The sequence below is a fragment of the Melitaea cinxia genome, chromosome 13 (genome assembly GCF_905220565.1).
Source record: "Melitaea cinxia chromosome 13, ilMelCinx1.1, whole genome shotgun sequence".
NCBI classification, from domain to species: domain Eukaryota; kingdom Metazoa; phylum Arthropoda; class Insecta; order Lepidoptera; family Nymphalidae; genus Melitaea; species Melitaea cinxia.
The window spans coordinates 5,678,486-5,750,574 of record NC_059406.1 but is presented as its reverse complement, the minus strand read 5'-3'; the positions used below and the strand labels follow the sequence as shown (position 1 = coordinate 5,750,574).

Sequence of the window (72,089 nt, the reverse complement as noted above, 5' to 3'; positions counted from 1 at the left end):
TTCTCTTCTACATTATATCTCGTGTAAACTCTACAGTTTTTGTAGCTTACGCCAGAATAGCTCGCAGATTTTTTTCCGAGTTTCTTGACAATGGACAATTCATACACTATCTTTAAAAATTATACCCTATGTGTTATTCTAATGTATAAGCTATATTATTGTAAGCTTTCATTAAAGTTCATTTGATAGTTTTTGCGTGAAAGAGGAACAAACATCCATACATCCATACATACAAACTTTCGCGTTTATAATATTAGTAGGATAGTAAGGAGTACTGCAGTAAGCTCGTATGTTCGCGTTATAGTTTAAAGTAATAGAGTCCTCATAATAGTAGACCCCAATTATTCGTTTGTGTAATATACGCATTGTATTTTGATGTTATGGGAGATATTTTGTGAAATAAATAATACAAAATAGAACTTAGAGTGTTAATTGAGGGAGGGCATAGGAGGTAGATTGTGGATAAAATCTGGATCAGTATCACTTCATCATTCAGTCTTTCATTCTTACAGAAGACCAGAACTCCGGTGGAGGTCAGGGAATACTCTTAATATTACAGGTGTACTACGCCGTAGCTAATAGAGCTTTGAAAGCTCAGCGATAAGCGGTTACTGAACACGCTACGGTAACCGCTTTACAAAATATGGACCATAGCCGTGTATATCTATTATTTAAATTATTAATTATAATTATTATAATATTATATTATATTATTTAAATATGCTGTGTGGTTACGGTATCAAATAATATAGCTACCCCCCCTCTTCCCGTGGGCGTCATAAGAGGCGACTAAGGGATAACACAGTTCTACTACTACCTTGGAACTTAAAAAGTCGACCGATGGCGGGATAACCATCCAACTGCTGGCTTTGAAATACACAGGCCGAAGATGGGCAGCAGCGTCTTCGGTGCGACAAAGTCAGCCTTACGGTCACCAACCCGCCTGCCCAGCGTGGTGACTATGGGCAACACACATGAGCTCACGCCTTTTTTGGCGTGAACTTGTGGAGGCCATTGTGGATGTCCAGTAGTGGACTGCGAAAGGCTGCTGTGATGATATTATTTAAATTAGTACCAAAAAAAAAATAGTTTAGAAAATAAAACATAACTCGAGAAAAGAAAACTGTAACGACTATTATTAAGGAACTTGTCGAAGTTATGGCCAAGCATCTTAATTGAAAAAGCCGTAATATTAATTTCAATTTGTAAAAAAAGGGAAATGTATATTGAGCGTTTACTTATTTCTTTTATATTTGATTTCAATCTTAGAAATTTAAGTTATTATTAAAATCATTTTATTCATTAAAAGTAATTTTTGATTATAAAATAATCACATTTTTTGTGTTATTTTAAATAATAAAGCTATAAAATAAGAGCTTTTGTACGTTAGGCGTGTTTTTATTGTAGAAAGTGCAGAGCTCTTATAAAACTCCATAGATTTTAGAGATCGCAGAAAATCAGGAATACCTTAATGATATCTTTCAGTGTCTTCTTTCTTCACAAATAGCCTACTTTGCAGGTTTTTATATAAGTTGTAATGTCTGAAAAGAGATCTCCTCACACTTTAGGTACACGAACAACATCGTTATATTCTGAATTTCCTAATCGTATGCACTTTTATCGTATTCATTGTTCATGTTTCATCAAAATATATCGACTGTATAAATTTTCTTACAGGAAAATATTCTAGTAGAATAGATTTTTACATGTTTGTCAACAAAGTAAGGTCAGTCCGTTTTCATCTTGTTAACTTTTTATTAGTAACTTTGAAATTAGATTAAATTTGCATATACAAATGTTTCTAGTAAAAACAGTTTTTTTGCACTAGTCTAGGACCATTGACAAGGGTGCCCTAGCATGTATATGGTGTATGTATGTTTTGTATGAGCCAAATGGCAGAAAAGGACACAAGTGTGGTCTAAAAACGCACAATAATACTCGCGTGTAAAGCTAGGTATACAAGAAATATGTCATTAGACCTGTTTAACCAAATATGAGTGTTGGTTAACAGGATATCGTTAAACTCACATTATGAAGTTAGCTAGGCTATGAGAATCAATGATTTAACAGTAAATGATGCACAAGACTGCTTAAAGTGGAAAATTCTTAATCAGAAGGTACATCCTTGCAATAGAAGTCTGTCTTAACAAACAATGTCAAGCAAAGAAGGTGACTTGGTTTTGTGTAACGGTCCAAACAGTTTTTTTTTAAATTATATTTCCATAAAACATATACATACATCTCTATATATTTGGTAACGATGATTTGTATATGTACATATTTATAGAGTCTAGATTTAAACCAGAAAGATAATATACAAATCAGGAACAGACAAAAATTATAGAATAAGACAATATTTATTTTATGTATACATATAGTTATCAACCTTTACTGAATACCGAACCCAAATAACCCGAAATACCGAATAAATAATAATTAATACCGAATATAAATGATTCTTCTTGCTTAGAAAGCCGACCGATGGCGGGATAACCATCCAGCTGCTGGCTTTGAAATACACAGGCCGAAGACGGACAGCAGCGTCTTAGGTGCGACAAAGCCAGCCCTACAGTGATCAACCCGACTGACCAGTGTGGTGACTATGAGCAACACACATGTATTCATGCCATTTTTTGAGCGCGAACTTGGAGGCCTGTGACCAGCAGTGGACTGCAACAGGCTGAAATGATGATGATAAATTTTTCTTATTTATTCGTCATGTATGTTTTTATACTTGACCATGTAATGTATGGTTTTAAAGTACTTACTTAGTTTTAATATTGAAATTCCACCCTAAGTTATTCACCCAGCCAAGTTTAATGAGTTTCATCCTTACCTGCTAACCGTTTCTCCTACCCATGTAACTTTGTATTGGGTTATCAAAATAAGACGACTCATATAATTGAAATTGAAATTACTTGTATGTTGAAAATAGGATACAATTTATTGTTTATCAACTGAATTCTGTCCATTTATTACAGTAAACAAATACACTATAATCATTATAGTTCTGCCTCTAACTTAGGGAGATAAACATTATATATATATATATGTTACAGTCAGAACTCTTAACCAGTCAAAAGTACTATTGACTAGCGAAATCAGTCAAAAGTACTTTTGACTGGACAAGTTGGTCAAAAGTGGTTTTGACTGAAAATTATTGGTTATTAGTACTTTTGACTGCAAATTCGCGGTTAAAAATACTTTTGACTGACGCTCTCCGTCAAAAGTATTTTTAACTGCAAAAAAGCGTCAGTCAAAAGCACTATTAACTCGTTAGATGTGAATAAATTTAGTCAAATGATCCTGATAAACCATAATAAATTTATGCCCGCGATCTTCTTGCGACTGCGTGTCAATCAGATCGACTTGGCAGCGGCTGTTCATTTCAGTGTGCAGGATCGTTTTCTAAACCTGACCCATCCTTTTCTTGCTTTTCTTCCTTTGGCATACTTCGCACATATATTAATCAGTTCTTTCGTAACATTGGCGTATTTTTTTGCCGTTTTGTTCTTAAGTCTACGCGACCACCATGCCCTATAGAAATATGAGCAGCATCAATAATGTCGTAGATTTCCTCAGCCGGCAAAAATGTTTAACAGGTTCTGTGTTTGTAACTAATTTTTTTATACCACAAACTTCAATGTGTTAAAGCGTTGTAGTCTACTGTACTGTAATGGTGTTTCCTTTTCATTAAATTTCGCGTCTTCCACATCCATTGCAAACTTTTAAATTTTTTCTTTTGTCATCACATTGAAATGACTATTTTTCATATCTTCCATCGCTAAAATTCTTTGCAAAAAGCCTTCTTTCTTTTCGTAGTCACTCATTTTTGTTCTAATATCAGCACGTTCTCCACTAATAATGAGTAATATAAAAGTTTATATGTGCGTTTGTCGTTATTTTTATGGACCACCTTAACTTTTTAAGATTTTTGACTGATACAACCAGTCAAAACCACTTTTGACGGAATCATTTAGTCAAAAGTATTTTTAACCAGCTCCATTGGGCAAAAGTACTTTTAACTGTTATTTTAGTCAAAAGTATTATTGACTAAAGCAAACGGTCAAAAGTACTTTTGACTGATTTTGCTAGTCAATAGTGCTTTTGACTGGTTAAGAGTTTTGACTGCAACATATATATATATTTAAACTTACAATATCGTCAGTTTATTAAACATTGTACATATTTACAATTCACAACTTAAGGACTAAATATTTACAGATAGTTTTAGTATAAATCATGTCTGCGTCGAATTGTGCAAGAACACTGGCAGCATTTCCCCGTTGATTCGCTATGCCGATTCTCTGGGCAAAAAATGCACCACCCCTCTCTTGTCACCAGTGAAGGCAATAAGACGAGGAGTTAACTCATTTAAAAAAAAATTAGCACTGCTACTTCAAGGTCCAAGTGTTTCGACTGCAAACGGCACAAAGATGTAATTTGGAATTAGTGACGAATATTTGTGCCATTTAGTCGTTTCAGCTTTTTCTGCTGCGGCTCCCGTTTTCAAGGCTGTTTCTCTGACATGAGACGGAGCAAGTGTGTCAACGCAGGTTGCGTTCCACAATAGTGTCCGTCCCCTTTCCCAGGGAACCAACGTCAATCCATCAGGTCTCTTGCCATCATTGCGACTAATTCCAGTAGGCTCGATAAGAGCAGGAACGTCGATGGTGGCAAGAGATCTTTTTATGGTATCGTTTAGGGAACCGTGGCGGGAAAACCTACCTGGACTTTTGTTACAGGAAAGGCCGTGTAGTCCGAAAGAATCAACCTCTTTTGCAGACGGACATCTGTGTTCAAAGCACAGTGGAGCTCCCAACCGGAGACCGAGAGCAATTCTAAAACTTTCATTGTCTAAAAGCGTCCCAAGATTTTTTGATGGCTTTGCGTGTAACATGTGACCTGACTCTTTATTTGACACAGCTAAAAGCCTGGCACGGTTTTTGTCACTTGTAAGATTTTGCGTCAAAATTATATTAGTACTGTGAGCTATTGGCATATCCCAAAGTTTTTGTTTTGTAACGTCCTTCGGAACATCGCCATTAGGACACATTAACTTCCAGTTTTCTATTGCATCTGTAGCATCTGTAATTTTGACTGAATTAGATTTTAAGATGCCAGAGCATAAACCCTTGATACTATGCACAGAAGCAAGGAACGCAGGAAGAGGGACACTAGAAATTTTTCTCACGCCGATGCTACCATCTCTAATTGGTAAAGTAGCTTGGGTCTACGAATTTTTATCAAAAAATATATTTAGAATTTTTTCTAATGAATTTTTTAAAGTGGCATCAAGTATTTCGGTCACTCCAGGAAATTTCTAAATTGGGCTTGCGCGTAAAATATACATTAATTTTGGGACAAATAGACAATATTTTAATATAGTGTAGGCAATATGAGACTTTAGAGTACCCAATTTGTCAGTGTTTTCAACGAATATTTTAGTGTTATCATAGAATATTTTAATTTTATTATCCAAAATTGGCTGTATGCCTTCATCAAAAAGTGGTTGGTGCACCTAGAAGACAAAGTGTACTTCTTTGAAGTATTTTTAAATTAGGAGCAATTTTATTAAATAATTCCGTTGCCAAATTAATTTTGGAAAGTGATAGATCTGTGAAAAAAATTCACATTTTGAAAAATTTAATTTGAGACCAATTATATCAAACTCGTTTTTAATTTTGATTAAGTCTTAAACGACATCGTCCACTTTACCTCCTATGGTTCCATCATCTAGGTACCATATGTTTAATTCTGATTTTAAATTTGAGTTGCATTTGTGGATACCTAGACTAAAAAGAGTCGGACATAGTGGGTCTCCTTGCTGAACACCGACATTAGAAAAAATTGTATTTTGGCCAAAAAGTAGTTGAGATGGTAAACTGTAACATTGCCAAACATAACGGTAAATTTCAGGAAGATGTAATGAAACTTCGCTAAGCAAGGTTGCTCTGTCTAAAGAATTAAAAGCATTCTTTACATCAACTTTCAGCAGAACTTCAGCCTCATTACTTTTTAAAAAAGTACGAGCCGCGTGAACTGCTGCTTCACAGCCTCTTTTGCTTCCAAAGCCCACTTGTATTGGTTGAAATTTTGTTTTTAGGCTGCAGACTATGTGTCCACATGCCAATTTAGACGCCAGACGGCAAAATATGGTCCCAATAGCAATTGGACGGATATACCACCGTCTTTTTTGGTAAAAGCACATAGTCTTGCACCGTAAATATGAGACAAAAAAGATGAAGATACCTTGCCAGATAACATGAAATTACAAAGATTGGTTATGTCATTCAAGAGAGCCGCGCCAGCGTCACCGGCTGAGATACTCACAAGATCTTTAAAATGTTGTCGTATGATGCCGTCTATGCCGCTAGCAGAGCCACTTGTGAACGACATAATTGCAGCATAGGTGTCTTCACATATAAAACATTATTGAAAATAGGTTGAATTGGGAGCAAGGACGCCGGATTCGGTAAGGGATGCTTTTCGCGTAAGACTTCTAGCGTTTTATTATCAAAAGGTGCGAGGGTATCACTAGAGAAAAGAATACGAGCTGCATTCTTAAGATCTCCATCCATTGCTTTATTTTCAATAATTTTACTAGAATCAGAATATAAAGGTCGTGGGTTTTTAAGAATGACAATCAAGCAAGAACAAGCTATTCTGTTTGTAAGTTGTAAACAAGCTATTCTGTTTTAGTCTGGTTGATAAAGAACCATTTTTAGTTTTATCAATATGTAAAAATTTGTAGGAAAACAAAAAAAGATTTTACCAGGCCGAATCAGTGTCCGAAATACATTTTTCAATCACAGATGATAGAGATCTAGCTTGAGACATCCTCGCTCCTCTAGGTACTCGTTTAACAAGCGGGATATCTGGTGAAATTTCAAAATAAATTTTTCAAATGGGACCGAATTATTATCACTGGTTACAGTTGATGAAGTATCGGTTAAAATAGGTAATGAATGCATTAATGGATCGCTGTGGCAACGGGTGGTGTAAATTTTTAAGCCTTTGCGGCCTCTAAACAACCTTCCGTTAGTGCATTCTGGACAAGTGAAAGGTTCCGGTTGAGATACATTGGTTGTTTTAAAACTATTTGACATAATATCGCACTAAACTATGTACACTTAAATAAACACACATAAAGTCACTATAATAGCGTAACTGCGGCGTCGGCAGAACGGAGACCCGCTGCAGGGGCACCCAGCTGCCTGCCTCAGGCCGCCGTCATTGCTCGGCAACGCCACGCTCATCGCAAATCTGAAAAAGAAAAACCGTTAAAGCGGGATCTTGTAATTTATATATAATTCCGATATTGTCAAAATTATTTTATGCAATTTGATGTCAATTTAATAAAGAAATATGATCGAAATAATAAAATATAATAATTGTGTTTGCAGTCAAACGAAGAAAAACCGACTTCAATTATATCGACAAGTATTACAACGCAGGTAGACGAAAAAATAGTCAAGTTAATACGCATTATTAAAGATAACTCCAAAAGTTGTAATCAGATCTCGATAAAATTTAAATGTGACCACATGATAAACATCGAATTTCAATTAAATTCAAAATCATCAAAATCGTACACCCAGTAAAAAATTATGCGCATTTTCGGGAGTTTCCCTCGATTTCTCTGGAATCCCATCATCAGATCCTGGTTTCCTTATCGTGGTACCATTCTAGGGATATCTCTTCCAACAAAAAAAGAATTATCAAAATCGGTTCATAAACAACGGAGTTATCCCCGAAAATACATAATAAATAATAATATATGTATATACGGTCGAATTGAGTAACCTCCTCATTTTTTTGCAGGGTTAAAAAAAATTAGAGTGAAAATTTTTGAAGTTGACATCAAATTGACAACTGACAACATTATATATATATATATATATATATATATATATATCTGGGGGCACGGTAGTGCCCCCGCCAAGACAAACCAAAAAAAAAAAAAAACCAAAAAGCACTACCTATCTTTTCTCGAAGTGCTTCGTCGTTTTTTTGAACCCTCATAACTTGGGTTTGGATTATACCAGATAAACAAAATTCTGGGGATATGGTGTCAATAGTGGACTTATTAAACATATAAAGTTTCAATTGCGTAGCTCTTATACTTTAGATTTTATTGATATCTAAAAAACCCCGATTTCGTCACTCACTGATGATCATCAAAATTCTTAGAGTACTTCCTGAAGTCCCAGAAAGCTGAAATTTGGTATGTAAGCTAGTATTAGTACACAAACAACAAAAAAAATTCTAAAACTTGGAACTTTTACCCCCCAACCCCTTAAACTAGGGGATGGAAGTTTGTATGAGACTTCCGCAAATTTTGATGCCAGAGGTCTGAAAATTGATATAGGGACTCCTTGTTATTAATAATAATAATAAAATACATAAAAAATAAAACTCGGTTATTAGTTTATGTCGAAAATTTACATTTTGTAATTTTGGTATTTAAGTTTTGGCGGAGATCACCGTGTGCATATCAGTTCAACATAAAATCAAAAACAGCGTGTTTAAACCGAATATGGTGAAGATTGGATAATATTTATGGTATAAAATGTGTCGGAGGTAAAAAGCAACTATAATATTGTCATAAGCAACTTACAAAAAGAAGTGAAATCCCACCAAAAACATTTTCATGTAAAATGTTGCCAAGACGAGATCATATGGCTCGCACTGTCAAAAAGTTATCAGATCTCATGTAGAGCCAAGCTTCTAACTCTACACGCCCTAACTCTACAAGCCCTAACTTCACAAACTCTACACCTTAGTCAAAATATGTGGCTTGGCCGTTTCGTTACTACCGGCTGCCGATGTTGTAGATGACGATTTTCCTGTCTCATTTATATAAATATATTTTCTCTTTTTATTTTTATTTGTATTATATGTTTATCAATTATTCTTCTTCTTTTTATTTTTTCTTTAATACAACTATTGTATTACAGAAAAGTAAAAAACAGTGAAAAAAAATTTCACCTTACGCCCACGTGACGGTAGCGAAACGGCCAAGCCACATATTTTGACTAAGGTGTAGAGTTTGTGAAGTTAGGGCTTGTAGAGTTAGGGCGTGTAGAGTTAGAAGCTTGGCTCTACATGAGATCTGATAACTTTTTGACAGTGCGAGCCATATGATCTCGTCTTGGCAACATTTTACATGAAAATGTTTTTGGTGGGATATATATATACTAGCTGACGCTATTATGCTAAATGCTATTTAAAAATAGGGGTTGGTGGTAGAAGGGTGAAAATTTAGGGTTGTATGTATTTTTCAACACCAAATCATAATAAAATAAAAATAATTAATTTATCTAAAAATTAAAAAAAAAATTTGGGGTCGACTACCCTTAACATTTATGGGGATGGAAAATAGATGTTGTTCGATTCTCAGATTCAGATTAGTATATATATATACTATATATATATATATATATATATATATATATATATATATATACTTGTAGCGACATGAATCAGCGCAACCTTCATCGTCATCATCACTTCCTCAAGCTTTTGAGCAGCGAGAAGCATCCAGCATCTACGGCTTCAGCCAGCTACCATCTACGGCTACTACGGGTATCCTGACCACCAGCATGCAGCGGACGCGCATTCCTGGTCATCACCCACAGCCTTCTCAGCGACTTTGGCACAGCACACTGCACTTCGGCCGGTCAGCAAGCAGAGACGTACTCCTCTCCTGGTCGATGCAGCAGCAGCCACTACGCAGCACTGCACCACTCCGGCTCACTGGAGCATATGCAGCATCACCGCAGACAGTTCCAACTCACCGTGAACTATGCGGCATCTGGTTCCGACTCACTGGAACATTCCACTGGCCCGGCAAGCATCGGAAGATCTATGGACGACTCAACCTGCTATCGACCTCCGGTCTCGGAGGGCAGTGATGTAGCGACATCTATCGAGCAGCATACAAACTACGGAACTAGAGAAAAACTGACGTATCCTACATCGCGCTATCAAAGTTATCAGTGTAAGTGATTAAGTATATATATAAGATCCCGACAACAACCGCCGGTGCAGTAGCCCACCAGACACAACATCCTTTTGGTCGAAGGATCCTCCCTTTTCGATGGCCGACGTGATTCTTCATACACCTCCTCCAAATACTCTTTCCTTGAATTAATCAAAATAGCCTAAACTTATTTGAAGTTGGATTGGTGTAGAAACAAGATGTCATCTCTACGTTTTAATGTACGTGTAATATTTATATTCAAGTAAAGGCAGTGTATGACTGCTGTAACAAAAATATATTAGATGGAAATATATAATATCGACAAAATCAAACAATGGTATTAAACAATCAAAGTTTATTGATTTAGAGGGGAAGTAGGACTCAATAACTCTATCCACAAGCAGTTTCCAATGAAGGGGTAGGGTATCTATTGCAGAACTTTAACGTAAAATTACATCTTTCCTGACGATATTAAATTTCTATTGTCTTAGAAAATTTATGATGGCTTGTGAGAATATAACTAAACATTTTATATACCTATTCGTTGATTTATGAAGACAATATAACGTTAAAATTATTTATTATGTTTCTTTATTTATAAATTATACTCAAACAGAAATTACTAACACAAGAAAATCCCTTTATCACTTTAAATTGTTAATTTAATATTATTTTACTAGTGTTGTTGTTTGTCTTTTAAAAATCGTCGATTTATGACAGCAATAAGGAGCGATACCATTCGACCTGATAAACCTTTAGTCTAGGTAAATATATGAATCTTTGTATTTTCCTAACTTGTGTTTCGGAAACATTGATTTATAGAACTATTGAACTATGTAGTTAATAAAAATATCACGGTATAAAGATAAAAATGGTATTTATTTACTGGAGAAAAATTATTTTAAATCGTGGCCTCACCTTAACGTGAACAGGTGTGAAAGTTGAAAACCAATTGTAGATGGTAAACGTTAGCAGTCACTTGAAAAGAATCGTTCTTGCGAATTCAAAATTACTTTTAAATTTCAAAAATATCTGTATCTGTTGGTATGTACCAATCAAACCGTTCATATTTATTTAATACTGAGAGGATATTTAACTAATTGTGTATGTATTTATTATATTTTTGCCGTAATATTTTCTAGTAGATATTGCAGTTACACCAATCCGCCTGCCCAGCGTGGTGACTATGGGCAAAACACCTATGTCATTTTCATCACAGGCCTATGTCTAGCAGTGGACTGTATTAGGCTGACATGATGATGATGATTGCAGTTATATTACAATAGCGATTTTTTATTTATTTGTTACTGCATGAGTTTACAATTAGTCATCAGGAATAATTGCGTGTTGTGTATTTATATTTCAATTTATTCAATATAATTATGTAATAGATCGAACAAACGTATGCGGTATACTTTTTTGTGTTGTTCATATCGCGTTTTTTTTCCTTTATTAGTATGTATTGTTTTACAATATTTTATATAATCTATAGATTTCTATGTTTATGTATGTATCCATGTGTATGTGTATTTCTATCAGAGTGCCGCCAAAATGAAAATTAATTACAAAACTTAGGGTGGTCCTGAAAACCAGTGTTAGGACTAACAGTCCTAACGTAAACTGAGGTCACACCTTTTTATGAGGCATGCTGCAAACTTATATAAAAAATGTATTTAGTTAAATACTTTAAATCGATAAGCTTATGTTGTATCTCTTTTTTTTTTGTTTTGTTTTACGTTTTACTCTTTGTATTTAGTCCTTGTTGTAAATTATGTACTATGTGTTTTCTTTTTATATAATTTTAACCTGATGCAGTGTGTTTTCACAAATAAATTTATTATTATTATTATTATTATTATTATTATTATTGTGCAAATTTTAAAAAATGTTGACTGAACATTTAACATGGCTGTAGTGCAGTATAATTTTTTGGCCATATTATACAAAAAAGTACTGATAAATATTTATACCTACTAATTGAAATGACGATATGCGTAAACTATTATTACATTAATTAACAGACGATCTACGTAAGATTGCCAGTGATGGCTGGATGAAGATTGCGGAAAACCGGGATGATTGCCGTGAACTTGGGGATGCCTATTGTTAGCATTTAAATTTATAATTCTGATAATTATTAAAATATTGGATTTTGTGTCGATATTACTTTTATTATTTATTCGCTTAGTATCGGAACAGTATAAAGATGGAGACACCATCTTCCGAACAGTGAATATAAATTTTATGATTGGTCAGTCGCCATCTTTATATTTAGTAAATGATATTAGTACTTAATATAAATACATAGGTCTGATTTTGGTATGTATTACGTTAGCATTATATAGGTATATATACACATAGTATATATACACGCATCGTACACAATAAAGTAGTCTTTAAATAAATGTACAAGGATACCGAACACCGGTAGGCTTTTGGCCGGCGGCCAGAGGTAATGGGCCGATTCGGCCGCGTGGCAGCGATTATTTCAACTAGATATAATTTTACGCTCCTTAAATATAAAGACGAATAAATTTTATCTATCGATAAAATATCGATTTTTTTTAATATAATTTATAAATTTGCCGTAACATTTTCTCAACGATATTATGCCGATGTAAGCGTGTATAGTTAACACTAACTTTGTAAGTGATTGTGTTATGTTATAAATTATTGTTGCTTTTGTCGTTGAAATTAATTTAACTTTAGTTTGTATATACGTCGGTAATCTTAAAATACACAAAATTATCAAGCGAAGCGATGGTGATATTAATGATGGACGTCTAGCACTCTGTTATTATATATGGTTAACACTAATTACAACTTTAGAGTAAATTAAATTCAATTTGTTAATTATTTGCTATACCGCGCAAAGTGGTTTCTATAGCTTTTAATTCAATTTGTTGTTTATGATTTAGATTAAAGATCCTACCCCCAATCTCCCCTCTCTCTGAGCTCTGGTCACCTTACTTACCACAAGAACACAACACTATTTGAGAGCAGTGCTATTTAGCTACAACCTTCTATAAGGTTACCTCAATCTTTTTTTTTTTATGTCACTAGGTCGGCAAACAAGCGTACGGCTCACCTGATGGTAAGCAATTACCGTAGCTTATAGACACCTGCAACACCAGAAGCATCGCAAGCGCGTTGCCGACCCAATACCCAATCCCCCCCAGTATCTTCCCCACATGAGCTGCTGAATTTTAATGATTTTCTTTAATTCAAAGCTGGTGCTTGTCATGTGGTCTCATTTTAATTCGATTGAAATATAGAGAGATACAGTAAAAAGTTATAGGTATAATACAACGTAGTAGTAAGTAGAGATAACTCAACAAGTACGCGTCAGGTTTCGATCAAATTTGTATACGACAAAATCATCGAAATCGGTGCATCGCACCATTCTTCCGTTTTTTAAGTCGGTTAAAAATAAAGAAATTCGTACATACAAATTTGACTTTTACTTGTTGTCTATATGCTTCAGTCTGTAATGTCTTACTGCTGGGCATAGGCTTCTTTCCCCATGTAGGAGAAGGATCAGAGCTTAATCCACCGCGCTGCTACAATGCGCGTTGGCGGATATATTCCATACTATGAGTAAAGATTGCTATCAGCTGTACATGATAACAAGGTTCCACAACAATCTTGGAACTTAAGAAGCCGACCGGTGGCGGGATAACCATCCAACTGCTGGCTTTGAAATACACAGGCCGAAGACGGGCAGCAGCGTCTTCGGTGCGACAAAGCCAGTACTGCGGTCACCAACCCGCCTGCCCAGCGTGGTGACTATATGGGCAAAACACATGAGTTCACGTTCTTTTTGGCGTAAACTTGTGGAGGCCTATGTCCAGCAGTGGACTGTATAGGCTGTAATGATGTACATGATAACAACGGGACCGATAGCTTAACGAGGCACGGCGAGAGACCCACACACATTGGAACATTTTATTAACCTAAAAACCTGACTTTTACTTTAGGCCAATTAATGTTTTATATCACTTACAGCACTTCAAATAGCTACTTAAATGAAACTGTCAACATTAGCGGTAAGTTATGTTTAGTAATATTATAACTGTTATTCATTAAAGGTTTAATTTAATAAAAATACTATTTATATCACGCATAGCCAATTTTATAAATAATAACTTATTTTATGATTTTTCTAAATAAAATTTTAAGCCTTTAATAACGTTTTCTTAATACTGCGTGTAAAGGTTCGTTAATTTTATTTTCCTTTGGACTAAAAGCGCTCTTAATTTTTTTTTTGACTTACCTTATACATAAGAGATTCTTAGTGTGATTATTTTATATATAATTGATAAGCATTTTGTTAATAAAAGAAACGACATATTTGGTCATAGATGAATTATTAGAAGACGAAAAAATGTTTTCTGTTTCTGTTTGCCATCGAATTATTCAGTAATCTTTGTTCAAGGCGAATTGAATTTATTGATTTCCATTTAATCTCATGAAATAACTGTCTACGCAAATTGCCCTGTAAATCGGCATGCAAGGTGTTGCGGTATAATTCTGTCCTAGGTAGAATTCTGTTCTGTTATTGTGATCAATAAACTAATTCTACATATGGTTCCTACGTATGGTCGTAGTGTGAACAAAGAAACAATTATAACCAACAGTTATTTGGAACTTCGGAATTTATGTATTTAGACTATGTATCTGTTTTTCATTTATTTTACTCCTATCGTTCAGTACAATAAAAATCACACAAAGAAATTTCCAACAATGTCTTGGTCCTTGGCTTTGAAATATAATCAAGAAATCCTCCTACCTCATTAAGTTGCCTGCATAAGAATGAAATTCAAGATTTGTTAGTAATTCAAAAATAATTAGGAAAACCAAAACGACTAACTTTCACGCAGCGCCCTCTAGTATGTTGCTTAGAAACTAATTATTGACCATACGATTATAATAGGTTCGTTTAGTTTATTTGATTCTTGCAGATAACTATAGATTGGCTTTGATTCATTATGAAAATAATAATTATGATATTATATGCACAGCCTGCTTGGAGGCGTAGTACACTAAATAAATACTAGTATTTTATTTTTTATTATTATTTATTATGCGCTATCGGTAATACTTAAATTATCTGAAGCGAAAAAATGAATATAATATTCACATAAAATCGTTAGGGTATTGACTCAAACGAATTTCTAAAATTGCTGGACGCATAAAGATGAAAATTGGCAGAGAGGTTGTTTATAATTAGGAGACGTCCGCTAAGATCGAATGTGTCGATAGGGGCGGATTTAAGGGGTCTAAGGGCTCTTACAAGTTTGTATGAAAATTCTTCATTTTTTATGCTATAGGGATAGTTTATTCTTAGTAAACGGCTACTAAGAAGTAATGTTGCGACAGGGCCGTATGAAGACGGTCTAATGGCTCTCGAAAGATTTTATTTCAGTCCCTAATTATTTATGCTACAAATTAGAAATTAGACACAGAGGTAGGTTGTAGTTATTAGGCGTCCTTATGAACGGATTTTGTCACAGGACCGGGTTAAGGTGGTCTCAGGGACCACACAAGTTTGTATGAAAGTTCTTAATTTTTTTAAATACAAGCTTGAAACTTGGCAGATTGTTAAAGGTTTGTAGAAATTAACTAAAGAATTTTCTTAAATTAAGATGATTTAAGGGCTCCGAAAGATTTTATAAGAGTCCTTAATTGTTTATGTTGTTATACAAATTGAAATTCGACTCAGATTTAATTTAAAACTACTAAAAGTTTGTTAAGAACGCATTTTGTGATAGGACCGGAATACTTTGGTTTAAAAGATCGAGAAAGTTTATATGTAGTCCTTAATTTTTTGTGTTACAAGCTTGAAATTTGGCAGAGAGATAGTTAATATATAGCAAAACGTTCACTAAGGATGGATTTTGTGACAGGATTGGATTAAGGTGGCTTAACAAGAACAAGTTTGTAAAATACTATTTTTCGTGCCACAAATACTTCAAATTTATTGTAATATACGTCCAATAAGAACAAATTTTGAAAATGAATGAAAATTTTGTCCGTCTGTCCGTTTTTTTAAATTAGAAGCATAAAACTTAATTTTTGTACTATCGATAAAAAATGAGGAAATATGTATTTTACCATTAAAAAGTTTAATTGAGAATAATGGTTCATTTCTGAAACCGAACACATCAAATTTTAGTTCTGGACTACCAACTAAAAACGAATGACCATCGTGCCAGTTTTTGACGTATTTTCTTACCTTGGGGAAATCCTCATAGATACTTTTCGCCTCAATTTCTTTTGTCTCGAATCTCCATCGTCTTTCATTTTAATCTTGGAATTCATGTTCATGTCAAAATTCATGTCTCGGTGTCTCGAATGTCTCGAGCTAAAAGTTTCGTTAAGAGCGACTTCTCACCAGAGCGGTTGTTGTAAGCGATAGCCCTTCTACAAAAATATTATCAATTTCTACGCGAGCGCAGTCGCGGCATTTTCACATTTCATTTCATCGCAACATCGAATAAATTCTAACAAGAGGCGTGTTATTTTCGCGAAAACAATGAAAACCACTTATTCCAAAGATGTAACAAAAATCAAACCCGTAGAGAATATTAATCTTATGGCTAGGAAGATAGTTATTATGAAGTAGTTTGTAAAAGAGAAATAGTGTTACACGTCCCTTGATTTAAAAATTAATATTCATGAGGGTTTTCTGTACTGTAAGTCACGTAAAACCTGAAATTTTCATGCATCAATTGATCTGGATGTAAAAGTAATTTTCACCGAACGCAAATGATTACTTGCGGTTCGTATACTCCTGGGAATTCGTTACGTTAATTCTTAGTAATTGTTCCGGCAACGTGCGTATAATTGATTATGGGTAGTATTTAAAACGACACGTTGATTACCAGTACAATTTATTATAATTTTAAGCAATAACTTTGCGGTCACAAAAATGGTATGATGTTAAAAAATGGCTTCTAAGCTAAGGTCCAAACCTGCGACGTATAGCGTTCGACCAATCGAGATTGCCCGCGATTGGCCGGGACCGATATGTCGCGATATAGGAGGGATCCTATTGGTCGAACCCCACACATCGCAAATTTAGACCTTATTACAAATAGATATAAGTAAAACGGAGCGGAGCGAACATCTTCCCGGGCCTTGAAAGCTCTTGCAAAGCTTTCAAGTTTAGTCGTCGACGGGTAGCAGGCAGAGGCGGTTGAGGGCTCGACGAATGGTTCCACCAGCGGTCTTCACGTCTGCAACGCGCGTTATCCCATCAGGGCCAGGGAACAGTTTGATGACTCTGCCTTGGCGCCAGCAAAGCGGCGGAGACTCGTCCTTTATTAGCACCAAGTCATCTAGGCGCAAGTTTCGGTCTTTGAAGCGCCATTTTGTGCGTTGCTGCAGCTCGGATATATATTCGCGCGACCATCTCGTCCAAAAATGTTGACGCATTTGCTCAACGCGCTGGAATCTGTCGCGGAGCGGAGCACTGTTGTCGCCATAGTTTGCAGTCGGTAATGACGTAAGTGGTCTGAAAATCAAGAAGTGACCCGGTGTAAGCGGCTGGAAATCGTCGACTGAGGGACTGAGGGGACATAAGGGTCGGCTATTGAGGATAGCTTCGACTTGTGTAAATAGGGAAGACAGTTCTTCGAATGTCAGATGAGTCTGACCTAAAATACGTCGAATGTGGAATTTTGCCGACTTAATTCCGGCCTCAGCGAGACCATTGAAGTGAGGAGCGTACGCGGGAGAGAATTTAAATTGAATGTTTCGCTGAGCTGCAAAGTCACAAATTGGATCATTGTTGGTTTTAAAGAAGTCATTTATTTCTCTAGCTGCGGCCACGTAATTTCTTCCATTGTCACAAAAAATAACTTTGGGACTGCCTCTGCGAGCAATGAAACGGGTAAGAGTTAAAATGAAGGCATCCTTGCTCAACTCACTCACGGCTTCCAGATGTACGCACTTAAATCGGAAACAGATAAAAAGGCATAGATAACACTTCACACATAGAAAGTAAGCCTAAATTTTCGGTAAATCTTAGCCAGGACGTTTTAACCATTGAGGGTACTTCCTCGTCCCAACCCAATCCTAGTGACCACAGGGTTTGTAAAAGAATTTTAGGTTTGATGGTGCACAAAGATAGAAGCCCAAGGGGATCAAAGATTTTGAATGTGGACGACAATATCGACCTCTTGGTCAAAACGTCTGGAGGTGAATATTCGACTTGGAATTGCAGTACATCTGAAGAAGGACACCAACCTATTCCCAACGTGCTAGTGGCGTTACTTATGATGAGATCGCCTTCCCCGGGTAAAGAGGAATCCTCGAGAAGAGAAGCTAAATTCGACCTAAATTTCCGAAGATGAAAACACCCTTTGGTAAGCTCACCTGAAACCTGGCGCTGAATGTATCTCAAAGCTTCTTCATCGTCAGCTCCGGTTAACAAATCGTCGCAATAGAAGTCCTTTTGAATTATTGTTTTTATGTTAGGGTCAGCACATTCATCGCCAAGTTGCCAGATACATCTAGTAGCGAGAAAGCTAGCACTTGAAAAACCGTAGGTAATTGTATTTAATCTTAGAATGCGCATAGGCTCGTCTTCGTTGTCACGCCACAGGATGAGTTGCATGTCTCGATCAGTTTCTCTAACAAGCACCTGACGGTACATTTTTTCGATGTCCCCGGAAATTATGTATTTAAACTGCCGGAAACGCACAAGTATATTAAATAAAGAATCCTGAATGACAGGACCTACCATTTGTAGGTCATTTACGGATACTCTTGAAGTACTAGGCGCTGACGCGTCAAAAACGACACGGAGCTTCGTCGACTCACTCTTAGTCCTGATAACAGGATGGTGAGGTAGATAGTAAGCAATTCCCGGTCTATGGTCTGGCGCTTCCGATAGATGGCCGAGTTCAGCGTATTCGTGAATAAAATCTGCATACGCCTCTTTAAGCTCGGGTTGTTTGCGGAAGCGGGCTTCCAAACTCGCAAACCGTTTCTTTGCCAATGAGTACGAGTCGCCTAAGCTGTCCTTCTCCCCACGCAGAGGAAGCCCAACGCAGAAGCGACCATTTTCTAGCTTGTAGGTATTTGTGAGAAAATGCTGCTCATAAAGCCTTTCTTCTTTGGTGAAGGGATGAGATTGTGGGACGTTTTCTAGCTCCCAGTATCTCTGTAGTTCTTCATCGATATTAGGCGAGGTACTTACCTCATTCATAACAAAGTTACAATGTGTAACTTTGTTCAGTTTGTTATTCTTAATTTTTGGTAAAGTAGGCAAAGGACCTGCAATGAGCCATCCTAATTTAGAGCTCCTAAGAATAGGCTTACTAGGGCCTAACGAGTGCTGAGAGGAACCTATTAAGTCCCAAAATAGGTCAGCACCAATGAGCATATCAATGGAGGATGGTTCAAAAAATCTAGGATCTGCTAGTTGAAATTGAGAGAAATCGAACTGACTGGAATCTAGTGTGACCTTGGGTAATTTATCAGCTATTTTTGGAATAACTAGACACACTATACTAATCTTGAACGGGTCAGTGAGTGACTGAAAATGGAGAGCGCAACGTTTCGCCTGAATGGCCAATGGGGTGTCTGACAGTCCGAGCACACTGACATTAGTAGGCTGAGGAGTCAAATTTAATTCACTTTGTACCTTTTCAGTAATAAACGTAGACTGACTCCCGCTGTCAAGAAGAGCTCTCACTGTTAGCACTTGGTTAGTATCGGGGTTCATTAACTGCACCTGAGCAGTGCATAATAGAACCTCAGAATTAGTACCATTAGTATTGGCGATAGCTGCTAAGCTTTGGGTATGGGATTGTGTAGGGCCAGTACTGGGCACTTCGGTCGGGTCCAAGGTGTGCAATAATGTATTGTGCTTTTGTTTACAGGAACGACAAGAACCCGGCAGCCTGCACCTTTGTACCCTATGACCAGATCTAAGGCAATTTTCACACAAATTTAATTTAGATACTATGGTACTCCTCTCCTCGGCAGTTTTATTCCGAAACGAGGTGCATTCATAAAGACGATGAGCACCCTTGCATAACAAACATTCAATAGGAGGCCCAGAGGCCGACGGTGCAGTATGTTTAGTAGTCAGGGCGAAGGATTTAGTCTGAGACCTAGGCTGAGCAGGAGGGGGCAATATTTTAGGTTTATCTTGTCGTTGTCTGCTGACGGTCTCTAAAACGTTTGCACGGTTCTTTAGGAATTCAAAAAAATGATCTAAGGTAGGAATTTCCGGCAATGTGGTTCTAGTTTCCTCCCATTTATAATAAGTAGTACTATCTAATTTTGTTGTTACCATATATATAACAAGCACGTCCCACTGCTCGACAGGCAGTCCCAAGGTGCGGAGAGCCCGCAAGTTTTTATTAACATGATCAACAATAAAACGAAGCGACTTGTCGGTCTCTCGCACGGACTCAATGCTGAACAATGCCTTTAGGTGATTATTAATTAATTGCCTTTTGTTGTCATAACGCTTACAAAGAAGTTGCCAAGCCTCGGAGTAGTTCGCATCACTTACTTCTAAATTGCAAAGAACGCGCGCAGCTTCCCCTTCTAAATAAGAGAGAAGATAATGGTACTTGTGAATATTTTTGACACTATCATTTGCATGGACTAAAGAAATAAAGGTTTCCTTAAATTCGAGCCATTTAAAATATGTGCCGTCAAAGGTAGGTATTTTTATTACCGGCAATTTAAAACCTAGCATGTTATTATTATCCGGATTACATTGCGAAGTACTCAAATTTGCTTTACACGGTGAGTGCATTTCTTTAGCGGCCGAATTAGAATCTATGAAGTTTTGAGCTACCGAAATATAATTATCAAATTCCTGCTCAAAAGAATCGCGAATATCTAATTCCTCAGCTTGATTACATCCTTCACAAATTTCCAATTGACCCTGCACCTCATCGAACTCATTCAACAATGTCTGTATTCTCGATAATTTTAACGATAACTTATTTAGATCTAAAACCGTAACATTTTCTAATTCGGAAAAATCATCTAGATACGTTTTAAACTTCGTTAAACGACCCTTGATATTGCTACGCTTAGCTTTCAATTGTTTGATATCGGCCATATCGAATAAATCACGAGAAACAAACAACAAAAAAGAAACAAGTAAAAAATGAATAAATAGGTACGATACGCTCCTCGCTTCAACAGCTGACTGGCACGCCGCTGCACTCTTTCCTTATTAGCCGGCTCAAGCGCAGACAATAGGTTGCTCGGGACAGCGAGATTCACCATGCACTTGTCTCTGTAAATGCACCAAATGCGCACGCTAAATCACCTGATTGAATAATATTATGAAGTGTTTTAAATATATATGTATTTGCTGGCTCGTAAAATAAATATTAATATAATTCTATAACCACGGACTAGGCAAAATTTACTATATTCTTGGCTATAAATAATCAGCTGTGAGACGAATAGATATAGTGCCCTGTATATATTAATGTATTTATTAAGCTAAATATTGTTTAAACGCTTATTGGAACGTTTAATCACTTGCGTTTGCGTCTATTTGCCACTACGTATAGTAATATAAACTTGATTATGTTTAATCTTTTATGAAATTGTGTTTAATGGAATGTTTAATTTCAAAATACCTTGCATGTAATTTATTAAAGTGCTCAAGGAAATAGCCAAGAAACTTAAGGAGGATCAAGAACAGACTAGCACATTCGAGAACTGAAATCACCATCCACACAAATCAAAGAGGATTTAACTAGGAAATAGATAGGAACGGGCTCACTTGATGAAGGCAGAGCTAGCTAGGTTGTACACTTTAGGTGCTGCTGACTGCGTCGTTGGCCCGGCGCCAGTTGGCGCGACCTGGAGCTGCTCCGGAGTGTGGTGGACTGGCTGCACGATGTAGGCCCCTAGGCGCAGCTGATTGCCTTGGTGTTCGCCCAGGAATCTAGGCGCTGCGCAGAGGATCCGTGGCGTGTCCACTTCTAGTCTCTCAGAGCGATGATAGTTCGTGATGCAGACTTCTGATCCGATTAAATTGCTGCAGGTCCTGTCACGGTCGCCACTTTGTTCCGGCAACGTGCGTATAATTGATTATGGGTAGTATTTAAAACGACACGTTGATTACCAGTACAATTTATTATAATTTTAAGCAATAACTTTGCGGTCACAAAAATGGTATGATGTTAAAAAATGGCTTCTAAGCTAAGGTCCAAACCTGCGACGTATAGCGTTCGACCAATCGAGATTGCCCGCGATTGGCCGGGACCGATATGTCGCGATATAGGAGGGATCCTATTGGTCGAACCCCACACATCGCAAATTTAGACCTTATTACAAATAGATATAAGTAAAACGGAGCGGAGCGAACAGTAATATATAAAATTAAAACCATCTTTTATTTTTCTTATCAATTTAAATTATGGTTCGAGAAGCTAAATTACCAGTACTAATAATTAAAAGTTAATCCACAATTTAGTCAAAAAACTGGTAATTTAATGATACAACGGTACACACTGATCATTGTAACTTGATAAAGCTTGCACGGATCAAATTAAAGATTTCCCTCTGGTTGATTACGCTCAATGGAAATTAGTTGACTATTTATACATATAGAGCAAGGATATATATGGTGCTGGTATTCATACAATGTTTAATATGTTAGTACCCTTTGCAAGCTAGCGGATAATCGAATGAATTAACGGCGCCATACGAAAGTCGTTTGGCCTTAAATTCCTGAACAATTTGAATCTTGTAAATTTTTAATCCATGACCATTTCTTAACATATCCCATAAAGTGGACTGGATTTGTGCCCAGTGGCTGAAAACAGCGACGAATTGATTCATTTGGATTTTTTTCAATGCTTTCCTGTACAGCGGCTACAGCTTCAGTGCGCACTGTTTGGCGTCTCACGGGATGTATATTATCATTAAGAGTAAGCGATCCATTGTTATTCGAATTAGCCGCATTTAAGGATGATTATGTACACTATAAAATGGACGAAACGCGCGTAAAACTATTATTTATATTGTAATCTTATCATTATAAATTGTATGAAAATACGACTGAGTTTTGGAAATAATTTAAAGATAATCTGAATAACTCGAAAAACAAAGAGACGTTACGTTTAGTATTTTATAACAGTGATGGATGTACAAGACATTTATAGCCATCCAATAAAGTTATAATGTTTAAACCATAAATTTATAAATAATAAGAGTCCTTTGCCTGTGGAGGAAAATAGAATGTGACATTGTCAGTTTATTTTCACATAATTTCAGAATTATTGTAATAGCCAGAATTATTTCTAATCCGACTGTGGGTTTTAGAGCTGGTTATACGAGTACATTAAAGGACTTCACTGTTATAGGGACAAAACCCTGGTTTGAAGGATTAAACTTAGAATAATCTACAGTAATGAGTGAAGCTGGTACACTTTATTAACCAAAATTCGTATAAAAAGGATGAGAAGGTGAGGAAATGATTCCACACTGGAGAAACGAGTCAATAGAATGAGTGAAAATCTACAAGGATGTTTTAAAAGTTGAAAAAAAAGTTGATAATTTCATTCTTAGTTCTGTCTAACCTACACATTGATCTCCGGACCCTAAAGTTAGTAAATCATTGTTTATTAGCTGTGCCAGCGCCTTCTTCCACGTGGAATTAAAAAAAAATGTTCAGTTCGCAGTTACAAAATAAAAATTTATAATAAAAGTAGCCTAAGTTACTCCTTATTACATCAGCTATCTGCCTGCTACTTCATAACTTTTGACTGAGTGGACCGATTTCAACAAAAATTTTTTAATTGAAAGGTGATGTGTGTCATTTTGTCCCATTCAAATTTATTTGACATCTAATAACTACTTTTCGAGTTATATCTAATAATGCGTTCTTGACTATTTTTTCGTCGACCTACGTTGTTTTATACCGCATAACTTTTTACTGAGTGTACCGATTTTGATAATTTATAATTTAATCGAAAGCTAATGTTTATCATGTGGTTACATTTAAATTTCATCAAGATCTGATTACAACTTTTGGAGTAATCTTTGATAATGCGTATTTACTTGACTATTTTTCGTCTACCTACGTTGTATTACTTGTCGATGTAATTGAAGTCGGATTTTTGTTTCGTTTGCGAGCAAATACAATTATGTGACGTGTGAGTCACTAGTAAATTTTTATTTTTTTAAAGTTAGTAGATAAATAAGCGAAAAATGTTACTTATTCTCACATTGTTTATTTTTATTGGTGTTGACAAAAAGAATACAAATAAATTATTTTTAATAGTGACTTATTATCGCAAAAAAGTTTCCATCAGTCATAATATGTTTCAGGATTTTTATTATTTAAATTAATAAAAAGCTCATTTTTACACGTTTATATTTGAACTGAAATAAAAGGAAATGATAATTATATGTTTTAACCGATGGCAGTTGCTTAAATTAAAATTGTAACAATTTTCACTGTGATAAGATTGTAAAATAATTTTTTATTGAAAAAAAGTATGATTAAATGATTAAAGAATGAAAGTAAATAGCTATCGATGTTCATCTATCAATTTGATTGGCGTTAACGTGTAATTACTTATAATTAATATGATAATGATACGCCCACAGCGAAGGCGGGTCTGTGCCTATTGAATAAATCATAAAAGACGTAAATACTATATGTATTTATGATAATTGGTACAAGAAATTATACTTCATCAAAGTTTTTGAAACTTATCAAAGTGGTTTAATTAAATATGTAATTAATCCAATCTCTTCAAAGATATTGTGGTGAGCTAAATTTATTTACTTGATACCTTGGAAGTTTTGTGTGTAGACATTTTACTAAATTGAGACAACAATTTCTTATCTAATCTTTCGTATGACATAAACTATAAGTAATACATTACAAATAATAATGTTAAGGTAATTCATGGAATAACCAATTATTAAAAAAAAATTATATCATCATTTCATCCTATTGCAGTCCACTGCTGGACATAGGCCTCCACAAGTTCGCGCCAAAAATGGCGCGAATTCATGTGTGTTGCCCATAGTCACTACGCTGGGCAGGCGGGTTGGTGACCGCAGGGCTGACTTTGTCGCACCTAAGACGCTGCTGCCCATCTTCGGCTTGTGTATTTCAAAGCGAGCAGTTGGATGGTTATCCCGCCATCGGTCGGCCCTTTAAGTTCCAAGGTGGTAGTGGAACTGTGTTATCCCTTAGTCGCCTCTTACGACACCCACGGAAAGAGAGGGGGTGGCTATATTTTTTTTATAATATTTATAATTTTTTCCTTTAATTCTTTTTTCTAAAAACTTTTAATAGATAAATAGTAATATTAACATTGTCTTATAATTATGGTGGTAAACATCCATACGGCCCGTTTAATTGTAAGCGGACACTGTTGGTCAAGAGCCCCCTAAACACAAGAACCGTCCCGAGTCCTTGTCGACCTTAGCGTCCTGTCAACACAGCGGATCTCCAGAAGCTCATCATGAGAACACGACACTATGTGAGAGTAATATTATTTGTATGTGATCTTCTGTAAAGTGCCTGCAGTCTTGTTGTCTGCTGTGCCTTACGTCAATTAAAGATGAATAATTTTTTTAATTGAGGTCGATGTAGCACTTTTTACTGCTTTTTATACCTATTAAAGTAATAAGTAAATTATTTATGAATAAAGTCACTCATTAAGCTACGGCCTCAAATTGACCCGTAGACTAACTTAGCAAAATAAACAAGGAAGCCCATAAATAGAATATAACATTAACTATTCAAATAACATTTTATGTTTGGTTTTCGTAGACGGAACAAGAATTGCTTTTCTTAACTTCGGAATCAAATTACTTTATAATTAAGTAAATATATTCTTATTGCATAAAAATAGTCCGTTTTTTATTACAAATAAAAAATTCAAGTAATGTTTTGTTTCGAATATTTCTTAGAAAACTTACGATACATTTTAGTTTGTTTTCATTTTTTTGTCAGTAGGTACAACCATATTTATTAATTTTGTAATTAGCCTGGATTGATATCAAAATAATTTTTACCTGGCTATACTAATACACTGGAGTCGGTAAAAGCGCTGGCTTAATTAGTATTCTACAGAAAAAGCACTTGAATATATAAAAAGTATTTACGTAAATTTAACCCTTGAATTTTATTGAATAGAATGATTTCTATTCGTTTAACTTTTCATGAATAAAAATTATTTTTGCAAGGAATGAAGTTATGATACGTTAATCGTAATAATTCTCACGTTTTTTTAAAAATATTTTTAACACATTGGGCAAATTATTTATTTACCATTAAACATACAAATAGTTTTTTGCTATAAGTATAAAAAGAAATAGAAGCGTTTGTCCAGGCGACGAGGTTTGTAGAGTGATTCAAAAATACAAAAGATGATAATACATAATAAATAAATAAGATGTAATGCATTTTTAGTAAGTACTTTGTTGCAAAGTAATTTTACGTTTTTCTTTTTCTATTGAAAAATGAAAGTAAAACAATATATGAAATAACGAGTGACATAACCAACAAATACCAAGAAAATAGTATCCAATTTATAGTTTATTTTAAAAATATGTCGATGTCTGAAAATCCTTTGTTCCACAAGGAATAAATAGAAATCTGCTAAATACGGGAAATGTTGTCAGTTCCGCGGGGAAATTGCGCTCGAAAGATATCTACGAATAAATGTGAATAAATAGGGCTTGCGAGATTAAAAGCGTGCTCGTTGATATATTGCAGCCGTTACTGCGTTCTTTGGATTCAAACTCGGTTCACGGGCATAAGACTGTCACATTTTTATATGATGCTGCTTCAAATAACCATCTCCGTTCACTGTGTCGATGTTATTAACAGAAAAATGATGCATATATGTATTGACAAAAAATATTTTAAAGCAAGATGTTTTTTATTTGAAAGCGTTAGAGGTCAATATGTACATGAAAGATATATGAGAAAAATATTATTGTAACCTTTATCAGCGCATATAGCACCCAAAACACTTATTGCCAGAATTTTTGTCTGTTTGTCTGTGCGTTTGTCCTTGTATATCACGCAAAAAAGGCGCACCAAGACGTCGAGTTGCGGAAAAGAGCCCGTAAACAACAACAACTGTGCGTTTGTGAACGCTAATTTGAGAAACGGCTTATTCGATTTAGATGTGGTTTTCACTAATATATTGTGGTATAGCTTCACTTAACATTTAGTCTTTGTTTCATGTCAATCGGCTTATAAATAAAAAAGTTATGTTAATTTAAAGAATCACGTTGAACACGTAAATAACCAAACGACGATGCAATAAACCAAAAGACCATGCGGACAAAGTCGCAGGCACAGTTAGTCTAAATATCTATATAACTAAATCTATTAATTTAGGAAATATTGACAAAATTTCATACAACATAAGTAGATGTGAGTTAATTTTAAAGATTTCATTATTATATTAAAAAAAAAATATTTAAAAACTGTAACCCCACTACGACAAAAAAATGCCAACTAAAAAGTCATTAATAAAGATTTTAGTGTCATTCTCTCAATTACGAATTACAGCAATCCAAAAATAATATTATTCAGGTTAGTTTAAATAAGTAGAGGTAGCTATATTTAAAAAAAAAAAAAAAAAAACTTTCGCTAATTGAATATTATTTTGTAGGTAGAAATGAGATTGAGAGAAAAAATATGGACTGGAGAGGGTAAGATGTAATTAGAGACAAGACAAATGTGGAATGAGTAGTGAAAGATTATTTCTGTTAAAAAGGAAAAAAATATTGTTGTATAGGAATTATCTTTCCAAATAAAAAACTCAAGTCAAACTCAAGTATTCATATTTACACCATCATTATACATTTTTTCGTTTATAATATGACTTGTTTGCAAATCTGTTAAAATGCAACTCACGTGTTTTTGGGCACCTACCGCAAGAAAATTTTAAACAACGTTTCCGTTTTACTATTATGGTTAAAATTTGTATAATGAGTGTCGAATAAAATATAACTTTTTTCCATGCTCATTATAAAGTGCCTACACGAGCTTAAGTTTCGTAATAAATAATGATTTCGCTTCAGCCTGTAATATCCCACTACTGGGCATAGGCCTCTTTCCCCATGTAGGGGATGGATCAGAGCTTAATCCACCACGTTGCTCCAATGCGGGTTGGCGGATAGATTCCCTACTATGAGTAACGATCGCTATCAGGCGTAGATGATAACAAGCGGGACCGACGGCTTAACGTGCTCTCCGAGGCACGGCGGGGAGATCCACAAAGACTGCACATACACCCAGACCACGGCAAACACCTGTGCCGGCAGGCACCTATGACCGTTGCGCCAACGCGGCGTCAATAATGATTGCGGCGTGAAATAATGATTTCAATAATGCTATAATATTTTTTACAGTAAAATATTTCGTTTCCTATTAATGTTGAAACTTCAAATTCTTACACTTATCCAACTTAGGTATTAAATATCGGAAACGGATAATTTACCCGATAAACGAAAAATTTGTAGCAATAAAGTTTTTCTTAGTAACTTTAAGTACAACATTCAGATATTATATTTTTTATTTTATTTTTGTAAGAAGCTCAAGTAAAGAACAATTTTAAAATAACAAAAGTTATTATGTAGATATCGTAAAGAACAGCGTTTTAAATATTAAATACAAAACTAGAGAAAGCCTGCTACAATAATTTTGTAAAGTTTTCGCATCAGTGCTCTCACAATAAAGTCATTAAAAGTGTTGTTGTCACTTGAGTTTATTATTTTTTGTTTGAGATATTTGTGGTGATGCTAATAAGAGACTGGATAAATTCTGTCATTTTCAAATAATTATATATACAAATAATACACGGATAAATAAAAATATGTAACTACATTTGGAGCGCGAATCAAATTTACAACACCGAGAATAGAAAGCAGGATCACCGATCAATCTGCGATGACGGGCTATTTAATAAAATATATCTTTAACGATTTTTAAATATAAACATAAATACAGAGGATCAGCGAATCAAAAGGAAAATGATAGATAATCAAAATTTAACCATTTTATTTTACTAGCAGTTGCTAATTTCAAGTCAATTACTCAATAACTAAAGACAAAATTCAACTTCATATATACGCTGATAATTTAATTATACTGAAATATTTCATAAGAGACCAAGTTATAACTAAATATTATCATAGATAAAGTACGATAAATTTCTGAAGATTTAATATATTTAAATTTTCTGAATTTTCTGTGAAAGCAGGATTTTGAAGTCATGTTTATCGGAAGTGTTAATAAAATAACAGAAATAGATCAAGATAAAATCAGAAATAGCAACGATTAAATTTAATAATATTATTATTTAAATAATGTATTTTTTAACACCATTAATCAAAACAATGAACTTATTACACGTTATGTATATTCGATATAATTTTAAATTCTGTATAAACATTTATATTGTTTCATATATTGTTAATTAATGATTGTAATTAAAATTAATTTGTGTAAACGGAAATTAACTGACTGGTTACAGAAATTGAACTATGATGACACGGAAGCGATTCTTACTGCCCTTACTTAGAGTACTTCTAACATACTAGCACCCACGCCCACACAACACACACACACACACACACACACACACACACACACACACACACACACACACTACCTAACCCATATCATACCACGAATAACATAAAATATACTAACCTTAGATATACAAAGTAACTATCTCATATAATATTGTTTACAACAAAATTGTTAATGCCCGTATGATGGATGATAATTGAAATGTACTTTTTTAAGGGGTGGAGACCTGGTGTCCTGAAACACAGGCCTCGAGCCTATCTTAGGCACCAGTCTCCCACAATATTAGTGCTCATGTTATTATGCACCTATCTAATGTCCTGTAGCAATATTGTGGTGAGAAAATAAATAAATCTTATTATTATTATTAATTCTCGACCATTTATGCTAACGAAACAAGTGAATTTATTTTTTAAGAGTTGTTTATCAAAGCATTTATGTTAGTTGTAACATGCGCTTGTTTCTTTGAACACATACATAAGCCCTGGAATAGTTAAGTGACAGTACAAAGGTAGGATATACCAGTAACTGACACTTGTACACACGTAACAGACACTTATACGCTGAATTAAATGCTCGCTTTAAACACGTAGCTTCATTACATATAATATTTGTTTTAAATAATTCACATCCATTCTTAGCAAGAAAAAAGGTAGCGTAAACGTAATTATAAACGTGAAACGAATAATATGTAGCTATTATTATATACAGTAACTTTCTTACTGAGGAAAATAAATAAATTGTTCTAATTTATCGTCTCAGTGTATGACATTCCAGCAGAAAGCATTTACTTGTTATCATATTAACAGATTTTTTAAAAAAAAAAGGCCTTTGAAAGTATTGTAAGGGATAAAAATATTAGACAAATCCAACAGATGTAGCTAAAAACCAACAATGCGGTCACACGAATTAATCGGCCAAGGAAAAAGATAGGCTGCATGCTGGGCGACCTAAATGAGTCCTCCCGATTGGTTTGTCTCGTTATGATTTTTGACAAGGCGAGACTTAGGTTTAATCATCATCATCATTTCAGCCTATTGCAGTCAACTGTTGGACATAGGCCTCCACAAGTTCGCGCCAAAATGGCGTGAACTCATTGTGTTGCCCATAGTCACCACGCTGGGCAGGCGGGTTGGTGACCGCAAAGCTGGCTTTGTGGCACCGAAGACGCTGCTACCCGTCTTCGGCCCGGCTTCAGCTGTTGGATGGCTATCCCGCCATTGGTCGGCTTTATAACTTCCAAGGTGTAGTGAAACTGTGTTATCCCTTAGTCACCTCTTACGATATCCACGGGAAGAGAGGGGGTGACTTTATTCTTTACTACCGTAGTATATCTTTATATATATTACATTACATTTATGACATACTAGCTGACCCCGCAAACGTTGTTTTGCCATATATGTTACTAACCCCTCTTAATCCGCCCCCCCTTAACTTAGCTGTATAAAAAATAGATGTTGGCCGATTCTCCGACCTACTCGATATGCACAAAATTTTTTTATAAAAATCAACTCAGCCGTTTTGAAGGAGTATTGTAACTAACATTGTGACACGAGAATTTTATATATAAGATTTTTCGTTGAATTTTTTGTACAATTACAGTAAAATATAGCCTATGTCACTCTTGAATAGTATAGCTTTAACAACGACTTCGACAACAAACAAACAAAGTTAGAAACTTTACCTCTTTATAATATTAATATAGATTTACTAGCTGTACCCGCGGCTTCGCCCGCGTTTAAATCAGTTCGTCACAAAGTTTTCCCGGTAAACTTCCTATGAAATTCTTATCAAAATCGGCTTAGCCGTTCCGTAAACCTTCCTCTTGAAACCCTCTCTCCATTGGTGAAACCGCATGAAAATCCGTTCAGTAGGTTTTGAGGGAATCGATCACATACGCTTTTGGGGACTTTGTTTTATAATACACTAACTGTTGCTCGTGACTACGTCCGGGTAGTTATGAAGATATGCATTACTATTAAGATGTTTAACGCAATTTTTTTTTTTATTTCAGTAACTTAAAATGCTTATCAAACTGAGTAACTTTTTAAAAGGCACAATTTAGTATAATTTAATAGTTAATTTTATAAAACCTCTCTATACACCACATTTTTAATTTTCATACAAACTATCAACCCCAATTAAACCTCCTTAGCGGTCAAATATCGTAAAATCCGTTCTTAGCGGACGTCTGCTAATTATAATCTACCTCCCTGCCAAATTTTATCTTTGTCCAACCTGGATGGATAGACCATCCAGCGGTTTTTGAGTTCTCGTGATGAGTGAGTTAGTGACCTTTCCCTTTTATATTTCTAGATTACGATGCATTATTTGGACACCTCCTCACCATCTATAGATCACACATTTTAAATTTCAAGTCTCTTACTTCAAAAACATAGGACTTTCATATAAACTTCCAACCCCCGTTTTATCCGCTTAGGGGTCGAGTTTCGTAGAATCCGTTCTTAGCAGATATCTACGCCCTACCTACCTGCCAAATTTCAAGTTTGTAGCTATTATAGTTTCAAAGATTTTGTGATGAGTGAGTCCACCTACCTAACCTCGTTTTAACCCCAAAAGGGTGTTGATTTATAAAGATATATTATTTGGACACCTTCTCACCATCTATAGAGCATACATTTTAAACTTCAAGTCTCTTACTTCAAAAATATAGGACTTTCATACAAACTTCCAACCCCCGTTTTATCCCCCTAGGGGTCGAGTTTCGTAAAATCCGTTCTTAGCGAATGTCTTATAAGGATCCTACCTGCCAAATTTCAAGTTTGTAGCTGTTATAGTTTCGGAGATTTCGTGATGAGGAAGTCAACCTACCACCCCCGCTTTAACCTCAAAAGGAGTTGATTTCTAAAGATACATTATTTGTACACCTTGTCACCATCTAAAGAGCGAACATTTTAAATTTCAAGTCTCTTACTTCAAAAACATAGGACTTTCATACAAACTTCCGACCCCCGTTTTATCCCCTTAGGGGTCGATTTTCGTAAAATCAGTTCTTAGCGGATGTCCACGTCCTATAAGGAACCTACCTGCTAAATTACAACTTTGTAGCTGTTATAGTTTCGGAGGTTTCGTGATGAGTGAGTCAACCTACCATCCCCCATTTTAACCCCAAAAGGGTGTTGCTTTCTAAAGATACATTATTTGAACACTTTCTCACCATCTAAAGACCGAACATTTTAAATTTCAAGTCTCTTACTTCAAAAACACAGGACTTTCATACAAACTTTCAACCCCCGTTTTACCCCTTTAGGGGTCGAATTTCATAAAACCCGTTCTTAGCAAATGTTTACGCCCTATAAGGAGCCTATCTGTCAAATTTCATGTTTGTAAGCATTATAGTTTCGGAGATTTCGTGATTAGTGAGTCAACGTAACATCCCCCGTTTTAACCCTGAAAGGGAGTTGATTTCTAAAGATACATTATTTGAACACCTTGTTACCATCTATAGAGCATACATTTTAAATTTCAAGTCTCTTACGTCAATAGCATGGGACTCTCATACAAACTTCCAACTCCCATTTTACCCCCTTAGGGGTTGAGTTTCGTAAAATCCGTTCTTAGCGGATGTCTACTTCCTATAAAAAGCCTACCTGCCAAATTTCAAGTTTGTAAGTGTTATAGTGTTGGAGATTTCGTGATGAGTGACCTTTCGCGTTTATATATATTATAGATAGATAGATTATAGATAAGAAACAAAATTATGTTCAATTATTATATTTTTATACAATATCCATACGTCGAAGTATCTGTGTCTGTATACTGTTACACACATATTATAAAAACAAGATAAGATGTTTTTAATCAAATCATAAAGTAATTTGCTGAGAACGATTATCCTACTTAATAACACATTCTGAATTTAAGCATAAGAAACTGTAAATGCCTACGCTATGCCGAGAGATCATCAATCTTCATTAAAGCTTAACGTACTCGATTCTTCGATTTACTTATTATAAGCATTAAAGCGGTTTTGATGTTAAATAGTATAACGACATTTTGCAAATATTTATAGGCCATATAGATGTTTGTCGTCGTCTGGACTTTTGTACTGGTGTAACGTGTGTGTTTTCGGACCTCCGACATAGGAGAAACATTTTGTGGTAAGAAAGATTCAGTCATAATTTCTTCTTACGAAAAAATTCATCCTATAATTCAATATACGTTAAATTTTCGTAATAGTAACAAAACATTCTAATCACAACCTTATCACGAACGTTAGTAAGTAAAATAAGACGCAAATAAAAAACTATAACAAAAAGTTTTTATTTCAACAAATGTTCTTGGAATCATTAAGAATGAACTCACTTTAGATTTAAAACATCTTCAGCTTATTCTTAGAAACTACGTCGGGAGCGCTAACGATGTTGAAGTAGTAATGTTATAAAAACTGTTCAAGCGATCTATTCTTGATTTCCCATTAAAATGGTAGATATTTTAAGAAAAAAAAATTATAGTATTTAGATAAGTAATAGTAAAAGAACAAGACACACTAACACCCGTGTCTACTACATTGACGATGGTGACGACACATTCGACAGGTTCATTAGCCAAGCGGTGGGTGCACAACCTAACAAGAACTAAGAAAAAGCACGACGTGTCGCTGGCAAGGGCTTTGCTCAAAATGCTAAGGGCAGGCGTGGGGTTCAGATCTATGAAAAAGTGACACAAGTGAACGTACATATTCGTAGAAAGCACACTAACCTGTAGCAAAGGCAATAAATAATATGTGAAAATAGATAAATTAATTATATAAATGTAAATGAGGAAGTATGTAATGTAATGTAAGAGTGTGTGTGTCTGTGTGCATGTATGGGTGCGAGTGTATGTATACATAAAATAAATAAAAAAATCCATCAGCGTCGGATCACGTCCTAGCTTTACTAGGCGTTACTAGTTACAGGACTGTCGATTTGTAGTTAAGAGGAAAGGGTACCGAAGAGACTTTTCAAAAATAGGTATTTGAATAAAATGTTTCTGTCGCGCTGCATGCCGCTACCGCGCCCCGCACCATCTCCGCTCCGTTTTTTCTACGTGTGACTGTCGCGTTCTTAGTGTGCGTGCGCCGGCTATTCAGCTATTAATTGTTGACGATATTTGAGTATTCGCATCTTTCGTTTCTTATTGACTACGAGTACATTTAGCGCATAGTGCTATTTTTCTGAATTTGGCTTGTTTTATTGAATTTGTTCTGCATCGTATTGCTGTGATTCGGCTTTACTATTATTGGATTTCGTAAACTACTTATTATTATGTTTTATTATTTTGACTTGGATACTCTTTGTGACTTGATACATTACTATATTTTTGTGGGTAATTATCGAAATACTTAGGTACTTTATTTATGAATTAGGTATGTAATTACACGGTTGAGGTGTGTGTAAGAATGGGTATTGAGATACATACATAATTATAGTGTATACATGTAGTATATAGTATAAGTGTAAGAATAATATATATATTATGTAATGTAGTACATACATAGTATAAAACGTTTGTCTTAGTACCTATATAATTTGTAATGTCTCATGTTTGTCGCAGTTATTAATACATGGGTATAGGTTATATATATTAATTAACATATAATTGCGGCGATATAACAATGGTTAAAAATAATATTATAAATAAAAAAAAAAACAAGAAAAGCCGCCTGCGTGAAGAACAACTATTAGAAAGTCAATTGAAAAAGCTGGAACAAGATAAAAATTCAATAATTACACAAAGATAGCTAAATAAATTACACCAATTTCAAACATTATGTACTGTACACTTATAAAAATCATGAAGGCGACTTTTTCAATTATTATTTTATTTATGTTTTTTTAGTTAGGCAAATTACGTAATCGATTGAATTTTTTTAAAGAGTGGTTGATTAACATGACATAACATAACAATACACTTTATTGAACACCAACAGAAAATAATAATACGTATCAGATTGATTTTTAACCGACTTCCAAAAAAGGAGGAGGTTCTTAATTCGACTGTATTTTTCTTTTTTTTTTGTATATATGTTACTTCAGAACTTTAGACTGGGTGGACCGAGTTCGACTTGTACGCAAAGGAAAAAAAGCCGACTTCAATTACATCGACATGTAATACAACAAAAGATTACTCAAAAATTTGTTATCAGATCTCGATGAAATTGAAATATGACTACACGATAAACATCAGCTTTCGATTAAATTAAAAACCATCAAAATCGGTACACCTAGTAAAAAGTTATGCGGTATAATACAACGTAGGTCGACGAAAATAGTCAAGTAAAAACGTATTATTTATATTACTCGAAAAGTTGTTGTTAGATCTCAAATAAACTCAAGTGAGACCAAATGACACACACCACCTTTCGATTAAAAAAAATTTTGTAGAAATCGGTCCACTCAGTCAAAATTTCTGAAGTAACATACATAAAAAATACAGTTAAATTGAGAGCTTCCTCCTTTTTTGGAAGTGGGTTAAAAATAGAAACCGATTTTACACGTCTATAGAATTCCTAAGTCGACAAGCTTGAACAGTGAAAGATTTAGTATAAACGAAAGAGGAGTGAGAGGGAAATTCAAGAAGTAAGCTTTCCTCAGAACGAAAACTGCGTTCATTGGAATCACTAAGAAACTTAAATCGTCGTTTTAGATAAGCAGGTACAACAGGATTAAAAAGAATAGAGTAAAGTAAGTTGAGAATATACGTATTCCTGAAGTAGGGAATTGGGTGCCACTCAGGGCGTAACTATTGCCGTATCAGCCGTATCAATGATACGGGGCCCCCTATTTACAGGGCCCCTAAGGTGTGTAAGCAAAAATTAGTAAAATGCTATCCACAATGTCACTTAATCTTGTGCTTCCTGGAAAAAAGAATAAAAAAACTGTCATACATACCTATAGAGTTTTAACTTCAGAAATGACTGAAGTCTGAAAAGCAGTCCCCTTTTATCCGAGTCAAGCGTGCGCCCAATTGTTGATAACATTCTGTATCGTTTATTTCGGGATTCAGTTAATCATTATGAACAATGAATTAATCTTTTTTATATAAGAATGGGGCACACAAGCAGACGAAGCCATCTGATTTATAACGGCTACCGTCGCCCATGGCCTTTAGAGAAAAGATGTAGACACTAGACGCTTTAAAACCCCCAAATTTTAGCAAGATCATTCCACACTTTGAATGTACGCGGAAACATTGCGCACGAAGCTCGCACATTGGTTGCAAACCACTGGTGGATACAATTAGCACCACTAGACTTCTTGACATCGAAATAATGCAGAACACGACAAACGACACTGCCCATAGTGCACATTACGCATCGCGTGTTCGCACCGTGGAATGCTCGGTGGTGCTTTTCCCTCATCGTCAAGAGTTGAATTCGACGCAAAAAGAGTGCAAAGAATTTCGCTTACTTTTTCGCATAATATGCCAGAGAGCCTTCAGGTTCGCGCAATGATGGAAGTGTAGACTAAAAAAAGTTACCTTCGACAGCTTTTGTAAGAAACAAAAGGCATGGGTTCCATTTGGAAAGCCCAATAGTCTCTCGCCAATTCTGCTGTGTTTGAACTTTGCCCTAGCGATTTACTACCTGTAAGACCTGGAGGCAGCGTTGAATCTCTTCTTCAGGTTATGCGCCTGTGAATCCCCCATATAGATGCGGAAGATTCATAGGAATTCACTAATAGTATTGGCCTCACAGGCTGAAGCGAACGATCCCCCGCATCTATTGCTGCAGGTCAAGGCTAATAACTCTCCAGCTTGGAACTACAAGCTCTTTAAATTAGCTTAAAATCCGAAATTCAAAACATTCATTCCATTAAAGAACTCATGGAATTATTACTGATAAAATTCAATAGCCTTGCATCCAATATTCCGGAGGTATTAACTTGATGTTTTTCAAAACTAAAACTGATAAAAAATTACCTAAGGATTTCGATGGAACAGGAACAGCTACAGCAGACTACACTCACTATTGTCTATTCTAGGAGGAAGTTATAACTTATAATCAATAAACATTTATTTTAATTCAATGCAAGCATTTTTTGTGAGAAATCTTTACCCATCATTTGCCTGCCCCCCCCCCCACTAATTTTGATACAGGGTCCCAAGGTTCCCAGGGTTCCAAGGAATGCCACGCTAGTGGGGTGGGGCCACTTGAGTTTTTTACGCAATTCAGAAATATGATTCTATTTGCGAAGTCCAAATACGAATCGCATAGGTACATAGATTCGACCAAATTTAATAATCTGCTCCTCAGTAATGTCAAGAAAACAACTAAGCAATTTTTTACCGATGAAAAAAACAGAGGAGGTTCTAAAGTCGCTACGTATCTATATTTATTTATGTTTGACCATGCATAGCTTTTTACAAAGTATTCCGAAATTGATAAAAAAATATATTGGAAAGAGTAAACCCCGAAGTTGTTTTTCGCCTAGGAGGCGAGGAAGAAGCGCGGCTCGCAGCTTGCTTGGCATAGGCATGGGAAAGAGCAGTCCTAATTTTTTAAACTTTCTTATTGTATTTTTTATTAGTATTACGGTAATAATAATCATAATATACTTTTTTGAAATCCTTGTATTGAGCCCTTTTGGTACCAAAAACAAACAACACAGTTATTTACCATAATTATCATTGTTATTTCTTAGCGAAACCCTTCGTTAGCCCAGGTTTGCACAGTGTTACAATAAAAACCGCATATACAAATACGGTTTTATTGTAGTTATGAAAAGAGAAATTATTTAATTTTGTTAATACGAATTTTAGAAAATATCGACTAAAAATAACATCACTAGTGTATCGATATAATTGTCGACTATGAGGCATCACTTCGCTGGCGTATATACGTATTGCTTTGACCCTTCCCTCCCCCAGACCTATCCCCCAAAAAGCAAGAAAGGGACAACTGCAGCTCAGACCGTTTTAGGTATATAATTTTTGACCAAAACAGTGTTTCGTAGTCGACTGTTTTCTCCTCAAAACATGGCAATTTTTTAAAAATTTTTTTTTTAGAAAATAAAAGAAGACTTCGGCTATGCCCCTATGTTTTCATTTTTTTGAAAATATGCATATATTTTTTTTAATGAGTGTCTGAAAATGTACAAAAAATTATGCAATATTTCGAGTTTTTGAAGTCTCCTAATTCCTATGATAATAAGAATATGAAAAAAATCAAAACATAGGGGCATGGTCATGGCAGCAAAGAGTTCTATGTCACAAAAATATTTGATCTAGTGTCATTATCCAGGGAGAAAACAGTCGACTACGTTTGTATGGAGACAGACCCGGTACCCTTTCCTCTTAATAAATCGCCCGTGGTAATATAATGCATGATGTTCAACAAAAGGACTGGTCATTTAGAGCCCATGGATTTTTATAAAAAAAAAATTAGTAAAACAACGAAGATACATAATTATTTTATAGAGGTAAGATAGTAAAGCAAGAATGTGATATGTTTACAAGTCTTCATTCATTACAAAACTAATAACTAATATAATTTCAGGGTAGAAATGATTTGAGTTTATACATTAGTTCAGTTAAATTGTGTTTTTTCTAGGAAAGTTTTGGGATAGTTCAGATTTATTTCAGTCTATGTGTTTTTTAGGGTGCTGAATCTGAATCTCAGATTTGTGGACAAAATATTGTGACACAACATTGAAAAAAATTGCAAAAAAGCAAAAAAAAAAACCTTTTTTTTCGGTTTTATACCGAAAACTCGAAACCTATTAAATTTAAGTAAATGGTTTGTTGACAGAAATTAAATTTCTTAAATGCGAGTTGAAAATTGGCAATTTACAGCGGTCTTTGCAAAACTCACTTTTTACATTCCAAAACTTTATTTTTTATTAAATTGTTGGTTTTTGATAAATCTCTCCCAGGTTACTGCAGAAGTAATGAAAAGAAAATAATTGTGTTTGCTCGCAAACGAAAAGACAAAAAAAAATTAACAAACGCACTAGTCGTCACTACGATTTTCGAGGGTTTCCCTGGATTTCTTTGAGATTCCATCATCAGATCCTGGTTTCCTTATTATGGTACCACACTTGGGATATCTCTTTTCCAAAAAAAAAAAAGAATTATCAAAATCGGTTCATAAACGACGAAGTTATCCCCGAACATACATATATAATATATGTATATATACGGTCGAATTAACTAACCTCCTCCTTTTTTTAAGGCGGTTAAAACAGGATCGAAGTTATTATAATTCAGTATCAAAAAAGGTAGGACTCTAACAAAATAAAACTTAAAATATCGTTATTTATGATCATATCTTAATAATATTATTACAAATTATAATATGCAAAAATTATACGAGCCGTTGCGTTTTAGAGGATCTGGCTGAGGTTCTTCGGTGGCGATGGTCCCGGTTATGTTGTTATCGTTTCCCACTAGCGACCCTTTAGAGTACAAATTGATTGAATTACATGTACAAGTACTGACAGTATAGAATTATAGTAACAGATGCCCTAAGCTTTTCCTTTGTTGTTGGCGTTATAACTTACTCTTACTAATTTATTATAATACTGTCATACTCATTTATAATTATAGTTACATGTACCTCAAAACGATGACTAAAGAAGTGGTATTTTTTTTATTTATCTATTTGTAATAATAAAACGTTTATTTCACACAAGGTCCACATAATCCAACACAACAGTACACAAAACAATTAGCGAAGGAAACGCAAGAAATTGAATCAAAATACTTACATACAATTATAATTTATTAAATAATATATATATTTTTTTATAAATTAAATAAGTTATATACAAACAATATAAATTACAACGATCAGTATAATAATACCACATAAACTCATTCGAGTTTTACCGGATATCAGTGTCGTCGACATAATGAGTAGGTACACATTCGGCTTAATGCTAAGGTACATTATTCCACTATCATTACCAAGGCATATTAGTAAGGTACATTATTGAGTTGAATGCTAAGAATAGCACGAGAGAAATACAAGAGTACAAGATAGCAATTATAAATTTGTTTACTTAACTCTATTAAAATGCTATTTCAGAGTATTAATTGTAAATAATACAAATATGTTGTCAAGCCGTAATGTTCGTGTATTGAATCATAATTTAATAAAAAAAAATATTTTTTTAAACATACCTATTTTGTTTTAAAATGATTTAAAGCTATTTATTTTAAATACAAAACTAAGTCAAAAATAGGTAAGTTATTATGTTTTGTGTTATTTATTCATGCACTGTGCATTTTATGCATAAAAATTTGCACAAGAACTACGCGGCTGATATATTACTACAGTCTAGCCTTTTTTTTTTTTTTTTTTTTTTTTTTTTTTTTTTTTTTTTTTTTTTTTTTTTTTTACGCTGGAAAATGCATTTACGCACCCCCGTCGCCCGAAGGCGACGGAAGTCTGAGACTCCCGGCGGGGAGTGCAATGCCGGACTACTCAGTAAAAACCAGCGGTGCCCTCGTCGTCCTGGTGGGGCGCCACGGGACCACTTAAAGTATTCGCCATGACGCCCCGGACGGTGGGCCTGCCTGCGGGTGCAGGGCAGGCCGCCTCCGATTGTAGAGCGCTCCCGGGCACCGAGAGCGCTCCCTCATCGCCGCAGGGAGAAGAGGGGCACGCGGAGCGCCCCCGCGCCGAGCCCGATGCAGAGGACGGAGGATCGCGCCGCCACGCCCCCCCCCCCCCGCACCACACCCGCCGCGGAAGCACCCCGCGCGCCCCCCTCCCACCCGCGACTTGCGGGAAGGAGAGGGGCGCGCGGAGCGCCCCCGCGCCAAGCACGATGCGGAGGGAGGGGGAGCGACCCAGCGACGCCTCCCCCCCCGCAACCGCGCCCGCCACGAGGCCGCCCCGCGCGCCCCCCTCCCCCCCGCGACTTGCGAGGAGGAGAGGGGCGCCGGCTGCGCCCCCGCGTCAAGCACGATGCGGAGGGTGGAGGAGCGCGTAGCGACGCCTCCTCCGTCCCGCCGGTCGCCTCCTTCGTAGCGCGTCGGCGTGAGCGTCGGCTTCGCGCTCACGCTCCGCAGCCTCCTTCAGCGAAATAACTTCTTCGCAGAAGGAGGCCACGGCCGACCAGGACCTCGCGCTGCCGAGCATGGAGCGGACCACGCTCGACAGCGCGAGGTCTCCGCCGATGACCGCCACGAGGGCCCTCCGCTGAGGGTCCCAGGCGGCGCACTCTTCTAGCGTGTGGCGCGCCGTGTCAATCGGAGCACCACACTCGTGACAGGCAGGGGTGGCTTCCCTCCTCGCGATCTGGTGCAGGTACTTACCAAAGCAACCATGCCCGGTAAGCACCTGCGTCAGGCGGAAGGTCAGCACCCCGTGCCGCCTTTGGACCCAGCGACTTAAATGTGGACGTATCGCGTCCACCGTCACCGTGCCCGCCGCCGGAGACCCCAGGCTCTCCTCCCACTTGATCATCAGGGCCCTCTGAGCTTGAGCCCTGATGTCCATCGCTCGGTCCGTACTACGGACCTGCCCTTCTCCAGCTCTGAGGCTCGACTTTGCCGCGTACACTCTCGCGAGCATCTCCGCCTGGAGTTCCCAGGGCGGATCGCCCGCGAGGAGCGTGGCCGCCGTCCACGACACCGTACGGTATCCCCGTATCGCTCTCACCGCTATGGCCCTCTGGGGTCTCCGCAGGAGGGCCTTGTTGTCGCGAGACGCGAGAGCGTCGGCGAACACGGGGGCACCGTACAGTGCCATGTACTACAGTCTAGCCTAGCTCTAAAGACAAGTATATTTTAGGGAGTAACGATTTGAATCAGGCAATAGTAATTAAAGGCTCTTTCACGCCTACGGCGGCACAATGGTGCTAAAAACTTGTTTCATCAGAGTTCATTAAGAGGACGCGCAGGCGGCCTGCGGAATAGCTCGCAGGGTACAAACCCTGCTTGACCTAATTAATGTGCCGTTGTCGCTCGGATGAGTACTTTTTTTTGCAACATCTTTTGTTTCAACATAACGTCTGACATAATATAATGTAATACAAACATTTACTACTCGTCAATCAACGCGTCGAGGACGTAGTGTAGACACTTGCTACGTGTTTTGTTTTCATTTCATTTGTAACACTTTAATACGACGTTTTATGAATTTAAAATTTTAATTAGTGCACGTGTCGTTAATTTGCGAGAACGTAAATTTTCATTGTAACATGAAACTCTTTAAATTTCGTTCACGTTATAATTTACTTTTATTTGCCGACTGGCTACTTCTGACCGTGTCCCAAAGGACGCGACGAAGTCTACCATATATCAACAAGCCCGCTTTTAATCTCGTAAGTCCTATTTATTCACATTTATTTCAAATATATTTTCCCCTTGGAACTGCTAACATTTCCCGCGCTCAACTGATTTGTGTATCTTCTATTATAGTACTATCTATACTGGAAATAACAAAAGTAGTAAAAATATATGTTTGTCTCAAAGTACATAGTAATTCATTTGTTTAATACTTTTTGAGCATTATTTCTCTTTATATATACACGTAGAAATAGTTGTATGTAGTCCGTTCTTTTTCTTGTAATCGGTCTTTATTATATAACAATCAAACATAATTTTATGCTTTTTACCTGAAATAGCAGTGTAAAAGCTTTTATGCGTCTCCATCAATCTTTAATAATTAGCTAGTGTCAGTTGTGTAAATGACGATAGGGAGTTTTAACGTTGCGGTAGACTATCGTAAATAGTGCAGTAAAAATAGAATATTATAAAGCAAATTTATGTAAAATAATTAACTTCGCACCTGAGCTTAACAATATTAATTATTATTAATACACTCGCTCTGCATTTGTGTCAATTTATTTTATTCAATTTAAAATCATCATAAATGCGCTTGTTTTAAAAGCTGAGTTTATTAATATGGATATTTGTTGATAAGACAGGCAAGCTTAAACATAAAAAATCACTGTACATATTTGAAGTATGTGTATTTGTAAAAAAGCATTTGTACCTCTTCATAATTAATGCAGATACGATATCACGAACAACAAGATATCTACAAAAGTTAAATGTACCCTTTCAAAAGCTAGCTTTTTATGAAAAAGAAACGTATACTGTATGTTAATCAAGATTTATAACTAATGATGATATAAATAATGCAATGTTTAAGACAAAATTGTTTGATATCTTGCAGTATTTATTAACGTTAATGACTTTTTAAAAACTACCAAAATTTGTTTTTCTAAAAGCCCAAAACAATATCATTAATACAATCTTTCATGCTTCAATCCACTCCCCATAGTGTAATGTCTTCTTACTATTTATTAAAATAAAAATTATATGGCTGTAATGGGTATGAAAATGGGAGAACTTACGAGAATAAGAGTTCTGGTATACACGAGAAGAATGAAAAATTACGAGAACAAATATTTGTCTTCATTTAATCTTCGTGAGATTGGTATAATCAAAAAAGTTGAATCTTGTTAATATTTTAGTTATAATTAGACGTTATTTTATTTTTATTTTTTATTTTATTTTATTTAAGTAAAATAAAAAAATATATACGAATTTTCTGTCACTATCCGTTTATTTACTTATGTCTAAGTATAAAAGTAATGAACTCTATGAGAGTTATAAACAAGTATTATAAAAAATACCAGATCGCCTTTCATATTTCACTATATAGTACATATTTCTAAACTTAATTTGTTTATCAGAGGTATACGTTGCAACCGCTGACATCCGTTCTGTTGCAGTGAAGCAATGTTCGCCTTAACGGTGGCGGTTGTGAGTCGAAGGTTTTGGCTGTGGGTCGATATTTGTATTTATTTCCCGTTTGGGTCCCTATGGGTTTCCTCAACTTATCGTTCGTGTTTGTTATCATAGAGATACAACAGCTATTACTTATGGAAGGGAAATTGTTAACTCGAAATGGAGCAGCGTGTTGGATTAAGCTCCTACAGGGAGAAGAGAACTTTACCCAGCAGTGGGATGGTTACGTAGTAAGAAAAATACCGGTCAAATTTTATGTTTATAGCTTTTATAATTCAGCAATGACGTCAGTTGATCACTTAATTAATTTTGCTTAAAAATAACGTCACGTATGTATACAATAAAAAAGAAAACGATTATTTTTCATCATCATCCTCGTGCAAACTTATCTACTGTCGCGCCGTTTATTTTATCCGTCATAATAAATTCATTCGATCACCACAAACCCTGCAAAATGAAGATGTACAAATGTGTTTATTACAGTGATCGATAGTAATGGCGGGTGGTTTATCATGAAGAGAACCAATTCTAATAAATAATACGAAGTGGATATTACATGTGCGACTTACCCTACTTCTTTTGTTTTTTCAATAATTTTAAAATTGGTTTTTGATGATTAAGTCAGTACTCACCACTCATGGCCGTAGGCCGCTTTCTCGACGATAGAAAAGGGTCAGAGCTTAATCCACGACTTAATCAATTCCTCTTATTTACTGACGTTATTTTTATTTATATTATTAGTCATGATCATAATCTTCAGCAAAATGTTGCGCAAGAGCCCACAAAGGTTTCTGAGTTTGGTACGACCAAAAAAAAAGCGTAGCGACGCGTGGGTACAGCTAGTAAATAAATAAAAATAAAAGTTAACGTTACACCATTATCGAAATTAGAAACGTAATATTTAAGGACATAGAAAAGGTTCAGTTTAATTAAAGATTAAGATAATTCAATTTAGCCATGAAGCGAAAGATGGCAATCAATACACAAAAATAATCAGCCCCAATCATTTCCTTCTTTTGTCTACAGCTTCAAATTCAGTAGAGTGGGTGCTGTCTTTGAAATGTAGAGTAAACCAATAAAGCATTATTTATACAAAATATTTTTGTGACCTCTGACAGTTTTTAACTGAGGTAGGGCACAGCAGGAATTTCCTGCTCAAAATATGGAGCAGCCCGACTGGGGTAGTACCTCGACCTTACAGAAGATCACAGCTAAATAATACTGTTTTCAAGCAGTATTGTGTTCCTGTTGGTGAGTAAGGTGACCAGAGCTCCTGGGGGGATTGGGGATTGGGTCGGCAACGCGCTTGCGATGCTTCTGGTGTTGCAGGCGTCTATAAGCTACGGTAATCGCTTACCATCAGGTGAGCCGTACGCTTGTTTGCCGACCTAGTGACATAAAATAAAAAAAAAAGTTAAAGGTTGAGTTCCCACTATTGGCAGATTCATAAGAAAAATAAAATTAATCCGCACACGAAAATCCTGGCGTCCCTTAAGTTTTCCTGGGCTCTTGTTTAACATGGCTGTATTACTCAGCAGATAATAATCCAGTAAACAGAGAGTATACATATAACACGATTTTTTCGGTTACGCTTTATTAAAGTATTTTACGAGACGATAACAAAAGACTTAACGGCCGCCGCTCAGCTGTTGTTTTCACAATGTTGTGATATTACGCATTTTATACCAATGGGACTTGTGCGAACGGTGATTATGCAAATTTAGACGCCCCTTGTGCGGATCACATAAATCGTTTAATATTTTATCACATTTTTGCATAATATATTTATGAGCAAGCCGACCATCAGTCAGGATGCGTGCAAAAGGTAACTCATTTGACAGATGGATCGTTTCCTTAACTAGATTTTCTAATGTACACAAAATTAAAAACTTTTTATTTGTTATTATTACAAAAAGAAGAAATGCCTTAAAGTACATACTTGTTACTGCTAAACTACACGTCTACTTTTTATCCTTTTTAATATGATTCCATCTCCATCCTCCTTCCATCCAGGCCTCCCCTAATGGCTTCCACTCCATCAGATCCTACGCCTTCTGATTCCGCTGGCTTCGCACTGTCTTCTTAAAATCGTCAGTCCACCTGGTTAGAGGATGACCTGTGCTCCTTGTGAGACATGGTTTCCATTCGAGAACCTTTCTTCCCAGCGATTATCTGTTCTTCTTGCAATATGGTCTATATCTCTTGCCACTACAGCTTATAGATTTTGAGCTGTGTGGTATCCAGAAGCTGTTGGTGTCAGGCATTAGAATTTAGCATCACTCCCATTCTTTTTGATGAGATCGTAAGAGGCGACTGAACGAAAATTCCAGAGGACGGGCAGCGGCATCAACTGAGTATTATAACAGTCACTGCAGTCATCAACACGCGATTCTAAGCGCGGTGACTATTGCAACCCCCCCCCCCCACGATAGGCACGAATAAAATATTGGTAATTTTTCGTACTGATTTCATATGATAACATACATCCAACTTTGCCTCGAAAGTAGACAGAACTGACATTGATTTTTGTTTCTGCCTCGACAGGTTCGAAATTGTCTTGTAACTATTTTATCTTTTTTAACATTTTCAGATGCATTAGATGCTGTGGATGGTGGTATATACCAGTATTTCCTAATATCATCGGTTGTTGAAGGTACAATCATCTTTGTTTTTGTGTAATCGAATTCACATGGTCAAGGTCTTTTCTTGAAAGTTGTTCTAATACGTGAGTGATAAGACACATATGTATATACTATACGCAACTGTTTCGCTATACCATGTGCTTAAAATACAGGGTCTTAAGCAGGATTTTATACTTCATATTCCTTTGTTCATATAATTCATAAAAAATAAAGAAATTAAAAAAAAACTATAGCTGTCGGCGATGCCAATTTGCATTCGGTTAGAACCGTAGAATTGGCTTTCAACTTCAGACACTTCATTGCATTCAAATGGCATGTTTGTAATTCAAACTGAGTATGGGCTATAAAATCTCTTTAGGCTGACGTAATAAATTTACGCTGAAAATTTCGTGTTTAAAAAACCAGTCTGTCTGTTTAAATATTATAATAAGGATTTATTTATTGCATTTTAAAATAACATTTATTATAAGATCTGAGAATTTGTAGATATACTAAAACAGCCTTTTTATTACCATTTTTTTCGATTATGTGTATAAAAATATCTAAATGTGTAAAATTGTTGAGTCATTCACTCATCACGAAATTCCAAAAACCTCTGGATGCATGAAAATGAGACAGGAAGGTAGTTAATAGTTAGTAGACGTCCGCTAAGATTTTTCGATAGGGCTGGATTAACGGGGTCTAAAACTATCACAAGTTTGTATGAAAGTTCTTAGAAAAGGGGATGAGAGTAAAAATTTTTGTTACGGCCCTAGCCAGTCCAGCAGAGCCTCAGAGGTCGGGGCCCATCAGCGACCTCCCGGCGGACTGCCTAGGGTCGGGTACGGAATACCAATGGCAATCGGGATATGCGGCGTGAGCAATCAAATACACAAAAAAAAAGAGGGTTGAAAATAGTAATGAAATTGAACTTACCGTCGAAGGGCAGCTAGGGTCTATTGAGGTCGAAGATCGCCAGGGAAAGTGTGTAGGTCGTGTGGTGTAGTGTGACGTTGAGTGTAAGTAGGTGTCCTGACGGTCCCCGAAAGGGAGGCCCCAGGCCCCCAGACTTCGACAGTGAGTAGACAACCCCGGTCACAGAATTGATTATAAGAAAAACACAAGCAGTTACAGTCACAAGCACAACAACAAATATTTACAGTTAATTTATAAGCACAGCAATTAAAAAAGTAGCAGTAAAAAGTAAGTAGTTAATAAACCACGAGGCACGCGCAAAACAATAATTCTAACAAAGCCAACCGGCCGGCCGTCAAGAAGCGATACAGCCACACCGTGCCGAGCGAATTCGAGACTGTTCGAAGCTAAGCGGCGCGGGCGGCGGCGACGGCGGGGGGCCGTGCCACCTGGCGATATCACCGATGAAGCCCATACAGAAAAAAGCGTCGCTAACGCAGCGAAATGGTATTACAAAATCATAAGTAATAAATGACAGAGCCACGGTTAAACTAAACCCTAAGGCAATCGCTCTAAGGCGCGATTTGGCCTAAACAATCCCCCGTCCCGGACAGAATGGCATTATGTCCGCGAGCAAATTGGTAAACGAGACAGAGTCGCGACGGCGCGTTGCAAGACCGAATCTCCGACCAAGACCTCGGCAACCCTGGGCACGCCATCCGATCCATATGATAGCTTAACGATGCGACCGCGGCGCCAGTACAATGGCAGAGCGTTGGGTTCTTTGACCAACACGAGATCTCCAACCTGAGGGGGGTCCGTCTTGTCAGACCACTTAACGCGCTGCTGCAAAAGATGTAGGTACTCCAGGGACCATCGATGCCAAAAACTCTGGGTCATCTGTTGCAGCAGGTCAAATCTACTAAGACGCGAGGACTTTACGTCCTTAAACGGGTATTCAGGCAGGGCGTTAAGTGGCTGGCCAATCAGGAAGTGACCAGGGGTTAGGACCTCCAAATCATTTGGATCGGACGATAGGGGGCCAAGGGGCCGAGAGTTGAGTACCGCCTCAATCTTGCAGAATACAGTAGCAAGCTCCTCAAAAGTCAGAATAGTTTCGCCAATAACGCGACGGAGATGCGTTTTTGCAACTTTAACTACCGCCTCAAAAATACCGCCCCAGTGCGGGCAGGCAGGAGGGTCGAACTTCCACTGGATGCCCCGCTTTGACATCTCAGTACCTAAATAAGTCTTGTTGCTAGACAGGAAGTCCACAACTTCGTTCAGATATCTATCCGTGCCCTTATAATTGGTTCCGCAGTCGGATCGGATCAGGTCAGGGACCCCACGGCGAGACACAAAGCGGCTTAGTGTGGCCACAAAGGCCTCAGTGCTGAGGGCACTTACAAGTTCCAGATGAACGGCCTTAGTGGAGAGGCATACGAACACGCACAGGTAGGCTTTATGTGATCGCGCGTTACGAAGGTGGGACGACTTGACTAGGAAAGGGCCAGCAAAATCAGTTCCGACTCCAGCGAATGGTCGGATGGCAGTGACGCGATCGGCTGGCAAGTCGCCCATCATAGGGTGAGAAATGGCGGCCTTCAGTTTGTAGCACGGGATACATTTAAAGATGACGCTCCGGATGGTGCGTCGGCCTGCCAAAATCCAAAACTCCCGCTGCAAAATGGCTGAAAGGGCATTGCAGCCAGCGTGAGCATTCTTAAGGTGATGGTAAGTGACCAACAACCGAACAAAAGGGCCATCTTTAGGGAGCAATAACGGATGTCGAGCCCCGTAGGGCAATTGGGAATTTCTCAGACGTCCACCCACGCGCAACATCCCGGCGTCGTCCAGAAAGGGGTTCAGACGGCCCAAGGCGCCCTTGACAACGGAGCCCCGCCTTAGAGTTTCAATAACGGGCTCAAAGTGCTCGGATTGAACCAGACGGGTCCAATACATTAAGGCTTCGTGACGCTCGCCAGGGGACAAAACCGAATCAGAGATTCGGGTGGATGGGTCTCTCGAATTGCGGACGAATCGACGCATCCAAGCAGTCACTCCTAAAAGTTTATCGAGGGAGCTGTAGCGCTCTAGCAGGGAGAAATCCTGAGTGGGCTTATCCTTGGCCACTCCTACTCGAGCTCGTAGGCCAGGCAATTCAAGTGGTTCAGATAATTTATTTTGGGGCCAGACTGAAGGAGACTCAGTCAACCAATTGGGTTCCCACCACAGCGGGTGGTCGATCAAAGAGGGGGCTTCGCAGCCGCGAGAAGCGCAGTCTGCCGGGTTTAATTCCCCCGGTACATGTCTCCAGTTTAGAGACGTCTCTGAGTTCTGGATTTGCGACACGCGATTCGCGACAAAAACTTCCAGGTTGTGAGGGGAAGCTCTGAGCCAACAAAGTACGATCTCACTGTCCGACCAAGCATAGACGTCCGTAATGTCGATTACGGAGTTCAGAGACGAGTGGACGTGGTTGAGAAGTCGCGTGAGAAGAGCGGCTCCGGACAGCTCCAATTTGGGGATCGTCAGGCGGGACCTTATGGGAGCAACCTTGCTCTTGGCAAGTACGAGATGGACCGCGGTCTGGCCAGACGAGCTTACAGTCCGCAAGTACACCACAGCTGCATAGCCCTTCTCAGAGGCGTCGCAGAATCCGTGCAGGGTAGCCCGGCATCTCCCTGGAGGAAGGAAGCACCTTGGCATTGAGACTCGGTTGATGTCCGGGAGGGAGGACACAATAGAGAGCCACTCTCGCAAGAGAGCACCATTAAGAGGCTCGTCCCAGCCCAGCCCGGCTAGCCAGAGCTTTTGAAGAAAGCATTTGGCCAAGAAAATGACCGGAGTGATCCATCCATTTGGATCGAAGGTGCGAGCTACTGTGGACAGTACGGAACGCTTGGTCCATGTTTTAGGAGAGGGATCGAGTTCAACTCGATACGTGAAGGAATCTTGGACAGGCTGGTACTGGATACCCAGCACAGTCAGCAAATTAGGATTGTCGGGGTGCTCAAAAAGATGAGGATCCTGTTGATCCTCTCCCGGTAGATCTTTCAAAAGATGAGGGGAATTCGATAGCCATTTGCGTAACTCATAACCGCCGGACTTCAGGATGGCAATCAATTCGTCCCGCAATACGAGAGCTTCCTCGACAGATGAGGCTCCAGTGCAGATGTCGTCCATGTAGACAGAAGTTTCCAGGATAGAAGCCCCCCGAGCGTAGTGTAGACGCTCCCTCTCGGCGAGCTCAAGTAGGGTTCGCATGGCGATATACGGGCTGGACCGGAGTCCATAAGTGGTAGTGTTCAGCTCAAACACCCGTATCGGGTCGCTGGGATTCTCGCGCCACAAAATGAGCTGGTATCGACGGTCATCGCGATGGACCACAGATTGGCGGAACATCATTCGAATGTCGGCTACAAAGACCACCTGGTGCCGACGGAAGTGGGTCAAGATGTCGGATATGTCCTTTATCAGTTTAGGGCCAGAGTGGAGACATTAGTTCAGGGACACGCCATTGGACGTGGCGGCGGAGCCGTCGAATACCACGCGAATTTTGCTCTCCGGGGTCCGCAAGACCGCATGGTGAGGGAGGAAGTAGTGCTCCTGTGAGCGCCAATCGAAGTTGGAAGGGGACATGTGACCCAGCTCTTGGTATTCGCGCATGAAGGCGACATATTTGTCGCGAAAGGCTGGGTCGCGCCGCATGCGGCGCTCCATGGACAGAAGCCTCTTTTCGGCCAGGGTACGAGATTGGCCCAAAGAGGGCCGTGGGTTGAGAAAAGGTAGGCGAGTGACAAAGCGACCGTCGACACGACGGCCGGTATTGTTCTGATAGAACAACTCGCACTCATGGTCAAGAGGGTTGGCTCGAGCCGCGTGTGGCGGCTCCTCGATTTCCCAGAACCGCTGGACTACGTCCGAGAGGGACACGCCTACAAGAGAGAGCGCATCGGCAGTTTGAGAAGGTGGAGACCATAGAACCGGGCCAAAGAAAGTGTACCCAAATACAGTGGACAGGGCCGACAGTCCATCGGGCTGTAGGGCTCGTATCTCGCCCAACGCAATAAGTCCCAGCGCGTCAGCACCCAGCAACAAATCGATAGGGCCCGGTTGGTACCACTGCAGGTCTGCCGGTTTCAATCCCGCCGCACAACGAACAGCGCTGTCATTCAAGGGGACGGTAGGGAGAGAACCTACTATGTCATCGAGGACATTTACCCTAACTAGTATGCGAAGAGGATCGCTAGCAGGACCAAATACTAATTCAGCTCTTCCCCTAGGAGCAGGAGGCTCCACGCCTCCGATGCCTACCATTCGACGTGATTCAGAGCTCCAGGGGAGCCCTAGTCTTCCCACCAACCAAGTAGAGGCAACACAACGTTGTGAACCCGAGTCCAATAAGGCGCGAACTGTTAGACAGTCGCCCCTCGGGTTGTACACCTGCACTGAGGCCGTCGGCAAAAGGACAGTTTGACAGACGGACTGTTGACGGCTTAAAGGCTCAGTGGAGGTGGCCGTGGTGGGAGCTAGGGCGGCAGCTACCTAGTCGGAGCTGCCTCCATCGTGCCAGTCCTCGCGCCGGGGGTCCTCGTAGCGGCAGTCAGGCGGCAGCTCGACTACCGGCGGCGAGGTAGCACTGAGCGGATAGGCCCGGAACTCGGTGGGCCCCGGCCTCGCGGACCGGGACAGGTAAGAAGTCCTAGGGACCTGGTAAGGCCGCTGACCCCGACCAAGGGGGGGAGGGTGGCGCTCCAGTCGTGGCCACTCAGCTAAGGGGGGAGACAGCGGTCTTGACGACCGCTGAGTGGCTGCAAACTCTCTCTCAACAAGCTGAGGGGGGGTGCAGACCCCCCGCCCCTGGAAGGGTGACCCCCCAACTGATCAGGGGAATGTCCCTTGTTCGGGCCTGGGGGGCTGTAGTTGGTGGGCGAGCGAGGAGCGTCATGCGCCGGAAGGTGCTGACGAGCGCCCCCGCCCGTGGCGGAGGCGCGGTCGGCAGGGACGCGAGGGGGAGCGCTGATCGGGCCCAGGCATAAGACCTCATGGTGGGGACCCGAGCAGTGCGGACAGGGCTGCTGGTGCGGACATTCTCTCTGAAGGTGCCGCTCCAAACAGGAAAAGCACCAGCGGCGTTCCCGAGCTATGGTCCGCCTCGCCTTTGCGGGCTTAGCCCACAGCTTCGGGCAAGCCACGGATCGGTGCTCCGACCCGCGGCAGTAGTTGCACGGAGGAGCCTCCCTGGCCACTAGGCCGGTATACGTAGGGAGAGGGCGGCGGCCTCCGGAAGAAGCTCCAGTAGGCTTCCGCGGAGTCGGCGGTGACCTCCCCGGCGGGTTCCGCCTTCCAGGTGCCCTGGAGGTGTCGGCGGCGCCCGCCGCGTTTGTGACCTGCCTGCACTGTTGCTCGAGGAAGAGCAGCAGATCTTTAAAGGACGGAATGTGGTCGGCTCCGTCCCCGCCATACCTCTCCTCAAAGTGGATCCGCAGATCGAGGGGTAGGCGGGACAGTACCAGGTGGAGCAACAAAAACGATCCCCCGGCCCCTTCGTCGACCGGAAGCTCCAGACGCCTTAGAGAGTTACACGCGACCACGACAGGGTTGATAATGTCCTGACGTAGTCTCGCCTTGTCCTTAAGTAGCGGGAGGTTGAGGAGTTGTCGAGCATATTCGTCCGCCAGTAGCCGGGTATTTGCGTACCTCCTCTCGAGGAGGTCTCTTGCGATCAAGTAGGAGTCGTCGGCCAACCTCAAGTGACCAACGACCGCAAGGGCCTCCCCTTCAAGGGAAGAGAGTAGGTACGCCATTTTTTGAGCGAGGGACAAGTCCCCTCGGGCGTGGACTAGGCTATCAAAAAGGCCTATGAAGGCCAGCCATTCCCCAAGAGTACCCGAGAACTTGGGCAAGTCTAGGGTGGGCAACCTACCTAACAGCTCCGCTTGAGCTGGCTTCCGCCGCGGAGACTCCAACATCGCCAGCCCCTCCATCCGGCTCTCACGAGCCTCACGCGCCAGCCTGCCCCTTGCCTCAATCAACTCGTCCGTGAGGTTGACGAACTGTTCGTAATCCTGAGTTGCGGAGTCCTTGACTCCGCTTTCCACGTCCGAAGAAAGAAGCTCCGAGTATGCGTCCTCGACCACGGCTAGCCGATCCCTAACCTGATCCGCCCGCTGCGCCAAATTATGCACTCGGTCGGCGCGCCCTATCAGAGTGTGGGCATGCGACGCCCAGCGCAGCTGCTCCTGAATGATCAGTGCAGGTGCCTTGGGTTGCCTGTGTGACGGCATCATAGATATAATAAACAAATACAGTGATATAAATTCCAGCAACCAATACAGCAATAAAAAATACAGATACAAATCACAGCAATAATTACAGTAATAACAGTAAAAAATATATAAACAGTAAAAAAAATATAAACAGGGATGTGTCACACAGGCTAAACCTACCCGAAGCTACTAAAAATATAAATACACTAAACAAATATAACCCCTATCAGTTAAACTCACGCAGCTCAAGGCGTGGTAACCACGCTCTGCTACCAAAATGTTACGGCCCTAGCCAGTCCAGCAGAGCCTCAGAGGTCGGGGCCCATCAGCGACCTCCCGGCGGACTGCCTAGGGTCGGGTACGGAATACCAATGGCAATCGGGATATGCGGCGTGAGCAATCAAATACACAAAAAAAAAGAGGGTTGAAAATAGTAATGAAATTGAACTTACCGTCGAAGGGCAGCTAGGGTCTATTGAGGTCGAAGATCGCCAGGGAAAGTGTGTAGGGGTCGTGTGGTGTAGTGTGACGTTGAGTGTAAGTAGGTGTCCTGACGGTCCCCGAAAGGGAGGCCCCAGGCCCCCAGACTTCGACAGTGAGTAGACAACCCCGGTCACAGAATTGATTATAAGAAAAACACAAGCAGTTACAGTCACAAGCACAACAACAAATATTTACAGTTAATTTATAAGCACAGCAATTAAAAAAGTAGCAGTAAAAAGTAAGTAGTTAATAAACCACGAGGCACGCGCAAAACAATAATTCTAACAAAGCCAACCGGCCGGCCGTCAAGAAGCGATACAGCCACACCGTGCCGAGCGAATTCGAGACTGTTCGAAGCTAAAGGGGCCTACTCAAAGCACTGCCTGCAGGGCCTGCTTGCAGCTACTGCCGCAGAGGATGTTGCTCCACAAAGCACTGCAAATCATTTACGCGGCATACGTTGTCGTGTTCACTTGTGTTCTCTTTGTCCTTGTCTAAATTCGTCAGTTTTTATAAATGGCTCCTACATTATTCAAACACCAAAAAATAGCATTGGGTTTGACTGTATTGACTACTTGTAGCGTTCAAAAGAAAAAAAGGAAGCACTAGTGTAAAAAATGGTTACTACTGCGTAAGACATTGAGTCACGCCAATTTATTGAAAGAATTAGAACCTCATGACTATAAGAACTATCTTAGAATAGATGAATCAGTCTTTTAAGATTTATTGCAAATGGTGACACCACTAATTGAAAAAAAAAAGTATTTTGATGAGAGATACTGTAAGCGCAAGAGAAAGATTAATTGTTACTTTAAGATTCCATTGAATCAGTCTTTTAAGATTTATTGCAAATGGTGACACCACTAATTGAAAAAAAAAAGTATTTTGATGAGAGATACTGTAAGCGCAAGAGAAAGATTAATTGTTACTTTAAGATTCCTTGCTACTGGGCCAGTTATGAAGACTTGAAATTTAGATCAATGACCTCTCCACAGTAACTATGTAAGAAAAACCACAGATCAAATAGAGTAGACAAACGTCGGAATGTACAGACGTATACAAAATGGTGGTCTAAATCGGCCCGACCGAGCTACACATGTCCCTGATTGCAGTTTACGGAGTGGGGAGATCGTGTGTCGGGCTGGCAGAACGACACTGCGGCCCTGCGACAGGGTGAACAATTAAAATATCGGCCCTGCATGCATACATACAATACGATCGGCAGTGGCACTGCAAGCAGGGCCCTGCAGGCAGTGCTTTGAGTAGGCCCCTTAAGCGGCGCGGGCGGCGGCGACGGCGGGGGGCCGTGCCACCTGGCGATATCACCGATGAAGCCCATACAGAAAAAAGCGTCGCTAACGCAGCGAAATGGTATTACAAAATCATAAGTAATAAATGACAGAGCCACGGTTAAACTAAACCCTAAGGCAATCGCTCTAAGGCGCGATTTGGCCTAAACAATTTTATTATCAAGAGCAAAGGTGATCAGGTAATTACAACCAGGACAGACGTTTAACGCAAAGACATAGTCTTCTTAAAATTTAACCTAATTTGGTGAACTCAACAAACACTGTAATTGTGTTTTGATTATTGTCGTCAGCTTATGTATGTATGTATGTATGTATGTATGTATGTATGTATGTTTGTTTGTTTGTATGTATGTACATATATGTATAATTATGTATGTATGTATGTATGTTTGTATCTGTTTATGTATGTATATATTTGTATGGTATATGTATATATGAATTATTTTCTCGTGTATATAATATAACGAGTGCCACTACTAACATTACCTTATAATGCCTCCCTTTTTTCTTCTTAATGTGAATTTTACTAATACTCAATTTTGTACACCTACAAACGTCTGCTCTTGTTCGTCCTAAGGTTGGCTGGTAGAGAATGCTTTTAGCATTAAGCTCGCCTCTTGTACAATTATTTAATGTATAGTGCAATGAAGTGTTAATAAATAATTTAATAAATAGTAAGCACACAAACGCTTAGATGAGAAACGAAGAGAGGAAAAGAAGAAAGAAGTAATGTAAAAAATAAATACAAGCTTGTGTTATATCTCTATTTGTACAAATACAAATATCTGCTCCGTGCAAAAATTAAACTTACGACCATCAATGTTAAGGGAATTTTCACCAACATAACACCAGAATCATTGTCAAGCAAGCTCTACTACAGGAAATTAAATGCGATTTTGATGCGTTGATTTTTAGAAACTTATAGACCCGTTTTTCTGCATAGGATTGCCGTTCGTTTCGGGATATTTTCCAGACTTTGTTCTAGTTTGAAGGGCGTTTAACAAATTCTAAAATGTATCCGGATAAAACCGGGTCACTAGGACGAGTACAATGAAATGATTCTTATCCAGTAATAAACCAAATTGGATTGAAAAATATTTTCACAAATTTCTTTATTTCTACATGTACGTACACACATAAAAAAATAACCTTTTCACATTTTTATTAACGTAACGTAATTAAAGCATTTGCGTATTACAATATTAGTCTGTTATAGAAAATTATATTTACAATTTGTATTTGTTGCGTATTCTGACTGTATCGTTCAGTCTACCATAAATTATTTTGTTCTAATACTAATTGATTTACGACGGCTTGGTAGCTCCTTGGCTCTGCCAAACACTAATAACTAATATTGACGTCTATATTACGGATCTCTGTACAATGTTAATTTTATAAGCTTTAATCAGTTTATATGTATTTGATCAGTGTCCTGACGTATCCTTGAAACGATTAGTTTTATTCACGTTCGAAGCGTCGTTGCTAAAAACAAATGTTGGCAATAACTTTTCTTTCGTGTTATTTTTCAGAGTAAAAAATCCACTGACATTTGGACAAGAGGAGGCTCAATTGATTACATTTCTATGCAAATTGACGACACCACGAGCGTACAGCAGTATGGACGGCGGGATATACGATAAATTCTATTACTTTCTTTTATGGAAATTCTATTTTGTTTCATTTTGTCAATAAAACGTTAGTATGGTTTTAAGCGTGCGCTTCTATACAAAAAATGTATATATTCCTAAACTTTGATATGTTTGTTACATTATTAACAAAAAGAAATTTTTAAATATTTCTATATTTTATTGAAAACACAGCTCACAAAGAGAAACAATACATGAAGTAAAAAAGAAATGAAGTAAGAACACAAAACGATAGGTCGATACGAGAAAACAAATAAGTGTCATAAATTTCGGATAATATATTATATCTACGTAGTCATGTACTATGAATTAGAGCTTGACGCTTGTCGCTCGGCTATAGAGCTCTTTGCGACTAATGAAATTGCGCAGCGAAGTCTGGGAGTGGAGTGGATTACACGGCAATTTTAACGTGATGTTACGCGTTTAGTACTCTGAGATGCCATGTTTATTTGTCGTCTGGTGTGTTGATTGCAAATTTGCAAATGCATCCTTAATATACAGAAATTTATATATATATATATATATATATATATATATATATATATATATATATATATATACATAAATATAGATAGTATTTTGTACGACTGTCAATAATACTTTTACTACTTATAGAAAAAGCGATTTTATTGCGGTTACCGTACTTGTAAACTAATTATTCCTATTCTATCATAATTTATTTGCCTGCCTTTGTGCCTGATGATACTTACTCTGTTTAAGTTACAATTTTTATGCATGAAAATTTTAAATAAATTATAATTGTTATTATTATTATTATTTAATTTTAATTTTGATTTAAGTTTTGATTGTAGTTGTGATTTTAGTTTTGATATTTGATTATGATTTTAATTTTGAATTTATATTGAATACGGCGATAATTTAAGACAATTTATTATATTGACATATTTTTATTTTTATTTGAATTAAATTGAGTAAGTCATTATTTTAAGCTTTTAATTGATTGAATTTTACTTTTTAATTTAGTTGAAATTGTTATTTAAATTTAGTATTGATTGAATTTCGATTTTAGTTTTAATTTACATTGAATTTTAATATTAATTTTTGTTTGGTTTTTGATTTTAATTGCAGTTTAGATAGAATTTTAGTATTGATTCTGTTTTTAATGTTAAATATTGTAATTTTGGTTAAATTTTAGCATTTGTTTTAGTTTTTAATTTTAAATATTGTATAATATTGATTGAATTTTGGTATTTAATTCGGTGATGATTTAAATTTCGGTATTAATTGAATTTTAGTTAATTGATGATGATTTTAATTTTAGTGTTGTTTAATTGGATTTTTGATTTAGTATAATTTGTTTTGTCACAATTATTGAAACTAACATAGTTAAGGAAAAAAAAATGTAACTAACAAAAATATGGACTACGTCTGAAATAAATTATTATTTTTATTATTATTATTGAGTCCATAATATGTATTATTTCTGTTTTGGTGTACAATAAAGTGTATTGTTATGTTATGTTATGTTATTTTTTCCTTTATTAAGCAATAATGTGTTACGCATAGAACCATTGCCATCAAGGTTTCTCCTGTGTCTTTAAAACTACAGGTTCATTTTTTTGGAATTCCCGAAGGGATATATTGTTAGTTTAGTTTAACGTTTTATATGTCTGATCCGTGATCCTCTATATGAAGGGAATTGAAGGAGAGTGATTGCACTAGACAGGAGCATATGATGGGGGATACTGTACCGTGCATTTTTCACTCCACAAGTTTGCGCCAAAGATGGCGTGAACTCATGTGTTTTGCCCATAGTCACCACGTTGGGCAGGCGGGTTGGTGACCGCAGAGCTGGCTTTGTCGCGCCGAAGACGCTGGTCCTGCCCCTCTGCCCCTCTTTGGCCTGTGTATTTCAAAGCCAGCAGTTGCATGGTTATCCCGCCATCGGTCGGCTTTTTAAGTTCCAAGGTAGTAATGGAACTGTGTTATCCCTAAGTCGCCACTTACGACACCCACGGGAAGAGAGGGGGTGGTTAAATTCTAACTGCCGCAACCACACAGCAGTTTATATCAAATATTATAGAAATTGCTTCTTTTTATCACTATCAATAGTTTTTTTCTATTTACTAGAGAAGTTATAAAACATGTGAGTCCTACTGACCTTTTGCACTGAGTCTTGCCGCTTGTCTGTTTGTAATATTAAATTTATAAATTTATACTAAATGCATATGGATGTATACACGGTACATATACCGAAATAACATTTTTTACTATTTTTGTCTGTCTGTCTGGCTGTCTGTCTGTCTGGCTGTCTGTCTGTCTGTTTGTTCCGGCTAATCTCTGAAACAGCTAGACCGATTGTGACGAGACTTTCGTATAGCATGCAGATAGTTGATATAGCAAGGAGTAACTTTGGCTACTTTTATTCTACAAATTTATTTATTTTATAACTCGGCGAACTGAACAATAACTTTTTTGTTAAATTCCACGCGGAGGAAGTCGCGGGCATAACTAGTATATTTATAAAGTCAAAAACAGTTGTGTATTCGAATCGCAAACTGCTACCATTTTTTACCTTTGTATATTTACAGCCAATTGTGGACGTTGACACGTATGTACTTTTACAAAACGATCGTCCACCATTGACAACACAATATGTTCAATTTTAAATATTTTTTATAGTATCTAGAAAATCTGCTCTGATTCGAATCTCCTCAATGCTTTTTCTAAAGTCAACATAACGAGTGATGCACACTGTGTGTTCAATCGGCTTCAAAACACCTAAATTTTACATCCGTCCAAATTGAAACTCACGCTTAAAAAAGCAAAATTTGTTCTGGTCTAGTCTTTTAAAATATAGGTTAAGCGAAAGTTTGAAATGTAATTTAAATTTAAACTTGATGAAACAATGTAATGAATCAGAAAAAAAGTTTCAAAAACTGTGATATTATTTTAGTAACTATAATTTTGTTCGCAGTATTTAAATATACTTGTTATTACAAGTAGCCTAAATTAACTGACACTCGAATTACACTTGTAGGAATTATAAACAATAGCTAGAATACTGGTTCTCATAGTATATATGGTATTCCACATCTTGAATACGATGTCCTGTGCTGTGTCATTGTGTACCTTCACTAGTAAGTCAGCCGACGCCGCTTGGATAACGCAGCATTGGTAACGGAAGTTCTCGGTCATGTCCTCCGCGTATCTTAACGCAGCTTAATTTAAGCTTTTGTAGGTCTTCATTATAGCTTGTTGGGATCTGCTGCTATTCCTATTATAAATATGCCTAAAATAGACTACCCTAATTTTTTTTATTTACAAGTTTTTTAACTCTGATCTCCCTCGTGGTCGCTGTCATTGTGTTATCTAATACATACAAATTTCCCAACAAACATTTACGACGTTGAGTAGACGTTTTGGTGACAACTTAATGTTATTTAGTATAATCGTATAAACGACATTAGAACGTTTACTCGACGGCATTAGGGCCCATTTTATTCAACTTAAGGCGCTAAGAGTTTCGTGTAACAGTCATATAAATACCTATATAGTCGCATAGGAGTCATATACACGTTGGCGATTTGACTACAAGTCATGTAATGATAGCTGTCGCGGCGCGTATTCGACTTCGTGTCGAGTAATAGCACACAATATGACGTTTATCTAACGTATTCGTTGTATTATTGTCATTTAAAGATGATACTTTTATATTGAACGAATGAAAAATTGTAACAGATTATAAACATAACACACACTAATTGAATTTGGCAGTTTTTTTGACAGCTGAGTTAAAATATTGTATTTTTTACTTTGTTGAGGTGATAAAACCATTTCATCAGTTACAAACCATTGTGCAATCAAATTTACTGATTAATGTGAGGTAACTTTGTAACAAATTTTTCATGCGCTTTTAAAATTTTAATGTTTTCGTATATTTTTATTAATAATTTATTAAGTGACTGCGTTATATGACAACTATATAACTTCCCGACGTATATACTGCGTACATATTGTAAATGTGTACGCCATGACAGTTGATTTAGGGATCAATAATAAAATAATAAAACGCCTAGCTAACTTATTTCAAATAATTTATATTTTCAGAACAGAAGAATTTACGAGACATATAACTTAGTTAAGTCTGAATAATACTTTTTTTTTAGATATATCCACAATTATGATCCATATTTATGTGGATGTTGATAAGTTTTTATCGAAGATGGACTTCATCGAAATGATATGCGCACATTTGAAATGGCCGTGGTCATTATCATTTTTGTAATACTTTAGGATGTATACAAGTTACACTAGTACACTTATTCGACTTATATATAATGGTTACAAGTACTACGTGTAAACAATTACTATTCGTTTAGCAGATGTTTAAAAGGTAATTATATGACAAAATTAATAGTATTATGACGTTTACACTACGAAAACGTTTACACGACGAAAAGTTGTATATGTAAGTTTTATAGATGTCTTCATAGACGCTATTATATGACGATTGTAAAGAAATGTCGAAATAACGTCTATACGACAATGTTATACGACAAAAAATCTATACGTCTATTTGGACACATAATGCACCATAACATGACGTAGAGTTAAAAAAATACTGTAATATAACTTTAATAAGACTCAAAGTCATATAATTGTTTGATTATATGACAAAAATGTTTGTTGGGTTTACCCATAATTACATTTTTTCAAACTTTTCGGCAGTGCTATATCAATTGTATACTTACACGAAGACACGGTGAAGTCGTTGAGTAATATCGTATTACGCGTGTCTTTTTTTTGTCTCTTAGTCAGTATCATTTATGATAATCTATTTTAATTGAGGTAGGGCACAGCAGGAAATTTCTTGCTCAAAATATGGAGCACTTCCGCTTGCTAATTCTGTAATCTGTGTCAGTTATTTTCGTACTCTTGTAAATAGTCTCATTTCTGATCCTATTTTTGAGAGAGACCACAAGCATCACTCCAGCCTATCGCAGTCCACTTGTGTACATAGGCCTCCACAAGTCCATAACTCAAGTTTTTGTTCCCATAGCCACCATGCTGGCTGGCTTTTTGCACCGAAGACGTTGCTGTACACACCGTCTTCACCAAATTGTTGGTCATCTCATCCATGTCGCTAGTGGTTTCCAGCGAATCGAATCGATTTTTGAGTTCCAGTTGGAACCGTTCAGTGCCATATAGTATTTGGGGCAGCGTAGGTCGAAGAATAGATTTCATAAAGCGGGAGCTTTGTGGAGTTTTATATTTAGAGTGCCCCGTAACTGCCAGTGGTCGCTTCTGCTAGTGTTAAGCCTATTAACCAACGGGGACATCTCTGAATACATTCTCCGTTATGATGAAATCTATTTCGTTCCTCTTCACAGTATCAGTGATTTGCCATATTCACATCCTTTCTGGCTTTTTCTCGAAAAAGGAATTCATCAAAAAGAGCTCCTGCGACTCGAGAAAGTTGAAAAGCATCTACCTCCTGCAGTCCCCACGGCTGGACTATCACCTCACTGAATTTAAAGTAGAGCTAAGTAGAGCTAAGTGGAGCATATTGGAGTTATCTGAAGTTCAAAGAGAGGAAGAAAGGAAACGATGATTCTGGACTCCGGATACTTTGTTTTACTTCCGTGAAGGTGATGGGCTTTCCCAAGGTGACGTCGGTTTTCTTGTCCACAGCATTCTCACTGGTAACGTTAATGCAGTAATTTAATTATAATGAAAAACCCTGTGTAGTGTATTTTTTTTTCGATAGAAATGGTTACATTACATTCACATTACATTACGAAGTACGCTACAAAATGTAGGTACAACAGTCATTTATGAGACATTTACTCGAAGTTACATTCGTGGTTCCAAGTTATTTGGAACATCTTTACTGAAATGACTGTTTGGCAATAGTCAGATATTGTATTGTTCTAACTTTGGCAGTAGGTTAATAGAAATTAAGCATATATGATAAAGTTTGTTCGTCAGATGAGATAAGATGAGCCATATGTTCAAAGGTCATATATTTCATTTTTTGGGATTTCTCAATGAAAGATGTGGTATCAGTAATTTTTGAACTGCTCAATCGATAGCAGAAAAAGTTTTACAGGAACATTTATTAAGCGATTTTTTGACAACTTTTGACAACTAGTTGTTCTTAAAATTTCATTTATTTTTCCAAAGAAATGGTTCAGAATTATTAAATAAAAATATTTAGTGTCTCAGCCTTACTTTTTTCAGTGTCCATTTTAATCATAAGTAAAGGTATGGAAACTACTTAAACAGATAAAAAAGTTAATTTAATACTTCCAAATATGAGCACAGACCTCAAAGAATCGTATAAGTTTCAGATTTTTTTTTAACCTATAAGTTACGATTGCATAGTTAAACATGTTGCTTATAATGCCTAATGTATGAAACCAAACTCTTAGCAACCGTATTTGGCTTAAGTAGTTAACAATTTAGATTACTTAGGAATTAAACTATGGTCAGACTGTAAGCCCACTACCGCCGCAGTTAAGGATATTATGGGAGACGATTACTGTGTTCGATTTGCCGCCTAATAGACCGGATTGTGGAACGTGTTCTGGTAATATTGCTTTTCATTTAATATAACATTGAACAGTAAGATTAGAACATTAGTTTGATGTTAGTAAGTGTATAATAATTGAAAATTTTCATTCAAACTGCGGTGCTATATTTGGATTATGATTGATTGATGCAATAACGGTTGTCGTATTTGTAAATTACTCACGAGAGCTTCATATTATAGAACCTTGAACTTTATCGCCATAGTTTTTCAAACCACACTATTTAACGTTACATCGTTAACGTTAATAACTTGAGTGGACTAACCTTGTGATCTGATAGTCGGATTTGCAAAATTCGTTTTGCTTTAGCAAGCGTCGCTTCAGCCTGTAATATCCCACTGCTGGGCATAGACCTCTTTGCTCATCTAGAAGAAGGATCAGAACTTAATCCACCACGCTGCTCCAATGCGGGTTGGCGGATATATTCCCTACTATGAGTAACGATCGCTATCAGGTGTACATGATAACAACCGGGACCGATGGCTTAACGTGCTCTCCGAGGCACGGTGGGGAGACTCACAAGGACTGCACAAGCACCCAGACCACGGCAAACACCTGTATGGCCAATACAAATGTTTGTCATATGCGGGGATCGAACCCGCAACCGCCAAGCGCAACAGGTACCATCCATGCCTGTAGCCGTTGCGCAAACGCGGCGTCAATGTTACAAATAAATGTATAATTAATAAATATCTTATACCATATACACGGTCGTCTGTTCCTATAGTAAGCAACGTAATGCTTGTGTTGGAGTTAACAGCCGACTGTTATAGCTAAATACATTTTTTTTGAGAAATATAGATATGATTAATGCTTTTCATGATTTGGAGTTATAATGATTGACTTTGTTTTTACGGCCGGTTGCCACCTGACGCAAAGACTATCACCCGCTGCGGAGTGTGAGCGCCGTCGTTGGTCCCGAAGGGTTCTTCCGCCATCATCTCTTCCTGTGAGCCCCAGCCCAGACTCACAGCACTACTACGGCCTCTGCTCCGAAGATGTCGAAGAAGCCCGCAGCAGGGGTTTTATATCGCAGTGTCCTTCTGTGGCCTTTTGGTCCGCGGGAGCTTTTTTATTTCGCTCCTACCCTCCTGGTTCTGCTCATGCAGCACCAGGTGAGCACTCCCCTATCCGTTACCTTTTCAACCGGGTCAAAGGCTCCTCCGGGAAAAGGAAAGTCAGAGACACACATATAAGAGGAAGCTTCAAAGTAAGACCTATCCCAGAAAAACTACAGGAGAGCCGCCTGCGGTGGTACGGACACATTATGAGGCGACCATCCGACCACATGATCAGAAAAGTGTTGGATATCAAAACTAAATCCTGAGGACGAGGAAGACCCCGGATCACATGGATGTCTGTAGTAATTAAGAACCTTAAAAGAAGCCCAAGTCAACAAAGAGACGGCCCAATATCGTGTTGCCTGGAGGCACATAATACGGAGGGCCGACCCCAAATAAAATGGGAAAGAGCCAGGCAAAGAAGAATAGATATAAATAATGCTTCTCCGATTAATAAAACAATGTGAGGTTAACGTATCTGTTAACTTACTATTGCAGTGCTCTTTATACTTAAGTAAAAATGTTAAATTCTTTTAAGTAAAGGTTGCCGTTATTTTATAAGAATAAATGAAAAAGAAAACGTCGTTGTAATTTGAGGACGAGCTTTGTTTAAAACTTAAAAATATAGATATTGAATAAAAAGTACTTCAAAATTGAATGCAAATTATTATAAAATAAAAGTTTATTATTTAAGGTGAGGTTGTACGTAATGCTTGTTTTAGGTAACAGCCGATTGCTATACATTAGTTTTTAAATAGATGTCCGTGAATGTATTAAATTGTTTGTATATTCATAGTACGCTTAGTTTTCAAGAAATAAAAGGATTACGTTAGTCATCCATAAATACTCATGAAAATTAAGGTTCGCCATACAAAATTTTGCTTACGAATCAGTTGCTCTGAAACTTAATCTTAAAGTTTGATTTAGTACATATAGAAAAGCAAAAAATGATACACAAAAATGAGAATAAAAAGGGACTAGCTTCAGTGTCGATTACATTCTAATTAATCTTAAACCGAAAGTATATTTTTCTATAAAAAAAAAAAAAAAATCAATGCGCGGACATGTACCTGTTACAGTCTTATAATAAGTACTGATATGTACGTATACATATATATCTAGTCACAAAATGTATGTTTTGAGATTTAATGACATTGTTAAAAATTCAAAGAGATTTTGAAACTTGTATAAACCTAAGCAAAACTCGTATTAGCGTTTCCTTAATATAATAGTTTGAATATAATACGAATATTTATTCGTAATTATGTGCGTTTTTCTTGATATGTGTATATCTGATTGAAAATGCGAGTAATATTTGAGATTGAATTTGCAACGAAATCTCTGACATAAAACAAGTTATAAAAATTCACGAAGTTCAGGTCATTCTCATAAAACTACTGAAAATTCGTTAACTTTTGACTTTTGATTATTTATAAAATAAATGGACCATCATACTGCTTATATGTTATGCGGGTTATATTTATATATATAGGTTATCTTAGTTAATAGACTATGCAGTACAATAATAATTTTTCAATTCTAACCTATAGATGCAGATTAGCTCCTTCAAATAAACAAACTCTTCAGCTTTATAATATAAGTATAAATTATAATGTTTCAAGTTGTCTCCGAAACGATTATTCGCTTATTTTAGGAAGGGACTTTATTTTGTCATTAAATTAAAAATAAAATAATCATAAAAGAGTAGACATCAAAGTTGTAAAAGATTCCTCGGCCTTATAATGAGGTACCTTAATCAATAAACAGTTAATATAGCCAATTAGTTTAGTTAAAGGGCTCTTATTTAAGCTCCTAAAAACGACGGGCTTTTGTTGTTGGCAGGTAAGAAGATTCCTACCTTATATTTCCACTTTAAGATAGCGAAACGTTGAAAATTTTCCAGTTTGTGATCGTAATAAGAATTTACCGTTTTTTTTTTTAAATATTTATCATAATTTTACAGTTTACATGATTAAAACATAATAAAAATAGTTTAACCGATAATCACTTACGTGTATGTGCAAGTAATGTGAAATTTAAGTTTTTGTGACAATGTCGTAGCAAACGTAGATAAAAAAGAAAGCAGTATTATTTAACTGTGACCTTCAATAAGGCTGAGGTATTTACCCAGTCGGGCTGTTCCAGATTTTTATTCGTTTAAATGGGTATTTCTATGAAGTAATATACACCATATAGTCTGTCAAAAGCTTTTTCAAGCTTTTTAGATCCATATTTATTTCAATCAATTACTTATTATGAAATGCTTTGGACCCCGTGAGGATATCACGTTCGGTACGAAGCAATTTAAAAGGATGATACTTCAACATTTAGTATCGCGTAAAATTTGGTCGAGATCAACACAGCCAGCGAATCGAGGCCAGGATACGAGTCGTAAAAACACCGTTACCTACGTTTATTTAGAAAATAAACATTGCGAGTGTAAACGTACTGAAATATGAATTAAAACTACCAAGATTGCTTACTCTTTCTTAATACTCAAATCAAACAAATTCAGAATTATTTTATATTTCGGATTGTAATATACATTAGTTACCATAAGTCACAGATGAACCATCCAAATGCAATGTTTATAAAGAAGAAAAACGTAATACAACATCATATTGAGATTAATACAGTATATAATATGATTTAAAAGAACTGACATTCGCTTCCAAATAAGGGTCAACAATTTGCACAAATGGTAAAGCATATATAAGACATTCACATAAGTTAGTAATATTCTTGTTTTGGCATACTTACATCAAAATTGCAAATACAGATTACTGATGAGATTAGATATAAAAGTACTATGATTGCATCTGTGTTGGAAAATGTACAGTCATATTAAGTTTTATAAGTTATTTTTAAATTATACTTGTAAACATAAAATACATTGCAAAAACATATTTCATGCAATGCTTGTATTACAAAATCATTTGCATGACCTTAAAAATACGCATCTTGTCTCTATCTTTTATTTCATCATTACAGCCTATACAGTCCACTGCTCGACATAGGCCTCCACAAGTTTACGTCAAAAATAACGTGAACTCATGTGTTTTGCCCATAGTCACCACGCTGGGCAGGCGGGTTGATGACCGCAGTACTGGCTTTGTCGCACCAAAGACGCTGCTGCCCGTCTTCGGCCTGTGTATTCCAAAGCCAGCAGTTGGATGGCTATTCCGCCATCGGTCGGCTTCTTAAGTTCCAAGATGGTTGTGGAACCTTGTTATCCCTTAGTCGCCTCTTACGACACCCACGGGAAGAGAGGGGGTGGCTAAATTCTTTAGTGCCGTAGCCACACAGCACATCTTTTATTTAACTTTTACGAATTAAATATGATTTTTGTGAAGACAACATAAGAGCTTAATATAATAATAATACCTTATACGTAACTACAATAATCGTAGATCATTCTAAAGATTGACGATGTTCGACCTTTAAGTTAATCATGATTCAAATTAGTTGTCTTAATTTTGATTAAATCAATAACGTTGTAGTGTAATAGTTACGGATTCAGTAATCATTAACAACTTAACCGAATAATACCAACAAAGACGTCCTTCGACGTCTATATACGGATATATGGTGCATTATATCGTCATAATTGATATATACAAGGAATATTTTCATTAAATTTGTTCTAGATATTCATTAGACAAAAAACTCTTGTCTAAATATTTTACCTAGTCAGTGGTACGGAACCCTTCGTGCGCGAGTCCGACTCGCACTTAGCCGGTTTTTTTATTAATCTTACATCATCAACCCTTTAAAACCGTTGTTTGAGTAACAAAGGTACGGCATATCATTCAGAAATAGATTTTTTCAGTTTAATTTTTTAACATTTATACATACATAGAAAAATCTTTTTTTTTTTTAAGTTAGAAGTGCGTTAAAGTCTAAAACGTAAAGTGGCGTGTCTGCTGAAACGTAGTAAACTCGGGTGGTGCCAAGTATGTAGTGGCTAATAAATAACGTGGAAGCAACTTACTTGTTTCGACTAATGTCGGATGTTGGAAAGAATGATGGGAACTAACTTCTTAAAGGTTTTTTTTAAAAATAGTACAAACATTTAAACATTGGACTTGAATTTTGTTTGAATTTTTGATATTTTTGTTTTATTTTAATAATATATTATAAAGAGAAATATTAGTAGGTATTTGAAAATTTTTAAATATTTTTAAAATGATTGTGCGAAAAAGAGGTTGTTTGACGGAGGTAATTACATCTATGCTTTATTAAATTTTAGCATTGATTAGTAAAGTTTTGTTTGTTATACGTTTAATTTTGAAGAGATCCCATTCAAACGATATTCACAACAAAACAGTTGTCTTGGAGCCCGTGTTATTAATGAATAATTATTATGAAAATCAAAGTTAGAAATTCTTTGTTGTGGGAAAGTAAATTTCTAAGTTTTCTTTATAACGTTTGCTAAAATAAATAATGAATTATAGCAAGAGAATAAAGGACGTCTTTGAAAATACAATTATCTATACTTAAGATAGCGCTACGTTGTTTTATGTCGTATAATTACAACGCCGAAGTAATTATTATAATTGCTTTTGGAGACATATTTAAATAGATTCACTTAAGGAGGAATCTATTACATTAATAATATTAGAGATTTACTTTTTTATGTCGGAAGTGTTCTTTGAAACTAGGAAACTATGTTATAAAATTTTATGAGAAGGGACCATATCACATATTTTATGTATAAATAAGGTGATCTATTTAGAATGTTCATCTCGTGTACATAACTTGAGATAAAAGTGTCATGTTTAACGGCCTTATCGCTCTGAGTTATTAAATTATTAGGTATCTGTATTTTGTGTAATGTAATTTAATACATTATATATATATATATATTTTTTTTTTTACTATATATATATATATATATATATATATTTAATATATATATATCAAATAATAATATCCGGTACCAACCTGCCGGTTGCGTCGTCACCGTCGACATCGTAATAGACACAGGTGTTAAAGTGTGTCTTGTCACCGCAACTATTTTCTTTACTGCCGTAACCACACAGTACACTACCGTGACCACACAGCACTAGATTATAATGTGCTACTTACGAATAAAAAGGAATCTGGTTTTTCAAGTTTGAGTTAAAATTGAAAATAATATTTTAGGATAGGTAGATAAATTACCTTACCCTTTTTTATCCTACTTCACCGCTATACCTCAAAGAACGATTTTCTTTCCTTGCCAACCCTTCTCTTCATCTATGCCTTCGCTCTCAAAACGACAACAAATTGAGTGTGCCAATTCACAACTGGAGTTCGTATTCTAAATCTTTTACATTAAAGGCTGTTAAACTGTGGAATGCACTACCACCAGTAATTCGTCAGTCTCCTTCTATCTTTGTCTTTAAAAACCGCGTGAAGCATTTCTACCTCACTATGACTTAAATAGCATGTCTATGCATACTTATTTCCACTGTTTATACCCATCTCTCTATCGCGTACGTTTATTCATTGGCTTATATATGTGTATTTACATGTTTGTTTTTATGTGTGTATGTGTTTGTATATGTGTATGTGTTTGTATGTATGTATTTATGTACCCGTGTTTCGGTTTCGGTTTAAAGAATCTTTATTTTCTCATAAGACATACAATTTCAGTATATAGTCACTTAAAATGAGAAACATTAAAAAGAATATGAAACGGTATAGTAATGTTCGGTGCGTGTGTCTATATGTTTTGGTGTGTGTGTGTGTGTGTGTGTTTGTTTGTAGATGTGTGTGTGTATGTATCTGTATGTTTGTTTGTGTATATGAATGTGTGTATTTATATAAATATATATAAATTTATATGATTTATTTATTTATTTATTGTATTTTAGTTGCATGTGTATATATGTATGTATGTTTGTAGAAATTTATATATGTATTCTGATTAAACGTTATTACTATTGCGCAAGCCCGTTACACTGCTAGTTTTTTTCTGTTGGGTAATCTGGAAGAGATCGCTATTTAGTGATAAGATCGCCCATTGCACTATATGTGTCTAGAATTAAGGTTTGCTACGTATACTATCTTTAGTTGCAATAAAGTGGTTTATTATTATTATTATTATTATTAAATTATTGAAAAATTGAATTCATATTAGCGAAATAACTTCTTGTTAAATATATTAAAAAAAAAAAAAAAACAAATTGTTTCAACTACTATACTAGGCCACGGCGAGATTTAATACTTTTCTTATTTTTGAATATTTATTTTATATCGTGAATAGGCTTTTTTATAAGTTTTTTTTTTAAATTGACTGGTGTAACGTAAGATAAAAGCGATAGTTTTTTTAGGATACATACAACATTTCCCTTAAATTGTTAAGAGAAATATTGTATGTCTTAATGTTTTATTTACGTTACTAGTGTTTGTACTAAGTAGAAATAGAAAACAAAGTAATTGAAAGATTCATTTCCAAATAACGGTATAAAGGTTTGTATCGTGTTTGGCGTGACAGTGAATATTACGGAATTTTAGAAATGCAAAGAAACCTCGCAGTTCTTAAGCCGTTTCTCCCGTACGGTGTACTCGATTCATGGGACGATTTAAACCCTCGATTATACCATGCTATACATATTTACTGGTTGAAATTTTATGGGATGTGGTATTACAAATTCATGCCATGTAGTATAAAATTTTGGTGTTACCAAATCTATACCATAATAGTGTTGTTGCTGGTATGTTTTTTGCCAGGAATAGGAGAAGTTGTTTACTTGCTCAGGAGACAAGAGAACATTGGAGACATTGCAGAAGGGTATTTTAAATATTTTTACACGTAATTGTAGGTATATTATAAAAGATGTTTCAACCGATTACGACTACCTTTTAGTTTTTGCTTGAGGTTTTGATAGCTTTATCTGAACTATTTTTTATTTAATTTGATTTATTTAAACTTGTCAATTATAGACTAAAAATATATATTTTTAATAAAAAAATAAT

The 72,089-nt window shown here is 37.1% G+C and overlaps 3 protein-coding genes and 1 long non-coding RNA gene across 4 annotated transcripts in view; 2 read left to right on the top strand and 2 right to left on the bottom strand.

Moving 5' to 3' along the window:
* Nucleotides 1-17,152: 17,152 nt before the first annotated feature.
* Nucleotides 17,153-21,077, bottom strand: LOC123659277. The gene is made up of 2 exons (XM_045594525.1): nucleotides 18,365-21,077; nucleotides 17,153-17,808 (listed from the first exon to the last, which is right to left on the bottom strand). Exons 1-2 carry the CDS (start codon nucleotides 21,075-21,077, stop codon nucleotides 17,153-17,155), a joined length of 3,369 nt encoding a protein of 1,122 aa, XP_045450481.1.
* A 674-nt stretch (nucleotides 21,078-21,751) lies between these two features.
* On the bottom strand, nucleotides 21,752-42,255 carry LOC123659276. Its single transcript, XM_045594524.1, has 2 exons — nucleotides 41,820-42,255; nucleotides 21,752-21,996 (listed from the first exon to the last, which is right to left on the bottom strand). Exons 1-2 carry the CDS (start codon nucleotides 42,253-42,255, stop codon nucleotides 21,752-21,754), a joined length of 681 nt encoding a protein of 226 aa, XP_045450480.1.
* Nucleotides 42,256-42,553: 298 nt separating this feature from the next.
* LOC123659148 lies at nucleotides 42,554-57,658 on the top strand. The gene is made up of 2 exons (XR_006743988.1): nucleotides 42,554-42,829; nucleotides 57,395-57,658. It is a non-coding gene; the product is annotated as an uncharacterized LOC123659148 (long non-coding RNA).
* Nucleotides 57,659-70,779: 13,121 nt separating this feature from the next.
* The window catches only part of LOC123659057 (odorant receptor 46a-like), a 5,764-nt gene continuing 4,454 nt past the window's right edge, over nucleotides 70,780-72,089 (top strand). The window contains exons 1-2 of the mRNA XM_045594328.1: nucleotides 70,780-70,808; nucleotides 71,638-71,904. Of these exons, the coding sequence (XP_045450284.1) occupies nucleotides 70,780-70,808; nucleotides 71,638-71,904 (296 nt within the window). The remainder of the gene's footprint in view (nucleotides 70,809-71,637; nucleotides 71,905-72,089) is intronic.

Excerpts from the sequence above, each read along its gene's own strand:
- LOC123659276 (XM_045594524.1), bottom strand. The coding sequence starts at position 42,255 with ATGGCACTGTACGGTGCCCCCGTGTTCGCCGACGCTCTCGCGTCTCGC. Across the intron at positions 21,997-41,819 it reads TACCGGGCATGGTTGCTTTG|AAGTCTGCATCACGAACTAT; the intron begins GTAAGTACCTGC and ends TAATCGGATCAG.
- LOC123659277 (XM_045594525.1), bottom strand. The coding sequence starts at position 21,077 with ATGGCCGATATCAAACAATTGAAAGCTAAGCGTAGCAATATCAAGGGT. Across the intron at positions 17,809-18,364 it reads CATTCAGCGCCAGGTTTCAG|CTAGAGAAATAAATGACTTC; the intron begins GTGAGCTTACCA and ends ACGTGGCCGCAG.